Source organism: Sciurus vulgaris (genome assembly GCF_902686455.1).
Source record: "Sciurus vulgaris genome assembly, chromosome: 9".
Lineage (NCBI taxonomy): Eukaryota > Metazoa > Chordata > Mammalia > Rodentia > Sciuridae > Sciurus > Sciurus vulgaris.
The window spans coordinates 128,269,479-128,341,567 of record NC_136469.1 but is presented as its reverse complement, the minus strand read 5'-3'; the positions used below and the strand labels follow the sequence as shown (position 1 = coordinate 128,341,567).

At 37.3% G+C, this 72,089-nt stretch overlaps 1 long non-coding RNA gene across 3 annotated transcripts; it reads right to left on the bottom strand.

The window, feature by feature from the left end:
- Nucleotides 1-32,426: 32,426 nt before the first annotated feature.
- LOC306670242 lies at nt 32,427-63,027 on the bottom strand. 3 transcript variants are annotated; one of them, XR_013766355.1, is made up of 6 exons: nt 62,928-63,027; nt 62,738-62,823; nt 60,555-60,701; nt 57,037-57,111; nt 45,568-45,673; nt 40,553-41,688 (listed from the first exon to the last, which is right to left on the bottom strand). It is a non-coding gene; the product is annotated as an uncharacterized lncRNA (long non-coding RNA). The 3 variants fall into 3 exon arrangements; XR_013766354.1 differs by lacking the exons at nt 40,553-41,688; nt 57,037-57,111 and adding an exon at nt 32,427-33,864; XR_013766356.1 differs by lacking the exon at nt 57,037-57,111.
- Nucleotides 63,028-72,089: the final 9,062 nt, after the last annotated feature.

The following is a 72,089-nucleotide window of genomic DNA, read 5'->3' as shown; positions in this document are numbered from 1 at the left end:
TGAGACCTCTGAAACGGTGAGCCCCCAAATAAACTTTTCCTTCGTAAAATTGTTCTTATCGGGTCTTTTAATCACCATGGTGAAAAAGCTGACTAAATCAGTTGTCTCTTCTAATTGATTTATAGGATTTTAACCAATTTCTTATACTAATCCTTTGCTGGTTTCATACATTGTAAATGTTTCCCAAATTTGTGCTTTCTCTTTCCAATTTCTATAGTGTCTTTTGACAAACACCTTACTTTAAGAGAGCTTTACTCTTATAAAATTTAAGCTTATTTTATTCATGCATTTTTTAAAGTTTGAAGTCATAAACATATTTTCTTCTTACCACTTTTTATGATTTTTTTAGTTGTCAATGAACTTTTATTTTATTTATTTTTATACGGTGCTGAGGATCTCACCCAGCGCCTCACTCATGCTAGGTGAGTGCTCTACCACTGAGCCACAACCCCAGCTCTTTACTTGTGGAAGTGTAAATTTGAACTTCTACATTAGATACTTCATCTACCTGGAATTCTGCTTTGGAAATGGCATTAGGGGAAGATTCATTTATTTCCTTGTTTTCTCCTTTGTAAGTAAATGCCCTCCACATCATTTAGAGTTAGTCCGTCTCCTATCACTAACCTTCAGTAGGTGCTCTGTCATGCATCAGGTTTCTGTACATGACCCGGCAGGATTCAGACCTCTCTGACCATGCTAGCCATGAAATATTGTCTTTATTTCCATATATTAATTTTTATATGTTAAATTTTTATCTCAGAAGGCATGAACTCCTCTTCAGTTCTTTAGAAACATCTTGACATTTTGGGCCCTTTGAAATTAGCTGGGCAAAAATTGTCCATTAGATACTTACAGAATTACATCTAACTTCCAGATCACTTTGAGAAGAAGACATTTTTATAATACTGAAACAACAGATAATCCAGGCAAAATATCTAAACAGACACCTCTCAAAAGAAGAAGTACAAATGGTCAATAAAGATACGAAAACTATCCTCGACATCCTTAGCCATCAGTTAAGAACAAGTCAAAACTATGTTGAGATTCCATCTCAACTTAGTCACAATGGCTATTATAAAAAAAAACAAATAATAACAAATCTTCTGAGGATACAGGGGAAAAAGGAACATTTATAACTTGGTGGTGGTGATGTGAATTAAAACAGCTATTATGGAATATAGTATGGAGATTCCTCAAAAGGAAAAACTTTTGAAAAATACCACTAAATTTTACAACTCAACTCAACTCTATCCCTCCTGGGCATATACCTGAAGGACTCAAATTCAGCAAACTATAGATACCTGTGTGCTCATGTTTATCTCTGCACTACTTACAATAGCCAGGTTATGGAATCAGCATAAGTCATCAGTGGATGAATGGATACAGGAAATATATATACATAATGTAGTATTATAAAGCTGTAAAGAACCAAATAATGTCATTTGCAGGAAAATGAGTGGAACTGGAGTTCATTGTGTTAAGTGAAATAAACCAGACACAAATGTAAGTATCACATGTTTTATTTAATGTGAAATCCAGAAAATAAAAAATAGAAGGGGGAATATTGGGGAAAGGAACCAGACTGTGGGGAGGTAGGATATAAGGAAGGTAGACATAAGCAAAACACATTGTATGCATGTATGAAATTATTACAATGAATCCCATAATTTTATACAATTAATATGCACTAATAATTACAGTAAAAATGTAATAATGTTTTCATAGGTCAACATGGTATTTATATCTATTAGGTTTTATGTTCATTTTTCTGTAAACTTCAAAAATATTCTCATTTGCACACACTTTATTTTGCTCTTAGGTATTATGTGTGTATGTGTGTGTGTACATATCTATCAAAAAAAGTTGAAATATACAAATACAACCAAATTTTACATATTGAATCAAGTTTGTACATTGATATTATTCTTTGTATTAATATTATATTTGGAAAACGGCACTGATATATAGAAAAAATTGAACTTTATGTATTGATATTTATCAAGGTTGAAACAGCTAAGTTCCATTATTTATGCCAATAATTCATTTGAATGTTCTTTGATTCCCTTTATCAGGTTGAAGAGGTCTATTTTTGTTTTTATTTTACTCAGAAATTTCCCTTTATATATAACAAATAGTTGTTGAATTGTGCAACAGACTTATTTATGCTTCTATTGAAATAATTATGTGATTTTCTTCTATCTACTAATGTGCAGAATAACATTATAAGTCTCCTACTGTTGAATCCAATTTGCATTCTTACAAGCAGATTGGTTATGATGTAATATCTTTTGTATATATTACTGGGTTTAAGGTTGCTAATATATTTAGTATTTTTCCATTTATATTCATAAGTAAGATTGGCCTGTAATTTTCCTTTCTAATGCTTTCTCTAGATTTGATATTGGGTTTACACTAGGCTCATAAAATGAGTTGGATGTGTTTTCCTATTATTTTATTTTCTGAAATACTTTGTATAAGATTGGAATTATCTGCTCCTTGAATTTTTGATAGAATTCACAAAGAAAAACATTTAGACTCTTTGTTTTCATTATAAGAAGGTGTATTTTTTCTAATGACTTCATTGTTTGGTAGTTACAGGATGAATCAGGTATTTCTTCCTTCTGAAGCAATTTTAGTTATCCATTTCTTTTTTAGTTGATAATTTTATTTAGTTATAAGCTGTACCCTTAGCTCTATTGTCATAGGTAGTATGTACTTATGTTTTATATATTATATATTGTTCCAGTGTTTTTCTTCAATCTCACTAGACCTCTCTTGTTCATTTCATTGATCATTTTCAATGAACTTTAATGCTTTTAAATTATCTTTAATGAGGTATCATTTTCCCCTATTTCCTTATTTCTACTCTAATTTTTAGTATTTGTTCCATTTATTCTTGAGCTGATTCTCTTTCTTTTCTTGTAAAAATGATTGATGTTTAATTTGTTAACTTTTATAAATACTTTATATTGCTAACAATCATGGAATGTAGCTGCCTCCCAAAAAATGTGGGTCATCTTATTTTCATTTTTGCTTTTTCTAAGTATTTTTGGGGGGTTACTAGGGATTGAACTAAGGTACTTGACCACTGAACTACATCCCCAGCCCTATGTTTTGTATTTTATTTAGAGACAGGGTCTCACTGAGATGCTTAGTGCCTTGCTTTTGCTGAGGCTGGCTTTGAACTCATGATCCTCCTGCCTCAGCCTCCCGAGTGCTGGGATTATAGGCATGCACCATCTCGCCTGGCTCTTCTACCCGTTTTTGAATTTCCATTATGAATTCTCTTTGACCCTGAGTTTTTCAAAAGTATACTTTTATAATATATTTAGAAATTTGTAAATAGTGAAGTTTCGGGATACATCTTTTTAAAATTTTGAGCTTAGTTACATTTGAACAAAGATCATATTTCAAAGTTCTGATTTTTCAAAATTTATCAGGTCTTGTTCTTCAGTCTGACTGCATCTATTTTTATGAATATGCTATGAATTTTTAAGATAAATTATTAGAAATTATAAAATGAGAACGGTCATACTTTTAAAATAGTAAAAATATTATTCTGTACTGATTCTTCTTATGCCTAATTAAAAGTCTGAACTAAAAGTTATTTTTACCTGCATTACTATAGCTGTATAGTTTTTTGTGATTACATTTGGACTTGCTTTTCCATCATTTACTTACAATTATACAGCATACTTCCTGTTTTCTCAGTTTATTGTAAATAGCACGTGCATAGCTATATCTTGTTCTAAGAAGTCATTTTAAACACAAGAAATCTTTTATTTTTATTCTATCACTAACTTTGATTGTGATAATCCATATATTTTATTTTATTTCTATGTAATTGTTTTCTTTCAAATTCATTTTGATTTATTTTTTGGTTTATTTTCTTCCCCAATTCTTTCTTTTATTGATGGATTTTTAGTGGTACATTTGTCCCAAGATTTTCCTTTAAAATTATCCATATGTTTACTTCTTATATTTTATCCATGAAATTTTTAACTATTAAAATAATTCAAAATAACTCAGAACATGTCAAATCTAATCACTTCTTGTAAATTATATTTTGGGGGGACTTATCTGAATTTATCTTTTAAATCTTATTTATTGGACAGTATTCTTACTCTTTTGAGCAGTAGGCATTTTAATTTCCTCTCTTGTTTGCCTTTTACTTTTTTTTTTTTTTTTTTTTTTTCTTCTTTTTTTGGTGGTGCTGGGGATTGAACTCAGGGCCTTGTGCTTGTGAGGCAAGCACTCTACCGACTGAGCTATCTCCCCAGCCCTGCCTTTTACTTTTTATAATCCTTTTGACCATTTGAATTTCCTTCTAACACTATTTTCCTTCTTCCCAATTTATACCCATTATTCTCAAGAGGTAACCGATTCTCTGGTTGGTTTGCGTTTCTGAAAACGACTTTTCTTCTGCCATGTTTTTAAAAGATAGCTCGTATAGAAACTGAAATTACTTGATTATTGTATTTAAAATCCAGAACGTTAAGGTCAAAATTTCACCATGTTCTGACTTCTGTTTTGAACGTCAGAGGACTATTTCATTGTTCATTCTTCGTTGATGAAATGTTTTTTTCCTCTGGATGTTTTATAGATTTTAGGTCTGTCTTTAGTATATTGCAGTTGGAAGAAAAAAGTCTATAAATGGCTTGTTTGGCTGAGACTTTTTTTTTCTGAAACTCAAATGAAGGTTGATTTTCATCAGTTCAAGAACATCTTAGAACGTTGTCTCTTTGATTGGGGTCTTTGTCCCATTTTTTCCATATTCTGTTTCAGAATTCTGTTTTGAATTCCTTTCCTTCCAAGCTAACTGCCATTTTTCATTTATGTTTTCTGGTTCTCTGATTCTTCAGATTTGCCCAATCGTAGGTAGTGAACCAACCTGTCTTCTGTGCTGCACAAGTTATTCCTCAATTCCGTTTTCAGATTTGAATCATTTATGGTGATTTTCTAAAGCTGAACTTATCAGTAATTTCCTTTATACTTTTTCTCTTAAAAAGTATTAACATATTCCTAGTTTATAAAATAAATATTCTTCCACAGCTAAAATTTTATTTCATTTTATACCTAAGTGTTTTAACCAGATTTTAGAATGGATGAGAAAGAATGTTATATAAGTTCAGACTTGTCTTTCTATACGGTAAATGCATTTTAAAAGAATAAATCCCTTGAGTGAATTCTGTAAACTGCAAACTGCAAACTTCAAGAAAGCAGCTCTGTCTTATCCTCTTTGCACACACAATCAGCCCAACCTCTGTGGGTAGCAAATGGCAAGTTTCTTTATAAACAAATAAATGAACTTCAATAATGCACAAGTTAATAAACTACGTGTAAATTTCTGTCTTCGGAAATCTTATGCAATGAGTAGTAAAGTCTAAATGATACACGGAAAATAGGTGTGTACTTCTTATGTTAGCATATTCAATCCGCATTTACATACTTTATATAACTTTAATAATTACTTCTATATCATTTTACTTATGCTCTAGATAATTTCAATAAATATTGTACAAACAGTCTCCAACTTATCACGGCTGGATTTACAGTCTTTCAACTTAACAATGGGTCAATGGCAATACCATATTCTGAATTTTGATCGTTGTGTTTTCTCATGCCTAGGTAAACAGTAAGACACTCTGTGGGCACGCTGGGTAGCAGAGCCAGCCAGGCTCCCGTCAGCCACCAGATCACCAGAGTGAACATCTGCCCTCTGCAGCATGCCTGTTGCTAAGCTCTGATGTTAGGTAAGACAGGTGTATGAAACACATTTGTGACTTACAATATTTTCAATTTATGGTAGGTTTATGAGGATGTAACTCCATGCTAAGTGGCGAAACATCTGTATTAAATTATAATTTTAATGACTTCATCCCTTTCATCATGTTCATTTACCATATTTAATTAAACTAATTCTTTGATGTTGACCATTTAGATAGCTTCCAATTATTTTCATTAGAATAGATTATATTTCTCATGAACTCATCTGTGTCACTAGCAATGGTGTTTCTCCTGTGGTGTGGCCAGTGTAGAGAGTAGAAGTCTTGTACTCATAAAGTTATGTATTCAAATCTTACTCCACTCCTTACTTACTGAAAAATTGCTTGACCACTCTGGGTCTTATTAGACTAGGGTTCACAGGGTCTCACGGGAGTTAAGTAAAAATAATATGCTGGGCTTTGACCAATGTAGACTCAACAAATGTTAATTGACCCTACCCCAGCCTTCCTGCTCATAACAAGTACATATGAATAGAATTATTTAGTCAAAGAGAATGAACAGCTAATGGCTCTTGCCAAGTATTAACTGATAGCAACTGTCTGACTCAATGACTCACGCATATTTAGCCTAGAACAGTACGTAAACATGAGCATCACTCACATCACATAAATGGCATGGTCTATGAATAACGTGCCCTCAATTTCAGATGAGGAAGTGAGCCACAGAGAGGTTAAGTGCTTTTCTAAAATCACACCGCTGATAAATGGCAGATATGAAATCAGGCTTACGCTAGACATCATATACTTAGAGTTACAAAGCTTTTATAAATATCTTTATGGTATTTTAATTTAGAATCACACAAAATTTAGGGCAACTCTTTATCTATTAGTCATTTTCCAGTTGTTCATAGTATTTCAGTGGCATTCATTTCAGAAATATATCTGCCTCCTCAACTCACTTTAAAAGTCTTTAAGATCTACCTTGGAAATTTTTCTTTTGAATCCTCTATAACATTTCCCATAGTGAAAAAATAGTGAATGTTATTTCTTGATGTTTAGGCATTCTAGATGATTTATTTCTCTGTGAAATAGTATTCTTCTGATACCTCAATGGAAAGTAAAAGTTGTCTTAAGAAAACAAATCCAAAAGAAAAAAAAAAGTACCTAAAAGTCATGTTAGATCCACACTAAAGAGTGGTCTCAATCAGATTATTTTAACAAATTTGGTGGGTCTTGTGGCAGGGGATTACATTTCTCTGGATACCTTAGAATAGAAGAGAGTATCAATGCTAAGATATTGTTGGTTAGCCATCTTGCCAGTCTGGAAGGTAGGCTGGTCTTGTTGACTAGCCATCTTGCTAGTCCAGAAGGTAAATGAGTAAAAATCAGCCAACTTGAACATCAGGTAACACTACAATCCAGTAACACATCTCAGTTTGCCTTAGAAACCTGGCCGTAATTAGCGCTCTGCCCGATAAGATATTTATAATTATAGTTATATTTGTATTACTCTTTCTGATTTGAGAGATTAAAGCATAACTCTAGACTCCAGGGGCAGCAGGAAACATGGAGAACCTATTGCTGGATTTGCCACCAACTGGCTGAATGAGCTGGAGCTGCTTCCTTGATACACGGGAGCTTCAATAAAAGGTTTAGGTAACTCCCTTAACCTCACAGGGATGTTGTAAAGATTAATGTGATAATATATTATCATTGGCCTTGTAATAGGCACTTAAGAAATGCTTCTGTGGCCATGATTGAAAGATTACTTATGAGGAACACCTCCCTTCTATTGCTTCTGTAGTCATCTAGGCTTTGAGAGCTTCCAATTACTGCAAATATAAATTGAGATATGTTTAAAGGTATAAAGTATGGATATTGTTTGCAGCTCAGATCAGTAATTATATATCATACTGCAACCACTGTGACTAAACCTATAAAATCATACGAACACATTTCTACACATTAACAAAGAAAGCCTTAAGTAAATCAATTATAGTTATTTGTCATATTGGATTTAAAAATAGATTAACTATCCTTGAGATACAGTTAGAAAAAATTATTGGCAAGACAAAAATTGCCTAATAAATTTCATTTTTACAAGTAGGGAAAACCTTTCCTTCATTGAATGGTCTTATTTTTTTTTCAATGAACTTTAATAGTGAAGTCATCCTTTAAAAAATGAATTAAACAAGGGTCATAAAATTTTCCCCAAATCTGCCAAATAGGTGACAAGTGAAAAGAATAGCCTGATACCTTAATGTGTCAATAAATTTAATACCATCATTGAGAAAATATTAACATATACCTGAGGTTGATCTACTACCAAAGTATATATTTTAGTACCTTCCTGGTTTATTTTCCGTGCCTACCCCATGATGAGTTGCATTCATGCGCATGATATATAACATAGTCAAATACTGAGACATGGCTTTATCCTTGAAAACCAGTCCACTGAGTCATCTAGACTCGCTTGAAATACACACATCTGCATAGATGTCCTTCTATCTAGTGTCAATGCTAAAAGTCTCCCTGCCATCTCCCTCCTCCCTCCTCCCCTTCTCCCATCCAAAGAGCTGTAAACAGAGATGCAGCCACAGTGACTTCATCAGCAGAGTCCCAACAAGGTTCACCAACACCTCAGTTCATTGCTTCTTGATTGAAGGATGCAGAAGTTTTTTTTTTTTTTTTTTTTTTTTTTTTTTTTTAAGTAGAAAGGCTCCCCTTGCAATAACCAAGGCAAGGAGAAGCAATTTCAATAAAGCAAATATTTACCCCAATTTTTCTGTTTAACCAGATCTATTAGCATAATTCAAACATGAGATAATGAAGGGTTAAGTCTAGACACTTATCTGTCAGACCCTAGAGTTGACATATTTGATGTGCAGAAGATTCATTCACTTAATTATTCTCAAGTGAATGATCAAAAGCATTAGAGACAGATGTATGGCTTCATTTCTAAGGCAGTGGGCACTTAGATAAGAGGATATGGTTGCTTCATGCACATGATCAACTCCACAGAATCTATCACACTGATTTGAATGAGAAAGATGAAGTGAAAGAAGGTAAAGGAAAGAATAAAAGAAACATAGAAGAGCATATCTCTTATATATAATCTACATGTCTATATATAAATGTGCTCTTCTAAAGATATATTTAAATATCTATAAATTGATATGGGCTATGCAGCCTGTACAGTTATTCAATATGCAATAACAAGAACTTGTAAATCCTGGGAGCCCAGTGTCTACCTTCTGCCCTCATTTGGATCTCAGGTGCCCCCAGAGAACCTAATCATCTCCTGGCAGAGATGTGCTTTAAAAACTTCTTTTTAGGTCGATGTGGCTTGCATAAAGAAGCCAACTGGTTTAACTGTGGTTCAACTGAATTCAGAGTGGTCTATTCCAATGCTGGAGGAAACTGTGGCTTACTTGACTTGGTTGGAAAAAGTCTCCTACCTGGTATCTACTGAGGGAACTTCAAGGGCAATGTTGATAACACACAACTTTGTCGTATTTATGCTCTGACTATAGATGGGCGCATCCATGTGAGTAGTAATTTCATTTTATTTCCGGTTGTGCTTAGTTGATGCGGCCTCTTAGCAGATGATGGTAGCTCATGAATAAGAGAGAGCTGTGAGAAGACCTAGGTTCAGAGTCACTACCCGAAAAAGGCCCGGAGCAAAAGACAGAAAAGGGCAAGAGAGAGAACAGGCAAAATCAGTGAGTGGAAAGCATCAAAGGAGGAACAAGAAGTTAAAATAGAGACATGGAATAAATTTTGGAGGCCTTTGATATCCTTGACCCACGTAGCAAATATAATTGCTTAAAATTCACACTTTGTGTCTGTGGTTGTACTTGAATGCTTTAACTTACAGTACTCAAGTTGATCTGAGGTTTGAAATATTAGCTTCTCATTCAGTTAATTGTAATCCCAACACTTAAATACTTATTAAAAGTTCTTCCAAGTTGATTTGTTCTTTGAAAGAAGGGAGTTATTAGGTTTTACTTGATTTGGGCTTCTCTCATTGAAACTACATTGGAAACAACAGAAAGAGGAGAAAATAGCCTCCTGAATTGGACACCACATAAAGAAAGGCAGTGATCAGAAAATCTTATAACTTACCATTGTGAAAACTTAATTTACCATACAGCAGCCCACCTAAGTAGCATCAACTGAGAAGAAAATGCTTGGTTGGATCCACTAATGCATCAGTATTACTTCCCATTAGAGCTTTTCCTGGATAATAAATGCTTATTTTAAAAACTAATGCAACTCCCTGCCATTAACAAAATGCTAATTGAGAAGTTTATAGGTATCCAGGAATAGGCTTGGTGAAGTTGAGAAATATAAGAAAAATAAATGACACTTTTCTTTTCCCTCCGAATTTCCATTTCTGTTCAGGGAAAACAAAATGAAGGCAGAAGAAACAGAAAATAGAAGATTGCTATCACATCGCCGTCGCCCTCCTTATCCTGTGATGAGTGCAACAGGACTGCAGAAATGGGAGATCCGCATGCAGGCTCCAAGAGTCAGAACCAACCTCAATGAGGAAGGGGGAATTTTAATTAGGCATGGAAGAAATGGGTAGAATGTGAATAAGCAGACAGAGGAAAACAGCTCAACCGATGTATGAAAATGGAATAGCTAATGCTGGGGAAGAGTGGGGAACGGGTAGCAGAGGCTGTCCAAAATGGTGGAGAGTGTTCCTATTCAGGGGTCCTGAAGGACACTTTCAGCAGTTCCCCTTGGAGCAGGAGGCAACCTACTGTGTCTACACTCTCTTTTCAAATCCAGATAAAATACCAAGACCTCATGTGAAAGGGAGAAAGCCTGGGCCCCTTCCTGTTCCCTGAGGATCCCGGTGGGGGTGCTGATGTCCGCCGGCACCCACCTCTCAAGTGTCTGATGGCACAGACCCTTGCCTTCTCACATGCTCGTCTCCTGGAACATCGTTCCTTTTGCTTCTGCATCTCCTGAGCTGTCCAGGTTCTGTCTGGTCCCACAACTGGATGTGGCCCCACCCACTTCACTGCTGGAACCCCCACTAATTCAAGGTGGCATAAAAGAGGATATTCCCTAACTGAAGAGTAAGGCAACCACACAGAAGAACTTGTTGGGGGTGGAATATTTAATAGCCCAAGACTGATGCTACGCATGACTATTAATATTTTCAGCTATCTCTATCCCCCAAAATTTCTCACAAATATCCTCCTTTTGCTCAAAATCCAGATGGTCACATTCTCCAGTCTGAGGATGAATGTGTATATAATGTGTGTCTCTATTTCCATCTTCTCTTAGCTCTAGAATATAACAAAAAGCTCTTCCCCTCAAACCAGCCAAATCTAGAAACAAAATTCTTGACACTTGATAATTTAAAGCATTTTGCTCTTCTTTCTTCATCGTTACCCTAGACTACTCTTGAGAACCTAATTTTGCCTAACCTAAAAATCCCATCACGTAAGTCTTCCTAAACAAAAGAGCTGAACTCTGCCATCCTCCTATAATGTTGAAAGCAGTGGCAGACATTTCTATTTTTCAGGAGTATTTTTTCCCTTCTGGTGACATATTGTCGAAGCTTGATTAGCTAAGCAAATCATAAAGTTTCGGGGTCACCAACAAAATTCTTCAGGAGTGCAAAGCCCATTTGAGACAATCTCTGGGCAATGCTTAGTTAATAGTACTTGGGGAAGGGAAGATCTTGCCTTTCTTTTACTTTTGTTTTTGATTTTTTTTTTTTCTTTTTCATCTTTCTACCATATTCAACAAAATAAATTCCAGCAAATCAAAAGGAAATCACTACATGAAGACAGGACTACAGCCCTCAAAGTGCAGTGTGAGAAAAACTGGCTGTGTTGATAGCAGAGTTCTATTATTTTCACAAAATATTTCGCCCTTCACTGGTGACCCTTTGCATCTGTTGCATGTGGTGCTGAGCCAGGGACATTACGAGAGTCAATGGGGATAATGTGACAGATTCCAGTTCCCTAATGGAAGAGAAACCTTCATTTATGCAGTTCTACATGTACATTCTAAAGACTTACAAAACCATTTAGATGTTCTGTAGCTTTTAGATTTCCCCCCAAATCACAAAACCACTGTCCTACTCTGTTTAATTAGTGTGTGTTTAGGAAGTGTGTTTATTGCAGTCTTTCCAAAAAGGGAGATATTTGTGGTTTGATTTGTCCTTTACTGGTTTCTGGAAAGAACATTCAACTATGAGGCTGGATTGATAGAAGCTGTATTAGGGGAATTTTTCCCTTAATGCAACTGCAGGATTAAGACCTCTATAATAAACCCAAGAGACTAAAGGATCCAACTGCCAGCAGGTGCCATACCTGGGCAGGGTCAAGGCCCCAACAAATTACACTGTGCCAAGTCCATCTGCCCCTCTCTTTGTCACTTAGATAAAAATCTAGGTAAGATGAACCTTGCTGGCAGCCTTGATCAATGAAACTGGAACACAAATATCACAATCTGTCATCAGTAGATAGAAATGGTTTTGGGTCAAAGCCAAACCTCAAAGGAAGGCCCTGAGATCCACATACTGATGTTAATTTTTACATCAGTGACCTACTGGTGGTTATGCCCCTTCCTTCTTCTCAGAGTCCCAGTATCAGAGCTACTAAGGACAGCATTGGAGTTAAGAATGAACTTGGCACAGAAACTGTGGCCACCTGTTACTCTCAAGGCCCAGCCAAGGAGGCTAGAAATGGGAAAAGATTAAATGTCCCTTGCCATCATGAGACCTTTCCCTCTGTGCAGACCTCGACTTTTCCCATCAAAAGTGCAGCAGTCTGCTTTGTCCACTTGTTGAAGCATAACCGGAGTCGCTGCTCTTTACTCTCCTGGAAAGTCACTCTGTGGTGACACCTCTGCACAGCAGATGCTTGGCTGCAACTGAACAGCTTTTGCTGCAGAGCAGGAAGTGCCACTTTCCATTGCCACTAAATGTCTGGTCTGCCTCTCGCTGCACACCACCCTGTGATGGATGTGTGTGTAAATTCAAACTGCATGTCTTTTATGAGTTGCATGCTGTTTCTCCAGCTTTTTTTATACAACATCCTCCTGCTTGCAATGAAACAAGCGTATTGGGTTTTATATGGTTATAAAACCCCACATAAGACAAACTATACAAAAGACTTTTTATGTAGCTTGAGACTTCTTCACATTACCTTATTTTTTCCCCACCACTGTCTCTACTCCATTTCTTTCTTTCCTTCTCCAGTCTTGAGACTTCTTATTCAAAACATTTTGGATACTTACATTTGTCTTTTCTTGTGTCTATTTCTTGCATCCTTTTATGAAGCAATCCCTGGGAATTATTCTTTTTAACTGTGGAGGAGCACATGGATGAAGGTTTGTAATGTCAACATCTGTCTTTCCCAAACAGATGTTGGGATAATCCCTGGTTGCACATTTAGTATGCTGGTCAGTACAAGCCAACATTCAGCTTGAGAGTGAGGATCCTCTGTGTTTTGAGGCCAAGGCAGATATATGAGTAACTATATGTTACTCTTAATGCAAAACTCATTTTTGGTCAAAATCTATAAGAATATAAGAGTGTTAATCCATCTCCTGCTGCAAGTAAATTTAGTTCTGTGTATTGTACTCAAAATGATGTAACATAACAAAATTATGTAACTACCTACATTGTGGAATTTGTTTACAAGAAAATGTGCGTAGGTTCTGCAGTACCTTCTGTATGATTTTTTATGCAATAAGCCCAGATAAACCTTCTGCTACATTATGTGCTATTCTATTAGCTGTAATCAAATATTCCAAAAGGCTTCCCTGAGTTTAAATTAATCCATAGTCAATCATACCTTTCAAATGAAATCTTGGCTCTAGGATTACTTCCAAAAGAAAACTCCAATACCAGCCAAGCTCTGCGAACGCCAGGACACTTACAACACGATCCACGCGTTGTACATCTACCCTTATCGACAAGTCAAAGAGTTATAATTTAGAAGTTGGTCTGGGAATGTGTTATTATGGAGAATGTAATTCAAGATGCCTGGAAAATATGAGGCACAGGTCATCCCAAACTGTGCACTCAGGAAAAACAGCCTTTAGAGAGAAGTCATGCTTGAGCAGAAAGCTGTATGAAAGGAGGGCAGGAGCCACTCGAATATCTGGGGAAGAGGACAAGAGGCAGAAGGAACAGTAAGCACAAGGGGCCTCACATGGGAATGTGCGTGGAAATAGGAAGGAGGCCAACGTTGCTGGAGCAGAGTCAGCTGGGGAGAAGGTGGGAGGAAAGGAGGTCAGGAAAGTAGCCAAGGGCAAGATCACGGCCTTATAGACCATGAGACGAAATGTGAATTTTATTCTAAATGTGGAAAGCATGAAAAATGGAGAGCAGAGGAAAAACGAGTAATTAGCAAAATAGCACAATAATTATGCTTCCAAGTAATAAGAGGTATTTCAAACAATAGGAAACCAGAGAGGAAATACCTAAAATTTGTTAGGATCCCAAAGAAGCTAAAATTGGCTTTCATTATTGAAGCAGTTGGCTGAGAGGGGAAAAGGGATTTCAGAATGAGAAAACATTTATGTTCAGAGACAATAATATGCATAAAAGCCCAGGACAGGAAAATATCAGGCTACACTGCCATGGCTTTTGAAGTAACTGCTATGGTTGAGGAATGGGCTGCATGGCATATGGTGGCGCCTGTGTCAGATCTTCAAGTTCCTCTCATGTCATCCTAAGGAATTTGAACTTGAACCACTAGGCTAGGGAACATCTGAAATATTTTAAGCAAGGAAGTGATGCAATATGACTGAAGTTTTATTTTGGAGTCATCAATCTGTCAGTCGTGTGAAGAATTAATGGAAGCACAGGGGAGTGTCTGAGGTCAGGAGTACCAACAGGGTAACTTGAAATAATTTATATGAGTACCCAGAGATGGACTAGGATAGTGACAGTAAAGAGAAATATATTGGAGAGTCATTTAGCAGGAATGGGCTCACAACTAGCTATGAGTGGTAAAATTGAAGGCTGTCAGGGATAATTTCTTGGCTCATGCTTTGAGGAATTCAGTCAATGGTGATATCATTACCCAAAATAGGATAGAGGATCAGGTTTGAGACTAGACATATTTTCACATTTGATATAAAATACGATCTGAAATAGAGATGCTCAGTGGAAAAAAGACTTAGAGAAAGTAAGAGAATCCAGGAGGTAGGAGAGCATAGGTTTACCTATTACCTTTGGCCAAGAATGAGGGCCATTTATAAAGCAGAAAAGATGTAATAGCTTATGGGAACCTGGGAGGATTAGGAGATGGAAGGGGAAGGATAGTTAAGGGGATTCATTCAGGATTTCCTCTTTCTCCCTCTATGTGCATATATTCAAATATGGAGATATGAATAAATATATGTATGTGTGAACATATAGCTGCATCTGTAGGTATACATGCATACATAGAGTAATATGAAATACACAAATATGTGATCTGAGAGACAAAAGGAGAAAATAGTGAAAGAGAAATCCTTAAACAATAGCCTCCACCATCAGCAAGGTGAAGGAGTCTCGGCAAGGTATGTGACTTGTCCCAAGACTCAAGAGTTATCCCTCTCTCCACAGTGTCCTGATTTGACCCAATGCTGGCTATAGAGGGAGAGACCTTCCCTTAGCAGGCAGGTGCACCTAGATAATTCTATAGCAAAAGCTGGTGGAAATAGGATGAAGAAGTCTTGCTCATGGCAAAGTATGTACAGAAAGTAACAAGGATAGTCTGGGCAGGACAAGGGAAGCAAGAAATTGAAATTAAGATTTTGGATAGAAAAGAGAGAGGCTAGGAGCATTTCAAATTGCTGTATTTTGAAGGACGACCACACAAAATAAAATGACATTCTCAAGAAGATATGTAAATATGGACATCCACTCCCACCACCGAAAAAGTAAATTGGCAGTGCTAATATTAATCATTTCATCAAAAATTTCTCATCTAAGTTTAAGTTTACAGATTCTAAATTCTGGAAAAAGAAACTAACCAATTTTCCCATGATGCTGCAATCAGGTTTTCCCCACCATCCTGCTTAACACAATGCCACCAACTCTCTGATGGTCTATAGCAATGCTTATCTGGGTTCTTGGAACATGATTTCATCTGGGATAACTGCCCTTGAGGAAAAGGATTGGCTTTGGCTACAACTGGATGACTGTGGGGCCAGTACGATGAAAGTTTCATGTGTCCCATTAATTCTCTGTTATCTTTGAAAGGTTAGAAGCATCAGAGCCTTGGAAATATGTTAACATATCTTCTGAGATTCTGAAGAAAGTACACAGAACTTTTTCAAAGATAATCCAGGATACAGTTGCTGATGAAACCCAATGCCAGCAGGCAGGGAGAGCATCTTTGGCTGAGACCATGCAGAATATAAAACTTTGGAAAACTAAATTCTTTGAATTTTAAGAACAGATAGACAGAATTCAGTTTGGGGCTTTATTATTTTTGTTATTTGTCTTTAACTTGCAAGGGGTTGTTATAGTTTCTTTTCTCCTCATAAATTTATTAATGAGATAGGTTTTATATTCAAATTGAGACATTTCTATGTTTTCAGTGTTGTATTATTGGCCTGCCCTTGTATGTTTTGCTAATGGAGTATCTTAATGCTATCATTCCATCTGATTGATGAATTTCTGATATGCTCCATTGACAATGTGACTGGCCAAAATTTGCAATGAGGTATAAAACAGGAAGCGAATTGTTCACTCTGGTTCAAAATTGACCTTGAAGCTGATTGTATAATATATACTTCTGAGCCATTTCATACCTTTATGAGGACAGTCTGAACTTCACATAACTAGTCCAACAATACAACCCAAGAGCTCTGGTTGCCATTGAACAAACAGCCTCTTGGGGAGTGAAAGCAGATTAACACTGGTGAAGATTGCACTTTTCTTCTCCCCAATAACCACACCTTTAGTTAACTGTAAGTTTAATGGGCAAACAGAACAGGAATTTAAGGAATTTTAGGGACAATTTCATCTTGTCCACTTTCCCATTCTTTGTTTCCATAAAAAGAAGTATGGCAAGCAAAATAATACCCTTCAAAGACATTCACTTGTAAATATCAGAACCTGTAGCAAAAGGAAAGTTTCAGGTATGGTTCAGTTAAAGAGCTTGAGAAGGGGAGATTATTTTGCATTATGCAGGTGAGCCCAATACACAAGTTTCCTCATAAGTGAAAGAGGGAGGCAGAAAGTCAGCATAGGACACAGAGAAGGCGATGCCACCATGGAAGCAGAGGTTGAGGTGGTGTGGTCACAGGCAGGGTGCCATGGCCATGAATCAAGGGACAGTAGTAGGTAGAAAAGGCAAGGAAGCAGATTGTCTCTCAGAGCCCCCAGGGGGAATGCAGCCCTGCTGACCCTGGTACCTTAGCCCCGTAATATTCATTTCAGACTTCTAACCTCCAGAACTGTAAAGCAATACATGTGTGTCTAAGCCACTAAGTTTATGGTAATTTTTGACAGCAGCATTAAGAAAAGTAAAAGAATTAAGACAGCAGCATTAAGAAGAGTAAGCTGAAGGTACTTCCTGGCCTCTTTTGAACCTTGCTTGTGCTTCTTGGGAGTCAGAATCTCTTGTTCGATTTTGCTTGTTGGGAGCAAAACCAACAAAATGTCCGACTTAGCTCAGCTATGTTCTCTCTTTGACAGTGTGGCTGCAGAGTGTGCCTGCTTCTCCATGTCGTAAAGCTTTTCTGGGCACCTGGGTGCACTGATGCTGCATGGGTGACTTTGATTTCCAGAGCTCAGTGAGCAGATCTATTTGGTTCTCAAACCTAGCCTATATAAGTAAGTAGTATTTTTATATCACCCTGCCATTTCCTTTCTGATTTTTCATCTTTTAAAATGTACGTGAGTATATAGGCTGTGATTGGGATCTTGATGACATCCAGAAATACCAAGAGGAGGTGGAAAATCATGTCAAGCATTATGGGGAAAACTGAAGTCAGAAAGAAAACTAAGAAAGGCTATTAAATTTGGGGCTGAGAAGTTTTATTGTGATACACAGTTGCCTTCGTATCCAGAGATTACATATCAATGCACAGATTCAACCAAACTTGGACCAAAAATATTTGGGAAAAGAAATTGCTCCTGTACTGAAGATGGCCAGGTTTTTTCTCCTTGTCACTCCCTACACAGTGCGACTTTCAATCACATGGCATTTACATTGTGTTAGGTATTTTGAGTGTTCTAGATATAACTTAAAATGCATAAGGGAATGTTCTAGGTTAGATGCGAATATGACAGCATTTTATGTTAGGGACTGAGCATTATTGGATTTGGATATATGTGGGCAGGTGGATTAGGGGCTATTTCCCTACAGATATCATGGGAGGACCATATTAAGAATATATTACCTTTAGCTGAAATAAACAGCATCTTTTTTTAATAAAGAAATGTAAGAAGTATGACATTAAAGTCAGGAAAGATAAGTGTGACCCTTTGTATTGTTATTTAATAGAATTTTCTTTTTAGCCAACTCTATTAGATAAGAATAATAAATTACAGAAATTGCAAAAGATGAGGCCAAATTGTAGGCATTTGCAGAGAATATGATGATGTACCTAAAAATCCAAGAAAAAGTCTTTAAAACAATTATGAAGTCTCTTCTAAGAGAGAGAATTAAGACTTTTTCCAAGTTAGAAAATTCACTTAGATTTTATGTGTTTGCAAACACACCTATGTTATGTGTGTGTTTGCATGTATGTATTCTTTTTATTTCAACCATTAAATTATTTGTTTTTCTTTCTTAATTTTATTGCTTAGGAGCTCAGTGAAATATTGACTCAGAAAAGACATTTTTGTCATTCCTGACTTTATAGCTATTAAGTACCCATTTTAGAGTTAACTTCAGCAGGTAAAAGAAGTTTATTTCTATACAATCGTGTTTATTAAGCTGTATATATTTATGGACCTGATTTGTTTACAGTGTATGTAGGATTTTCAAACAGTCTTTATGATTGTGATTGGTCTCTGGATCTCTCTTTATTTCCATTAACTGTCCTTGTCTGGGTTACATATGTATATATTATCTTTTAAACTCTCTGAAAGAGCTTTTTTTCTTGCACTACTAATAAAATATTTTATATAGAATGAGAATGACCTATTATTTACATTTCTGGTGAAATTTAACATGTCTCTAACATGTAGGATTTTGTATTCAACTCTACTTTGACAATTTTAAGTTAAACCATCTTTCTTTTATATAGTGTGTACATGGTAGGTGTGGACTATATACATAATTTTACCGTGATTTTAGTAGATTTCCTTGAAATTACAACACGAGTTCTTGATGTAATATATTATCATATAAACTAGTGTTCTTACTATTTTCAGGACAGTATACCAGTTTTAAAATACTTTAATTCCACTTTCACCCCTTCCTGATTTATAGGCTCATAGTTTCTTATGTTTTCATCATATGCCTATTAGCCAAAAATGTTGATTGTTCTTTTTAATAATACACATCTATGTGTATTTACGAACATTTCTAGTCTTTTAGTTCAGTTTCATTTATTTTATTTTTTTAGTTTTTTTGGATAATTTTCCTTCTTCTGAGCACTTTTATATTTCCTTTACTCAATGAGTGGAAACCGATTCCTTTGGTTTTGTCTGTCTGAAAATAGCTTCACTTTTTTAAAACATCAGTTTTTTAATATTGAATTTAAAATTTTTGAGCTTACTTTAAGAATACAAAATGTCCTTCCACTGACTTGTGACTTTTATTATTCCTACTCCACTGAATGTGTCTTATCTTTTTCTCCTTTAAAATTTTGACCTTGGTTTTCGATAGATTTACAATGATATGCCCCATTATGGATATGTTTGGCTTCATTTTCTGCTGTTTTCAAATTTTTTTTATTTGTTTTAATTAGTTATACATGAGAGTAGAATGCACTTTGATCCATCATATATAATGGAGTATATTTCTCATTCTTCTGGTTGTACATGATGTAGAATCCTACTGGTTGGATAGTTATATATGTGCATAAGATAATAATGTCTGATTCATTCTACTATCATTCCTGCCCCCATACCCCTCCCCTCCCTTCACTCCCCTGTACCTAATCTAAAGTAACTATTCTGCTCTAGCCCCTGCTTATTGTGAATTAGCATCCTCATTTGTTTGGTTTGAACTTCATAATTCTTTCATCTGTGGATGACATTTTTCAACAATTTCATAAACTTCTCAGCCACTTACATATATTAGAAGCCATCATTGTATCAGATTTGACTCTAATATCTTTTCTGTATTGTTCTTCTCTTTTCTCACTCTAGTCTGTTTATTTTCTTCTGACCTATCTTCCAGTTCTCTAATTTTCTCTTCAGCTAATTTTCTCAAAACATCACTAACTCTTAATTTAATTATTAAATTTTTTGTTATCTAATTTTTTATTCTCAATTATGTTTTTCTGTTTCCTAATAAGATCCTTCATTATATGACTTAAACCTAGTAATAACAGGTATTTTAAATCTGTGTCCAATAATTTTAATCTGTGCATTTCTCATGAATCTATTTCTATGTCCCAGTTTATTCTCTTGATATTTTAGTAAAATATTTTCTTTCCATGTATGAATTCACTTTGGACTATCAAATATTTCAGACAAAAAATGTAGTAAGATTGATATTTTTATTATATTGCATGCCTTATAGGATTTATGTTATCTTCTTCCAGGCAGCTATGTTATGGAAAAATCACCCTCATTTAGCAATGTACAAATACTGCTTTAATTAATCCCCCATATCAATATCAATGGCTAGAATGATGCATCTGATTAATCCTTTGGCTTTTCATCCATACAGTACTCTAAAAAGTACCTCCAGGAACCAACATATCCCATTTTCAGGAATCAGCAAAGAATTAATTGAGCAACAAGTACATTTACTTCAAAGTGCTGCATGCCAGTTTTATGGTTCAGAAGTTAAGTTTTATAGAAATGATCAGGGATTAGATGGAAGCTTTCTCTGTCAACACTGTCACTTTTCATATCTTTTCTTCACATTTATGGACTCAGATATCTACTTCTATCTAATTTATTCATTTCTTGCACTGACCCAGGGAAGAGAGAAGATCCTGGATTCACAGAGCCTAGAAGACAGAAACAACACAAATAGCAGACTGTACTAAATTAAAACATATGCTGTGAAAAGTGAATATTAAGAGGCTTGTGACCTCTGGGAGATGTCAGCTGCTCCTTTTGACACAATTGAAGAAATTCCTTTACTCCTGGATGTTGGTACATGAATAACTGTGCCATTTCTTGAATGCTTAGCTGTTTCTACTGAACATGAAAGGGAAAATGAAGCAAAAATAAATAATCTAATGTGGCATTTTCTAAAAGGTAAGGTATGTGTTTCTGATGTACAGACCTAAATGATATTAAATCACAGATGAAAAGAGTTTTTCTCTTTTAAAGTTTCTTTCAATATTGATTTCCATCAAGAGAAAACCTTGGTTTGATTTTTGTTGGTTTTGAGGCATCTTTTCATTTGCTAATCTCTCCCCTTAATAAAGAAAAGTGCACAATTCCAGCTCTGAGCATTTGGCAAGCAGTAGTATCTAGCTACAATGTAATAACATTCCCCTTTTCTGTTGCTCTGCTTTCATTTCATTTGCTTGCAGTGTTTCATTCTACTTATCACAAGTGGTACAAGTTCTTCTGTAGCAGTGATTTTTTTTAATCCTTCTAAAGACAATATGTGAATGAAAAAGTGAATCAATAGAAATGTTAACTATTTGAATTAAATGAAATTCTCAATATCACACAATTTTGAACTACAAAAAAGGCAATATGAGTTGGATACTCAGTAATTATAATATTATAAGAATTTTAATTATGTGATAAGTAAACTACTAATTTGTAAAAATGACTGAAATTTGAGAACTCAGTTGTCCCCCTTATCTACAGTTTCACTTTCCACTGTTTGAGTTGCTTGCAGTCAGCCATGGTCCCAAAATACAACATGTTACATATATAGTGCAATAAGATATTTTGAAAGGGGGGAAAGCAGGCACATTACCTACTGTTTATTACAGTATATTGTTATAATCATTCTACTATTTTAGTGCTTGTTGTTAAGCTCTTACTATGACTTATTCAAAAATTAAAATTCTTCATAGGTATCTACATATAGGGAAAGAACATAGTATAAAGAGAGTTCAGTACTATCTGTGGTTTCAGACATCCACAGGAGGTCTGGGAACTTATTGCTCATGGATCGGAGGAACTCCTGTAGGATCCACAATGGGTAATCTTGATGGCAGCTAACATGAGTGACAATTGACAAAAACTCCTTCATTAAATTGGGAGTGATTCTGACTTTGAGTCTAGCCTCCAAGTGAGCAGTGACTCATGTACTGTCTATCATTGCCCAATCTAGCATATTAATTCACCAGATATTAAAGAGAACTAACAGAATTAGAGACTGAACACTATGCTTTGGGCCTTGAATCCAAACATGACTTTAGCATCTAATTGGCTGACATATCTAACACTTTGAGGTATTGGAAGAAATGTACTTTTTAATACAAAAATGGCATAATATTCTAATTAAAGCTACAATGTGACTGAACAAAGACTAGAGTGGAGGTGGGCAGGATTGTTAGCAAAGTTGATTCTCATCAATCACCAATCTTTCACAGGCAAAAATCCTATTTCTCTTAAAATTCAGTAGTTTAGTCTTATCACTAGATGAGTTATATTACGAAATTGTAGAAGGCAATTGCTCACAACCAAAGGTTCAGGTCCAGAATACAAATGAAAAAAAAACCCAACATATAACCTCTGAAAGTGAGATTTCAGTGTTAAATATCAGAAAGTGATGAGGTTAAAAAGTAAATTATACATGCATTCAAAAATGTGAAGAAACAAACGGGAAGGGAAGTTGGGGGAAGATACTTGAGAGGGAAAAGAATTGACTGCTCTATCATGGGACCATCTTTTCTTGGCAGAGAATTCACGCGGCCCTTTTCTGTGACCGTGAAAATTGATGCTGTGTCACATATACATTTTAAATGTAAAATGAAGGAAGAAAATAAATAACTCAGGCCACAATTTCCAAACCAAGAGAAAGAGAAAATGGAACATCATAAAACTATACAAGCAAAGAGGAAAATCAATAAAATTCAATGCAGCACATCTTCCCGCTTACTTCTGAGCACACAAAGTTTGCTCATCTGGAATGCACCAGGTGTACAGTGTGTGTTATAAATCTTTCGAGTCTTCGGAAGTATGATCTATCATTAGAAGCACTGAAAAACACCAGTTGGCTTCACTAATTGTTTTTTTTTTTTTCTTTCTTTCTTTCTTTCTTTCTTTCTTCCAAACTTGCATATTGACCAGTACCCTGGGTGCTTTGCATCTTGGTAGTCAACCCAGGAGTTAGCAGATAGACATGCATCAAGGACAGTTCTTAACATCATTTGCCAGCTCTCATGCTCACAATCTGGAGTCACAGGGCGTGAGCAGGGATGGGCTGTTTTGCTCCTCTTCCAGGTGGAATGATCCCATTTCTATACCATGATGTTAAGTCACCATGCTTCCACTTCATCCCTGATGATTGGCAACTTCATGATTTCAAAATTACCAAGAAGAGCAATTGTCAGGATTGCCTTCTGATCAAAATCATCTAGTAAGTTTTCTGAGATCCATCTTCAGCCTAAATAAGCAATATTCTCTGGAAGTTTTCATGAATCTTCACTTTTCAAAAATAGGATATTCTGATATAGCCAGTCATAGAACTACATTTGGGTATCTTTGCATAAAATTACTCATTCCTCCCTTTTATCCTTTTCATGGGCAAGATTTACACCATCTTGCTCAACATCTGAACAAGAAAATCCCTATAAAATCTTTCTCTACTCCCAAAGGTGTGAGAATATCCTCAACTTAATTAATCTAACTTCTTCCAAATCATTCAAGTTTCTCACTCATTTTCCTTTAATTTCTTCCTAAAATCTAGTGTCTCTAACGTCCAACATAAATACTTTACTCTATAGAATGATTCTAAGGCTGGCTAGCAGTTACTGGTGCATCACTTTTCTCCTGGTGCGAAACTAATTCTGAAAAACTCAAACGATATTTCTATTATTTAGAATAATAGATTATAAAGAGTTGTTTTATATTTCTTTGCCACTGAACCTTATGATAAAAAGAAAATTACACCATTCCAAATTTCTAAAGTGGCTCGTTATAAGCATTCCTTCATGTCACTTAGAGTCATTGCAGAGAATTCCAATAAAGTTGGATCAACACCCTAAAAGAGTCCACTGCACTGCCTCCTACTGGAGACAGTTTTGTTGAGGAAAAGTGCTTTAGTGATAGGCTCTTTTGTGTGGTTCTTCATTAAACCCATTATTTCTGTGGCTCTTTCCAGCTCCTTATAGATACATCAAGATGGGTTCAAGGTAGCAGGCATATTTTTATTGCATATCACAAAACACAAATTTCTTGGCTAGGAATGAGCCAGTTTGGAGGCATGAGCAAGTTAGGTTGTATAGACTCACCTTCACTAGGAGTAATCTATGTGGAAATGCAGAGTATTTATCTCTCAGTATACTTAGATAGGAATAAATAGCATTGGATGAGACAAGTAGTTTTAAAATTGCTCCTCAAATATACAGAACAGTATACCAAGCACTACTAAAATAGAACATTAACATTTGCATTAACCAATTATACATGCTTTCATATTTAAAATCTTTTCTCCCCTACAAAAATTGTATCAAAGGTTAACATAATCTACTTTAAACTATTGCATGTCACACTCCTGATTGTAGAGTACTAAAATATGTTTGTATCTTTAAAAATAGATATCATTACTTTTATACATGGTTGACACAAAATATTTTCATGAAATATTTTTAAGCAACTGGTTTTTCTTTTAACAATACACCAGAATGCATCTATTCATTCTCTTGTTGATGGTAGCTTGAATTGGATCCAGCTACCACTAGAAAAATTCTTCTATACCTTTCTTTGTGTCTATATGCATGAGCTTTTCAGGAGTATATTTTATTTGGGTGGAAATTTTTTTAAATTTGTTCTTCTTAGATATACACGATGATAAAATCTATTTTCATATATTTATACAAGCTTGGATTTTATCTTATTCTAATTAGGATCTCAGTCTTGTGGTTGTACATGATGGTGTGGTTCACTGTGGTATATTCATACATGTACATAAGAAAGGTATGTCAGATTCATTCCACTGTCTTCCCTATTCCTATTCTCCCTCCCTTCCCTTCATTGTGCTTTGTCTAATCCACTAATCTTCTATTCTTCCTTTTCCCCTATTTTTATGGTTTGGCATCCACACATCAGAGAAAACATTGGAACTTTTGATTTTTGAGATTGAACTACTTCACCTAACATGACAATCTCCAGGTCCATTCATTTTATTGGCAAATGTTTTGAAGTCATAATTTGGTATGTTTTTAACTTTATTCGATAAATGACAAACAACTTTAAGAAGTAGCCCCACCAATGCAAAATCCATCTAGTCTTATATGAAAATCCCTGTTGCTCTAAGTCCATTGATATTTTTATTCCATTATTCCATATTTCTGTTTTTTAACTTTTATCTCCTCTGTACTACCAGTGGCAATCAGAAAGGGTTCTATTGCCAAAATAGACTCAGAACCCAAAATTACAATGCATATGATTCTATACTCGATTGTAGGGGGAAAAAATAATGTAGCAACAGAAGGATATGCATCAAGGCCAAAAGCAAGTGGTCAAGGCTAAGCATGAGTTTCAGCAGTCCCCTTTCTATATGGTCATACTGAGTACACTTTTCCTCTTGATCCTGTGCATGGCATGCCCCCGATACAGGGAGCCCATACAGAGGTCCAGTCTGGTCTTATAGCAGTTTGGCCTCATAGACACTTTTTTAACCTCACAACCAGTCACTAAGGCAGAGCTCTCTGGGGGGTCTCACTGAAATCATTGGTGTCCTTGTTATTAAAAATGGTGACAAATGTACAAATAACCCCAAACTCCTTCAACCTTGATTACAAAACACCAATATTAATCAGTATGTTTCATGCCCCTCTGGTAATCAATGTTGCATTAGTACACTTTTTGTTTTAGGGAAACAACTTGGGTCAACTTTATCACCTTTCTGGTAATTTACAATTCCTGATCATATCTTTTGACCATTTTTTTCTCTTGATTTTTTTATGTTGATTTTTAAGAATCATTTACATAATTTGGATACCCTTTTTTATTTATTTTTATTGTAAACAAAGGGGATACATGTTGTTTCTGTTTGTACATGGAGTAACAGCATACTATTTGCGTAATCATACATTTACATAGGGTAATGGTGTTTGATTCATTCTCTTATTCTTTCCTTCCCCCCACCCCTCCCACCCCTCTTTTCCCTTTATAGAGTCCCTCCTTCCTCCATTCTTGCCACCCTCCCACCCCCCATTGTGTGTCATCATCTGCTTATCAGCGAGATCTTTCGTCCTTTGGTTTTATGAGATTGGCTTATCTCACTTAGCATGATATTCTCCAATTTCATCCATTTGCCTGCAAATGCCATAATTTTATTATTCTTTATAGCTGAGTAATATTCCATCATATATATATATATATATATATATATATATATCACACTTTATCCATTCATAATTGAAAGACATCTAGGTTGGTTCCACAATCTGGCTTTTGTGAATTGAGCAGCTATAAACATTGATGTGGGCTGTATCTCTGTAGTATGCTGATTTTAAGTCCTTTGCGGATACCCTTTTTAAAGCTATGATATGCATTCCCATGTGCAAATTCAATTTGTCTCATCCTCTTATTCACATTTTAGCTTTCCTTTTGTGTTTTTGTCTTTTAACTGCCTGGACTACATTTTAAAAGTTTTATGTTAGTCTTCTGATTCACTAAATCCTTTTTAACATTGTGTTTAACTATTGCTACAAAAAACAATTTCAAAACTTAGTAACTTAAACCATTGATAATTTAACATCATCCACAAATTTCTGGGTGGTCTAGGAGTTGATTGCTGTGGGCTGTGCACAGCTACAAACTGCTGATCTCAGATGAGGTGGAAGAGTTGGAGGTTGGTACATGGAGTCTTGGCTTGGCCAGGGCAACTTGATTGAGGTGACTCTGCTTTATGTCCTTCTCATCCCTGACGTATTTTTCTCATCACAATTGCAAGGCACCAGGAGAACCAAAAGAAACACAAAACTTCTCATGACCTGAGTTCATAAGTGGCGCCCATCACAACTACCTCAGTACTTTAGTATATTAGTCAAAGTAAGTATAGTGGCTAAAATCAAAGTTAATATATGGGGACACATACTATAATCCAACTGCAGAAACCATCAAGTCCTGTGAAAATGGTGTTGATAGAAGGGAGGCTGAAGAATGTAGCTAAAAGCAATCTACCACAGGCAGACAGAAAGAAGTGTGATGGGTAATTCCATGTATCAACATGATTGAGCCACAGGGCCTGGTTATTTGTCAAACATTATTCATTTGTGAGTATATTTTTGGATGACGTTAATATTTGAATCAAAATCAGTGATCTTTATATACAACAGATTGCCCTCTAAAATGTAATTAGTTGACCACCAAGAAAGAACAAAAGGCTGAATTTCTTCCCTGGTTTTCAGCCTGACAACTGACTCTGAAGATTTTGAAATTGCCACTTTCTGGCATTTGTGTACAATGAATCAAAATGCAGTCTGTAAAAAATAAAAATAATAATAAAAAAATAAATTGCCTCTCTCAAAAATCAAGTGTGCCTTCCTTCCTTCCCGTACATCTCTCACTTTCTATGCACACACAAACACACACACACACACACACACACACACACATCCTGTTGGTTTTAATTGTTTAGAATTTATCTCAATCTAATGTTTATCACCATCATATATATTTAACATTGCATACTTTATTGTATTTTTAAATATATTTGGTATTCATTATGCTATAGAGGACATGAAGGCTTTGCTTATCTGATCTATAGTTTTCACGTGTGTGTTCTGAACTTCATTGGACCTTATTCTTTTTTTTTTTTTTTTTAATTTCTTCTAGATTTTCTCAGTCTCTGTTTTCTGCAATAAATATGTTATGCCCAGGTGGAGATTTTTGGTGGAGATACGTTTATCCTTCTTGATGTTCTCTGAGCTTCCTGGATCCTTTCTGATTTAGTGTCTATATTAAGTTTGGAAAATTCTTAGAAATCATTGCTTCAAACATTTCTCCAGTTCCTTTATTCTTTTCCTTCTGGAATTCCAATTACACATATGTTACACTTTCTGTAGTTGTCCTTTGTCTCTTAGATACTATGTTGCATTTTTTAATTCAGTTTTCTCCTTGTATTTGGATTTCAGAAGTTCCTATAGATGAATACTTAAGCTCTTTGTTTCCTCAGCTCTTTCCAGTCTAATGATGAGACCATTATAGACATTCTTCACTATTCATTTAGGCTATACTCTTTTTGATTTCTTGAACTAATTTGGATTTTTTTCTTAGAGTTTCCATCTCTGTTTTACATTACTGTCCATTTGTGTTTGCTTTCTACTCTTTTTCATTACAGTACTTAGCATTTTAATCATGACTATTTAAATTCCTATTCTGCTAATTCAAAAATCTCTCTTGTATGTGAGTTTGGTGTTGAAGCTTGCTTTATTTTCTGAAAAATGTGTTTTTAGTCTTTTAAAATGCCTGATAATTTTTTCACTGAAAGCAATATATATCACATCACATAAAAAGAACTGAATAAATAAGACCTTAATGTGATGTCTTACAATCATTTGTCAGGAGTTAGACTGTGTTTGCTGTTTTTAGTAGCGGCAGAAACTGAATTTTTACTCTGTGTTCTTGTTTCCCTTTCCTGTTACCTCAGGTTTCCCTACAGACTCATTCTTACATAAGGAGCTTAGGCTTCTGGATCTTTTAGCTAGAATCTGTCATACAAGAGCTGATTGGCATGGTGTTAAGATGTGGGAGAACAAAAGCATATATAATACTGTGGCAAGGTCTCAGTCTCTTAGAAAGTCCGTTCCCTTCTCTGTGACTCTCGGAAGTGCTTCTGGGTTTTTTTTTTTTTTTTTTTTTGAGAATCCCCTAGATGGTACAGAAAGGTTAGAGAAACTATAAATTGGTATATCCATCTCCCTAGGTCAGTTAGGCTGTGGTAAGGACAAGTGTTGAGGTTATGATAAGATCCTTTCTTTTGAGGATTGAAGGCAGCCTTTAGAAGATTGTTCTTTGCAGAACTCTCCCCACTTCTCTGCCCTCCTGCAGGAAGCCTAGGGGAATTTTTGTCCAGTCTTAAGCATGAAAAGTTGGTGGAACTCAATGAAGTAAAATTCACAAAAGCAAGGGGTGTCCCAAAGGCCACGCCCTTGGAGTGTTTGATTCTCCAGCTAACCCACAGGGAACTAAGGGAAATTCACAGTTACAGCTTACGTGTTTCTGTAAGCACTAGCTTGAGTAAGGGCTCCTGCTTGGTGAGCAGCAGGCAATCTGATTCTTGGTACTCATCTCTCTCTTCAGTTTTGGGGGCAGAGGTTTGCCTTGTGATGCAATTCTTCGCGGATCTAAGGAGAATTGTTGATTTTTGTCTTGTTCAGTATTTTTGTTGTTGTTGAGAACAGGAGAAATAACTTCTGAGCTCTTTATCTGTTCAACAAGAAACCACATGCCTATTTCTTCATGTTTTTATTTCTTTTATATTTTTCTGTAAGTTCATGTTCCTTCAGGGCTTTGGCTCCTGAATTCTGTAACATCTGGGTGGAGAATGCATTTCTTGAGAGAATATTTGCATTTGCTTTTGCTAGACACTTGAAAATCTAGCCCAGAAATATTTTACATTTTTTTTTTTAATTTAGAACATCTAGGTATTATAGATCCTAATCCCCAACTGGTATGATGGCTAAGATAGAGTTAAGATTTTATAGAGAAAACTTTTAGAGTTTATCACCTGAGACATAAGGCAGAGACTGAGAAGTTTCTCCCCGAACATGGTGCGCGCGCACACACACACACACACACACACACACACACACACACACACACACAATTGCTCAGGGACAATTCTGTAAACAATACCAGTTTAAGTGTGGCTGTTGTAATTCTGCACCTGTGTATAGACTCAGGACCTTCTCTTCCCCATATAGTTTTAAAAAGAAGAGCTCCAGCTATCAGGAAATCCACCTGTGCCTTTAGGATGGCTTTCTTTTTATTACACTCTATTTTTTATCTCACTTTGTTTTCTGTCCCTTGAGAACTTTCCCTATTTTTCTGGAGTACTGAAATATATATTTAAACTTTTTTTTTTTTAAAGAAAACATTTCTCATGTGTTTTTGAAGCCATACCTTCAGTGGCTGCCGTCTAACTATATTGCAATGGAATGGAAAGCCAGTTCAGTATTTATCTGTTTATGTAATAGAATTTTCTTGATTAATGTTTTAAAATGAAGATTTTAGCACAAATGCTAAAATCTTTAAGTTAGAAAATATCCGTGAGTATTTCCTCATCTAAAATGAGCATTGTGGGAAAGAGTAGGAGCTTTGGAATCACACTGAGTCTGATTTCTAGTTCTGCTGGTTATTACTGGGGTGACCTCAAGCTAGTTACTAATGGCTAGTTACTCTACTCCAATCTCTTTCTCTGCAAAATGAGGACAATAAAGACTCTTATCTCAGGGCCAATATGAACATTAAGTGAACCAACATATGTGTAAGCACCTAAAATTTTGATGGCCACACAGCAAGCATTCAATAAACCTCAAGCATTACTATTACTTTATTGTTATTTATTACTATTGTTTTGCAGTCCTTCTTAATTGACTCTTCACAGATCATTAATAAGTCTCTGTTCTTTCTCTAATTTACAAGAAGAGTTACTTGTCTCCGGAATGTACTAGCAGGCTGAAGTCATTATTTATAGAAGGGCTGGCCACCCAGAGACACCTGGAATTAGGCCTTTTCGTCATAAAACAAATGATCAAATACCTTTCAGGTGCAGACAGATATGTACATACCATTCCACAAATAATCGACTTGACTCAGAGCTGAAGAATTCTGGTTTTTTTTTTTTTTTTTTTTTTTTTTTTTTTTTTTTAATCCAATAACAATTGCATGTCTCTTAAGGAACTGAGGGGTTACTTTTGTTTTTGTTTTGTATTTTATCTTCACATTGACAATATACCTGTGCTTGTATTTCCTGGTTTAATTTCTGCATACCTGTAGGCAATAAAATGGAAGGTGTCCAGTGTAATCAGTGACATGGAACAAGAAGTCTATTCTACACCTACTGTGACTTACGTTTCTACCTCCTTATCGGACATCACAGCTGAAGACCAAGCTGTCCCTGTGTTCTCACATCCACTCATTCACCTTATCTGTTATTTACCAGTTTTACAACATGTGTTGTGCTACACACCTGGGATAGTGTGTTGTCTAACAGTGATCCTTTCTCCCGAGATAGTTACGATCTGGTGAGGAAACTCATCCAGACCAAGAGTATACGTCACAGCAATGGGATGTGCAGAAACCTTGGGAGTCTATAGAGTAGAGTGGAAGAAATCAAAGGCCTCAGAAAGAAGTGGTATCTGAGCTGGGTCCCAAAAACTGAGAGGAACATCTACATATTGGAAAAAAAGGGAGGAGTTTGCTGGTCAAACAAAATTTTACTTGCAAAGATGTGTGAGTCTATCATATGGGGGAGTTCAGCATACTTGGGCTTCAGTAAGGTTCTATACTCTATATGGCTGGAGTACAGAGTATGTTTTGGGAAGATGCACAAAAATGAGATACAAATTTAGCTGGAGACCAGAAGTCTCATACATTCAAGTTTGCAACTTCATTCTGAGAGTGGTAGACCTTCCCAGCAGAAAGTTAAGCAGAGAATTACATAATCATATTTGTGTGTATGAAAAGAGAAATGTGGAATGAGATAAAGGATGCTCACACTGAAGAACCATTAAGGGGTGGCGAGAGAGGAGATGAGATGGTCCGAGTAGAGGCAGAGGACTGTGAGGCTGAGTGAAAGGTATCAGCAGGCAGAAATGACAGGACTAGGTGAGGGACTATAAATGAAGGGTCAGCTAGAGGTACGGCAAGGCTGAAGGAAGCCGATCAGCTTCCATGGAATATTTAACTGACACAGAACACAAAAGGAAAAGTACTAGAAGAATATTAATTTGCTTTTAATTTTATACAAGGAAAAATTAGGCAACACTCAGTCTTGTAAGTGCAAAGCCTTTGCACTCCTAACTAAGCTCTGGGGCCTGTGCCACCCAGGCTTGTGGCTCCCCTGTCCTTCCTCAGAGCCGGCCCCAGGGACGCCGCCCACTCACAGCTCTCCAAAGCTGCCAGCTCCAGCTCTGTCCCAGGAGGCTCCATTCCCCTGGAGCTTCCCTGCACACAGTAACTGTCTTTCCAGCTTCCTCCTTCCTTCTAGTCCCCGAAGACAAGTACACATGACATTTTTTTAAAAATTACTATTAATCACCACAGGGAAACAGAGAAAAGCAAGGATAACAAACACAGGGGAATTAGCATGCTTAAGAAATCTCAGCAATTTCTTCATTCTCCTCTTACTGACAGTGTAACAGAGATCCAGTCCCTGCTTTCCCTCATTTTTTAAAAATAGTATTTCTAAGGACATAGTTCAGCAATCTCTACAAACTATTCTGGGCCAATACTTCAAGAAGAGGGCATGCTGACTTCTTTCTCAGAAAAGGCCCTTTTCTTTAAACATCTGGCCTGAATTCCCTTATCTCTGCACATGGGTTTGAAAGCATTTATTGAATACATACTTTCCTTCAAGCACAGTGCTAGGCCCCGAGAATATGATGAGTGACATAATCCATGTACCTAGGGACCATCTAACAGTGCTGAAGGATCTTGAATACAATGAGTTTACTAGGCAGTATCCTTTTCCCAAGTAAAGATTTTCAGGTAATTTCCAACTTTTTCACCATGAATAGCACTTGGCACATAGCTTATGCACAGCACATATGAATCATGAATGGTCCTCTGCCCAAAACAAAAAGGTCTTCAAAATATTTCCTTTTGTGATTGACATATTCAAAATAGCCCAATAAGAATACTATTTTTCATATTCATAAAACTCTTATGAAAAAAGAATTCATTTGTTGGAATTGATTTTACTTCATTCTCAACTTCACTTGTTTTCTGTGAAGTGCATTAAAAATATCAGGCTGTGTTTTGCACTAGGATTTATTTATCCTGCCTGCCATAAACTCTCTACATGAGGAGAGGGTAGGGAAATGGAGAAAGAGATCAATATGAGGACTTCAAGATATCACGAGTCTCCTTACACCAAGGTTCAATCTGTTTTTGATCCATATTTGTGACAGGTTGTATTTTCCAGTAAGAATTCCCCACACACAGGCTCTTCTTTTAGTGTGAGTTTTGACCCTGCTGTCATTCAGAGGTGGTACCTCAGGTTCTTCTTGAATCTGGGTGAACTTGTGGCTATAGAAAAAATAATGTTCCACGACTTCTGCGGCTTGACCATGAAGGCCACATAGGTTTTGTGGGTTTACTTTGGAGACCTGAGATCCTGCATCGGCCATCTGCCTGCCTGTAGGCCGCCATGATGTGAGGAGGTCCAAACTAGCCCATGTGGAAAAACCGGTAGGGAAGGCTGAACATGAAATTGTTGGAAGAAAGAGAAGTATCCATGTATCCCCAGCTTCTTCAGCTTCCTGTTATATGGCGCTGACAGCAACCTCAGGAGAGATTAGAGCTAGGACTCTAGGTCAAGCCAGTCCCTCCCAAAACCCTGATCCATATAAACTTTGAAATATACTATAATAATGGTTGTTTCAATCACTGTATCTTTTTAGTGAAGTGTTACATAGCAATGGATAACTGAGATGATAGTAAATATTGAGGTGTTTCCACCCAGTGCTGACTGGTGGGTAATGCTCAGTTTCCCAGGGATTGTTACTTTCTGTGTTTTTAATGGCACTCAAATACATTCTTCTTTCCTTCCTCTGTCCTCCTCTCCTTCTTCTTCTTTCTTTCCCAGTTTCTCTCTTTCTTTCTTTTCTCTAACTCTTATAGTTTGCCTTTTCAAAAGAAGTCACCTCTCCATCGGGTCATGGTAGCCTGTTAAATCAAAGTAACAAGGTTGAATAAGAAATTCAAGCCTCTCCCAGGACTTCAAATCTTAGGCAGAGTGAAATAATTATAAAAGAAGAGCTGATTCATCCCATCTATCATGATGAGATTATTAGTCAATGTGCTGTAGGTTCCTGAAGGGGTTCTGGCTCTTATCCTGTTTAAACCTACTTTTGTGAATTTTCCTTTAATTCTACGCAAATTCTTTTCCTGTGTAAGTTATCCATCATAAGTGTTATATAGGCTCTGAGATAATCCAAGTCAGATTTTAAGTTTTTACATACGTATTGATCATTTCACAAACACAATAGCAACAGACTAATACCAAGTCCTCTTTTTTTGATGGAGAGAGAGATCATTTTGACCCCTGATTGCTTTGTTACATTTGATACTCCCTCTTCAAATTGATGTTTAGGGCTTTCTGGAGACAGAACTTCCATTCTCTCTGTTCTTTCTCTTTTTTACATATAAAAAAAGATGGTGCGTCAAACCTACTTATGTTTACAAATGAATATTTATTCTTCTTTAAAATTTAGAAAACAATGATAAACCGAATGGAAAAGAAAAGGAAAAGAAGGACTAGACTCTGCATATTACTAAGAACATAAAGTCACAATAAAAAGGTATCTAATTTTAACTAATTTAGTTAAGAAAGAAATGTGTTGGCTCATATAACCAAATTGCACCACAGCAAGGATGCTATTCTCAGGGATGGCTGGATCCAGACTTGAACATGTCAAGACTATTTTTTTCCCATTATTTTTTTAATTATTATTCTTTTATTACTATTATCATTATTTTGTGTGTGTGCGTGTGTGTGTGTGTGTGTGTGTGTGTGTGTGTGTGGTGCTGGAGATTGAACCCAGGGCCTTGTGCATGCGAGGCAAGCACTCTACCAACTGAGCTATCTCCCCAGCCCTTTTTTTCCCACTTTTATCTCTGCTTATCTATGTGGCAAAATTTTACTTTATCACAGGAGCTTCCTCAGACAGCCTGGGGGTGGAAGGATTTTACCATAGGCAAGTTCAGGCTGAGTCTAGCATTCATGCTCATAGGTGACCTAGGAAAGAAATACCTCACCCGGCTGACTCTCTGTCTTTATTTGGAAGTTGTAATCTTCAAAGGTCCTGCCTGTGAATTCCTTTCTGAGTGTGAAACAACTTGACCAGCCCGTATAAACTACTTGGCACCAGGCAGTTAGTTCTGTCCCACTCAGCCACTCCCTGACGCACAGCCAAACAAGTGTTTGACTCAGATATTGGCACATAAACTCCAAACCCATTTCTACCACCAGGAAAAGTGGGCCCCATGATAACCCTTTGTATGTCACTAGCAATAAAATTTCCACTCCGCCTTAGCTGCTGAATTCACGTGGTGGTTCAGAAGTCTCTGAAATTCTTAATGATGTAGGATCCTCAGTCATAGGACATAGGCTAAGATCAGCAATCAATTAAAAACCCTCTCATTTCTTAAAGAACAAGGAAAGAATGTGCATCTATTAGATAACAACTGCATTCAAGCACAGTTGGTTCCCATCCTTGAGTATAATCCACACCCCTTCCCTACAACTGTGTGCTCAGCTGCCCTGGGTCAGTATTCTAGATGGTAATCACACCTCATTGCTGGGGAAGGGCCACTCTCTCCCACCATGAAGTTCAGCCTCACTTGAGTCCTGAGGAATGAAGCCAGCCTTCTATGGACTGAGATCTCTGAGACTGTGAGCCCTCAAATGAACTCTTCCTCCTTATAATTGTGCTGTTCGGGTCCTTTAGTCGCAGCAGTGAAAAAGCTGACTAAGACAGTAACCCTGAAGTTCCCTGTGCTGGTGATCCAGGAAGATCATCATACATCACTTTCCATCCTACCTCAAGTACCACCAAAGTCCCTCAACGGCAAGGTCATTCTTAGCCTGCTGTCTGTTCCTAGCTCTGAACACGTCCCCATGCCCTCCCCAACCTTGTCACATTGCCCATGGACAGTGGCACTTCATCACTAACAGAATGCTCCAATCTCTCTTCTCAAACCTTCCCTGCCTGCTCCCTGCCTTTCCTCCCTCCCAGTACAATGACTGTTCCCTGCACTCTGCTTCCCAGTCTCTCTCTCAGCCTGAGATGGGGTCTCTTCCGATTCTACACACATCATAACTCTGGAATGGTGCTTTATCCCTCCTAGCTCCTCAGTGTTCACTTACACTCTTCTTCCTTCAGAGATCTTAATTTCTTTTAGGTGTGTTTTATCAGACATCTTCATCTAGTTCTTCTCTGGTGTCAACAGCAATCGCCACAGCCTTCCTGCTCCTTCAGGGCTGGCTGAGTGTATCTTTTACACTGCCATTCTGGCCCTTGCTTTTGAAATCCTCAACATGAAAAGAACAGATTAACTACCACGCTGGCCTCTCACCTCTTCTAGGTCCTCGACTCCAAAAATACCTTCACATCACTTTGGCCTGTCATGTGCTCACACTCTGAGGTTAACACCAATAACCGAACTCTCTCCCTCTTCCTCTCTCTCTCTCTCACCATTTGTCTTGCTCTATCTGATCAGTATCTCCTTCCAGTTAATTTTCTCTGAACTCGAAGTACAGCAATTCTCTAGCATCACAGAGTTCTCTAATCCATTAACCTATGCTACTTATCCTGACCATGACCCTATTTCCATTCTCACCTTTGTCCTAATTTAGCCTCATTTCCATAGTCTGGCACCATAATTATTTTTTTTTTTTTAATTCTCTTCTTTGTTCATTATTTACTGCTTTGGAGTATAATTTTTCTATGCAATGTAACAAACTGCTATGAAGTTAGGTGGCTTAAAACTGCCCATGTATTATCTCACAGTCTCTAAAGGTCAGAATTCTGGGGCTTAGTTGGATGCTGTGCTCAGGGTATCACTAGAATGAAATCCAGTTGTCAGCCAGACTGAATTTCTCTTGGCAGGTTGGCTAGAGAAAGGACCATTTCCAAGAACCATTTCCAAGGACCCCCGATTGTCGGCAGAGTTCTCTGTTTTGTGGTTGTAGAGTTCCTGGAGCCTGCTTGGTCACAGCTGTTGAAAGAGGAAGGGGAAGTGCTACACTAAATCTTTATCTTCAGGGAAGGCTTGGTCCCTCTTTTGAAGGACTTAGCAAAATTAGGCCAGATCACCAACAATAGTCTTTGATTTATATCAAATACAAATATTTAATCATAGTAATGAAAAGCTCACTAATTCACTGTAGCCCTCACTGGGGAGTTCTCTTGTTACCTCCTCTGCTTGTTACAGACAAGCTCTTTGGACTGGTTCACTCTCCTCCTGACTCCCACCCCAGGATTCCTCGTGTTAAATAGGACCCTTGCTGCCGACCCTACCTGATTTCTCCAGTCCTGCCTAGTCATACTTATCCCAATGTTTAAAAGTGCCATCCAGTTACTCTAGGAAGGGGTGTTCTCCCTCCTCAGAAGGTGCTGATGAAGGAGAAAGTTAATTTTTAAAATCACTTTACCGGTTAGACTGTTCCTCATTTTTTTTTTTTTTTTTTTTTCTTTTTCACTTATGAGAGCTGTGGTCTGTCTGTATCTGTCAGGATATTTTGGGCTTCAAGTTATAGAACATTCCCATCAAAAATGTCTTAAAGAGTAAATGAATTCATTATTCCATGCCTCACATCTGGAAGTCAAGTTCTATACTAGTCCAGATTCAAAGAAGTCATGCTGCTGAAGATGGGGTTAGTTCCATCTCTGTTCTGCCCTGCTCAGTCCTGGTTTACCTCCAGGCTTGTCCCCATTTTTAAAATGAAATGGTTGCCAGGGGCTGCCTTAGTTCATTCAGGCTATATAGCAAAATACCTTACACTGAGTAATTTGTATAAAACAGAAACTTACTGCTCACAGTTCTGCAGGCTGGGAAGTTCAAGATCAAGGCACCAGCAGATTTGGTGTCTGATGTTGGCTTTTTGCTTCATAGAGAGCACCTTGTTTCTTTGTCAGCACCTGGCAGAGGGGGTTGAAGACTGTCTCTGTCCTCTTATAAGGGTGCTAATTACATACACCAAGGGGGTGCTTTCACCACCTAACTACCTCTGAAAGGCCCCACCCCTTAAGACCACCACCATGGGGATTAGGTTTCAACCTGAATTCTAAAGAGACACAAGCATTCAGACCACAGCAGGGACATTCTGTATTATATCCTTCTTTACTTACATCTTCTGAAACATTGTGATAAACACTTCCTCTCAAGCATGATGTAGAGGTCCTTTAATTTGATAGAACTATCTCAAATCACAGCTGACTCCCTTGGTTGAACCTTAAATGATTGTAATATTTATTTGATAATTATGCTGGGATGACAGGTGTAAACCAGGACAGATCAAAGTAAACTTGGAATATGCTCTTTCTAATTATAGTCACTAAGTCAATGTCATAGGCTGACTTTAATCTCACTGATAGTGAATACACTTTGCAATGCTTTAGTGAAACACTCTTCTGATTTTCCACTTTGCTGGTTTCTCCTTTAAAGTCTTTGTCCATAGCTTAAATATTAGCTTTGTTAAGATTTTGCTCTGAGCCTTTCTCACACAGCATCTTCTCTCTCTGGATAATCCAATCTACTCTAATTGCATCATTTATCATCTATGTGCTAATGATACCAAACCTTTATCTCCAGTCTGCACTATATCCATGAACTCCAAATGCATACTACTCCTCAAACACATGTTGGGCATGAAGAGATGGTGACTCCTTACATGCATCTAACATTTAAGCATTCAAAGTGTACCTGGTACTATTATGGAAAGCTTATATGCATAATTTAATTTTCAAAATAACTTTATTGGTTTAGGATTGCTATCATTTTATTAATTAGGGTTCTCCAGATATGCTCTTTCTCTCTCTCTCTTTCTCTCTCCCACATACACACCACACACCACACACACACACACATACACACACACACACACACAAAGAGCTTTATTAAGAAATTGACTCATGAGATTGTGAAAATGGGCAACTCCAAAATCTGAAGGATAGGCCAGTCTCTTAATGAAAAAATATCAGATAATGTAGTTGAAGTCCAAAATATCTTACTGGGGTCAAGACACAGAAAAGAGCCACTATTGCTGGTCAAGTCTCCTGCAGAATTCCCTCATTTGTGGGAGAGATCAGTCTTTGGTTCTGTTTAGATCTGGTCAGATTAACTCACCACATTATGAAATGCTGCATACTTCCTCATAGTCCACCAATTTAAGTGTCCATCTTGTCCCAAAACACCATTATAGAATTATCCAGAAAAATGTTGAACAGATCCTTGGGCACTGTGGCCCAGCCAAATTGACACATAAAATTAACTATCATAATTATTCATCCACTTTTAAATATCAAGAAACCTTGGCATTGAGAGATAATTCACCCAGGTAGTGGAGCTGGAATTCAAAGATGGACTCTTGACTCCAGAACTCATTCTCTTCACAACTTCCTTCTCCAAAATTGAATTCATTATGATGCTGGGTTTCCTGCTGTGTCCAGTAGGTCACAGAAAGCAAAGAATCTACTTGGCTGCCCAGGTGGTCTACCTAGAAGTCATCTATCTTATCAAATCAATTCCTTCCAATCTAACCAGTTCTGACTGTTTCTATCACCTGCTTTCATTTCTACCCCAAATTTTCAAAGCTAGAACCTTCATCTGAAGCTCTGTCCTTTCTCACTACTGTCTCTCCCATGTGTAGAGAAATAATGGATAATCTCCTTCCTCAGCTTCCTTTCTTTGCATACTCTAGCAGGCCTAGAACATAGCCCACCTCCCTGCTCTTGTATATTCACGTGTGCACATGTACAGAGATCCACACCTTCTACCTAAGTACTCCTGGTTGATTAGGCCTTAGATAAGGAATAATTTTTCTCCAGCATCATTAACTAATCTAACAAAAGTTCCTTTAAGGGCTTTCCCAGCCTCTTGCCTCCGTGCATGTTACCTGCCTATGTTCTAATTACCTGGTGCTGTGATCTGCATATGTCCCTTGATTCATGTGTTAGAAACTTCATCTCTAATACAACAGTGATGGGAGATGGGACTTAATGGAAAGTATTTAGGTCACGAATTTCCATCAGACCTCCAGTGAGTTACTATTTCTATAAAAGCAAAGGCTTTCCTTTATGACTTGTGTGAGGGCACAGCTAGAAAGTCCTCACCAGATGCTAATGCCTTCATCTGGGACTTTTCAACATCCAGAACTGAGAGCTATAGATTTCTGTTCTTTGTAAACTATGCAGTCTCAGATATTCTGTTCTAGTATCCCCAGATGAACTTAGACACCTCGTCAACTCTTTGTCTATTCCACTTCATAATATACTCCATGAAATCCTCCATATTTTATACATAGCTTATATGTAGTATACTTAGTAGTAGATACTCAGTAAGTACTTGTTGGTTCACTTTGCCTCTTCATTTTTACTCCCATGTCCACCACATCTGTCTTGAATCTGTGTAATCCAAACAGGCATGCTATATTGAAATGCATGTCAATGTTAGCATAAAGCACCATGAAAAATTGTAATGGAAATTCTAATTACTTCTTAGTGTTTGAATATGTACTCTTGTGCAGTCAATACTTTGCCATCACATGGAACTTAGGATAAATCAGATTGGTATGGAAGATACTGAGTCTCATCTAGACTGATGAGTAAAGAATATTGAGTAGGAACTCAATTCACACTGTCAGCATTATCTGAGAACACCTTAGTGGGTGAATGGCATGAGTCATGGAAATGGTAGTCTCCAGGCAGAATTTATAGTTTCAAGTATTCTAATGCAGAGGAACAGAGGACCAGTGCCAATGGCTGGAGAGAAGAAATAGAAGAGAAGGACAAGGACAGAAGAGGACCAAGGTTTGACTATACAGACAGAATTATTTTTATCATAAGAGAGCAGAAATCTAAGTAGTAGCAAAGGAAGGATCCCAGAAGTTTGGGGAAGGTTCATCTCAATTCTATGAGCATATGGTTACCCAACTGTTCATGAGTAACTACAGCATGTCATGTCATATGCTGAAGTTAGCACATTGGGGATACTGAGGAAGGCTCAACCCGGGCCACAATTGAGAAGGAAATTGTGAGCCAAGTCTCCCATTGAGAGAGGCTAGAAGGTACTGATAGTAATAGTAGAAATTTGATTTCTTTGCTGTTTTGCTCCAGATGTTAGTTCTAGACAGAAATGCAGTACAAGTAAGTAATTTCCTACTAGCTTTTCAATAAAGTTCATCTATTACCAAAGCCAAACTGATAAGAGGTTTCGGAGGCACAGACATTCATTTTTTGCTTCATTCTCTGTATTATTCCTTAGGGTTTCCTCTTCTCCCACTCACATCTACGCTGCAGCACTGTGGTTAAGAGTAGGTACACTGTAGACAGTGCCTGCAGTCAAATCCCCCCTGAACCGCATCCTAGCGAGGTGATCTTGGGTAGGAGGCTCAAGTTCTCCATGTCTCAGTTTGCTTGATAATTAAATAGCTAATATATGTGAAGTCTTAAGATGCTTGAAATGCAATAAGCTCTGTATTTTGTTCACTGTAGCAACACTTTCACAGGCTTGAATAACGCTTTGTGCATACCTCTGCCATAGCTCTGATCACACTGTAGACATTGTATTTTATTTCTGTATCTTCCCTATGAATTGAAGGCAGGTACAATATTCTCCATACTTTTGAGTACATAGCATAGTGCCCGGTACTGATCAAGGGTAAAATGCATGTTGGTGAATCAATTAATTCCTTTGAGACACACAATGTCACTTTCCTTGTGTCTTCCAATATGAAAAGTACATCACAGTGCCATCATTTCTAAAAACCTTTGGAAACAAATAAAGGAATACAAAAGTCATTTCAAAACTCATGGGTCTGTGCCACCAAGAGCAAAGGACAGTGCTTCAAACTACAATCCTCAAGTTGCTTCTGCTTTGTTTAAAAATCTCAATATATTACAGTAATTAAACTTCTTCATGACCCCATCGAAATCCTGTAACGCTTAATTAATGTTGGTAAAACCTTTTGTAATCCTCCGATGAGAGACGCCAGAAAAGTTAAAGAATCATTATTATTATCATTGATACCATCTTAAATGACTGCAAGCAGTTTGCTTCACCTGAATTTCCTGATTAAATCCTATGACCATGCAGAAACATAAGCAGAGTTTGTTCCTACAATATAGCTCAGTCTGTCCTATTTAGAAGAGTGTAGACTAACAATATTAGTCAGATTTCCATCACTGTGAAAAAAAATTCGTAAGAAAATCAACTCAAAGGAGGAATGCTTTATTTTGTTTCATGGTTTTAGAAGTTTCAGTCTATGGTCAGGTGAGCCAGTTGCTTTGGTCCTGTAGTGTCACAGTGTATCATGGTAGCAGGAGTATGTGGCAGAAGGAGACAGGGAGCCTCACGGGATCTGGGAAGCAAAAAAGGGGTGCGGGGGCCAAGGTGCCATTTTCCCTACAAGGATGTATCCTCAATGACCCAGCTTCCTTACCTAGGCACCAGCTCCCCACCCAATAGCTCCACAGGCTGGTGTCCACATCTTATCACATGAACTTTTTGGGGACACTTCAGATTCAAACAATAACACACATAAAATATATAATTTTTCAAAGTTACTGTTTTTCAGAAAGTGTCATTTATCAAGATAAGAAGGAAGTGATAAAGGTAAAAGCATGAGAATAGGCCACTAACTTTGGCAGTCTGACCTGGGACCTTGTGTTTGTAAGATATCTTCCCATGCATTTCGGAACAGGCAAACCTGAGTTGGAAAACTGTCTTTATAACTCTTATCTCCTTGCAACTTTGAGCAAATTACTTAGTATCTCTGCTTCTTCCACTGATCTTCAAAACTTTGTGAGGAGCAAGGACCGTGTAGGGCAAACACAACACTCTCAACCAGTGCTGAGCCTAAGGTCTAACACATAATATGTATTAAATGTATGGAAATGTGTAGTGATTATACAACTATTCATACTAAACAGTTAAAACACAATATTCTCAGCATTTAAAAGATTGATCTCCTCCATTTTTTGAAGTGCCATCATTCCATCATTGAGAGTGACTTATTCCCCAAGAGTTCTGGATAACTGGATTTCACCATGTCGTTTCCACGACTAACAATTCTGCTTTCGAAGGGCACTCAATCATTAAGTCATATCAAAGGCTTTACTTAAGATGCTCTGCTCATCTGTGCTGCATAACAAACCACCTCAAAATCTAGTAGTGTAAACATCCATTTTATTACACTCACAATTTAAATAGAGTACAGCAGGAAGACTTATCCCTGGTCTGTGGTGATGGGGACTTTAGCCTAGATGGCTGCAGTGGGCTGAGTTAGCTGGGACAGATCAGTGGGGACATAGGGCAAGGGCCTTTCTTCTCTCAGCTACATTCTTCAAATTTGTCTCCTTAGTCTAGACTGTCCAAGATGGCTTATAAAGACTGTTGCTTGGGTTGGGACAGTGACGGAACTGAGACTGCAAAGCCTTCACTATCTTCCCCTGCAGCTTCTTGACTTGACTTGAACTTCTATAAAGAATGGCGTTCTCAGGGTTACTCAGATGGCAGTTGACTTCTCCCAGATGAGCATTCAAGATGCCTGGGCAGAATTTGCATGTTTTTATGGCCTAGTCTCATACATCCAAAGCATTACTTCTATCACATTCTATGGATCATTACAATTACTATGTGCATCCCAGATTCACAGGGCAAAAGTGAGACTCCACCTTTCAATCTTAGGAATATCCAAGAACCTATATCTACTTTTTATCTTCTCCATAAAAGGAGGGGGAAAAGGTCTGTCTCAATCTTCTAGAAATTCAAGAATTATGAAGGATTCTGCCTTGTTACCATGCTTTCTTACAGAGGGTATCTGCCTGATCCTCTTGAAAGGGTAGGAGAGATGGATTATCACTTGGCACTGCCACTTATTAACTGTTACTTTAAACACATCTCTTTATCTCTCATCTTGTCTCCTCATCTGTCTCAGAGAAAAATACTGTCTCTTTCATCCATATTATTGAGTTGCTGAGAACATAAGATAATGAATGGAAATGTGATGAAAATTAAGAAATCTGACCTAGATGCCATCGTTAGGGAAATCTAGTAAGGAAACTACGGTCTTAGGATTTCCAAATCTATTCACAATAAGTCGGTTGTCTTGAATTCCTGGATTCACTAAGACTGAAGCATATAGGAATCCAGGAACCAAAGCATAGTTCACTCAAATTTTGTAGCCTCAGCATTGAGGCTGTAGTTGTACCTGGGTCTGATTGTGCAGGGGTCTTGGGTTTTCCAGCTGCACTGTATCTGTTTCAAATGGGAAAATGAATGAGGCAAAAGTCTACCATGATTGTCAGTCATAACACCATGAAACTGTTTTGCATCTTTTTATTAATTTTGAAAGTGTTTTTGATTGTGAAAATGAACTGCTTGCTCATGGTGGGAGCAGAAGACCCTCAGGTTCTAATCATTGACAGCATTCAGCTGGGGAAGGAAAACTTATCTGACTAAGCCACTTAGCAAACACTGGGGAACAGTTTTCTGCTGTGATCCCTAGTCTATGAGACTTAAAGTGAGGTAGGTGGTATTGTGTCTGGTTTTCAAAAATGTGGGGTTTCCCTTCTTTTTGTGCCTCTGAGTATGTCTACATTTTTAAAATAGTTGCATAGTTTGAGATTATTTCTAGAAAGTTAGGGGTATCCTTGAATAATGTTAACATAACATTTAGACCTAGTAAGCCAATATGGTATAGACACAATGGCACCTGTCCAGGATATCACAATTTCTAGGATTTAACTCTGATTTTCAATTTCCTTTGGACACATGGAGCTCAGACTAGTTGAATCACTGGGATTTTCACATCCCAGGATCCTGTGGTCCCTTTTATAAATACGCTGATATTGTTGAGTCTGAAGCTATATAATTATTAACCAAGTTTAATCTTAAACAGTGAGATTGTCTCTGGCAAGTTTCTACTGTGAGAGAACAATAGGAGGTTTCCATATGGTAAGCCTTCCTAGAATTACTTATGACCTGAGACAAGAGAACAATGCTAATTCTAACAAACCCTCAATGGATAGATTCTCCCAAGCCCTTCTTAGTTCATACCACTCTCCATCCATCAAAACTAGTTTCAGATCTCTTGACCGCTAAATTCTACATCAACCTGCCTTTCAGGCTCATTTTCCTCGTCTTTTGGCAGTATTTGCCACAGGGTATCAGACTCTCCTTCTTAAACTTTCACTTCCTTTGAGTCCTGAGACAGAACCCTTCTGTTTTCTTCCTAATGCTCTGGCAGATTCTTCACTATGTCCCTCATGGTATTCCCTTCCATGCCTGGTCTTTAAATATTTGTATAATTCAACGCTCTTCTCTACATATGCCTCTTGAATTATCTCACTCATGCTAACTATCAAAAATGTGACATCCAGTCAATAAATATTGATTGAGTGCCTTTCATCTTCCAGGTACCGTAACAGATGCTCTGAACCTGACTGTTCAGCCTGGGGCTTTATGCTGAGGTCCAGACTCCACATAGGACTACATGCAAACAGCATCTGCTTGCAGATGCGTGACACAGCAGAACTCCAGAGTGCAGTGGTCACCGGCTGTGTGAATGTCACCCCCGGAGTTGTGCAGTTTTCTGTCTTCCTTTAATGTATGACTCAAAGTCAACCTGCCCCGAATTAAACTCACCTTCCATTCCCAAAATGACCATTGTTCCTCTTATGTTTTCCAACTCAGTGAGCGAGATTCAAAGTTGGCAAGTTGAGGAATCCCTGTGAGTCATCAGTATCTTCAACTTTAAAAAAAAAAAAAAAAATAGAACAGCATCAAACTTAAAGGAGTACAAAGAAGATGAAGTGAAATAATAAATGTAAAACACTCACTCTAATATCTGGCATGCATTAAGTATTTAATATTTATTACTCTCCATCACATTAACATCCAAGTTAGAAATCAGGACTGCAAAGAAAAATTGTTCATCTCCTTCCGTAAATGCAAACAAAAATGACTCCTTACATATTTTTAAACTAATCAATTCTATCCTCACCTTACTACTCTCTAGCTGAGGGTACCCTCTTAGTCTACATCATCCTACTAATTGGTGACCCTACTCTTAGCCATCACCATCTATCTTTCATATTATATTCTTATTGAAATTTCAAGGTGTCATTAAATATTCTGCTGTTCTGTTTACACTCTGCCTGGGCTTCCCACAGAATTCAGGGTAAAGTCCAAACTCCTACCTGGAGAAGCAAGGAACTTCACCATGTGGTCCCTGCTTGGAATTTACCATGCTCCATCTTATACTCCGATCCACACAAACCTGCTCCCAGTTCCCTTGGCATGTGCTTCTTTTGCCACTGGAAATGTGCTTCCTTCTCTCTTTAATTTGCTCTGGCTTCTTCTTTCAGAATTGACCTTACAGGTTGTCTTTTCAAGGAAACGATTCCTGGTCACTGAGATGAGAAAGGTGGCTGCATCTCTCACACCTGGCAAGGTGCCAGCCCCCTGAGCAATGACAACTGCATCTCACCCACCTTGCTGTCCCTAGTGCCAACCAAAGGGCCTAGACTTTTGACATGTGTCTATGGAAGCAGTAGTTGAACAAACAAATGGATGAAAGCTCCATGCTGTCCAGGTAAAATTCTAACTGTTGCACCTGTGTACAGGGGAATTATTCCGCTTGCATTAGACTGCTGACATGTGGATGGGGAGGTCCTTAAGGTTAGTCTGTGGCCCCTCCTGTCTACAGAACTGTGGGACTTCCAGACAGAAATCTTTTGTGTGAGATTCTAATTAGCTTCTATAGGGTAACAAAATCCTATAAGGCAGTGCTTCTCCAGCAAAGCTTCAAGAATTGAAAGCTTTTCATATAGTATTATATATCATTCGAATGGTAATATATATAATTACAGTATACTATAAAAACATACCAGCTTATAACTGAGAGATACAAGAATTTTCAGTGATGGTGTTAGTTTCTATGTGCTGCTATTTTAATTATTGAGAACTAATAGAAGGCCAAAGAAAGGAAGATAATTGTTTAATACATGAATGTTGATTTAACACAAAATATAAGGCCAAATTACATCAAGCCTCATTGAATAAAAAGAAGAGTTCATGTTAAAGTTAAAAGTGGAAAATAGTGGAGGAATTTAATACATGCCACTTTAAAAACAAGGAAAAAACTGTGCTGTAGCACATCAATGCCATATTCACATTATGGGAATTTAGTTTCAGAAAAACAACATCATCCATCATGGTACATTAGTGCTGTTATTTTAGATATATTTTTCTCTTTCTATTTAATTTATAAACTTATTTTTGCTTTATATTACATAAGAACTTTAAACATATAAATATTTAAGAACGAGTATAATAAAAATAACTTAGCATAATGCTAGAAACCTGAGAGAGTATCTTCTTTAAAATAATATGCACATTACTCAGAATGCAAAAAGATTATGTTAATGCAAAAAGGATCAGGGCATAACAAGCCTGATTCAGTAGTGAAAGTTTCCATCTTGGAGTAAAGGTTTGCTTCTCAGTCTAGCATGTACACACATACATATACATACGGCCACATGCACAAATACATGTACACATCCCAGTAATCACACTGACAGACACACAACAGCCATAAACCTTCACACAAAAACACACAGGCAGCGCATACTTAAGCACACACACAGTAACACACCTGGCAAGCATCTGTACATGCATGTGTCACAAACACCCCCATGCTCAAAGGAGACAAGACGCACACACATCTTCAATGAGTTTAATTCTGCAACTTAGGAAGAGAGGGATGGGAACAATAACTATTAACTGAGAATACAGTTTCCCTGGAGTTTGTGCAGTGGTTTTAATAACAAAGCCTATCCGTTCTAGTTTCCTGTGGTCTCATGGAGATGTGTGCCAAGGCCAAAAAAAAAAAAAAAAGTATCTAGAAATGTCCTTGTGAGTTTGAGATGCTTTTCACAAATTTCCCCTATATGCCCATTTTGGGTATGAGCTGCACAGATGGGTCTTATCTTACTGTGCTCAACCCGTTAGAATATGTAAGCAACTTGCCAAATCTTAGTCATCTCAGTTACGTGTTTGCTTCACACATACCCTTCACGTGGGCCTGCTGTCACACAATGTGCCATGACAGGTGCCATCTTACAGCACCACAGATACACTTACATCACAGCAGTTACCAAAACCTGAATTTTTGTTAAATATGTGTACTACTTTCATTGGCTTATCTTTTCGAAGATCTTAAAATGTTTATTTATGGATTATACACAATTCAACATAGTTCCAATACTTCATTCTTGAATGTTAGTTTCATTTTCTCTTCATCCTAACCCCATCGCATAAACTAGTTAACAACCTGATATCTAAAGGTTGAACACAAAAGTTAACTCTGAAATTTTGCTGAATTCTCCTGTGAACTTTTTTGTAAAGTGAACAATCTCTCTGTAATAAAAACAAATATCCCACATAATAGTTTTGTAAGCTTTCAGAGACAAGAAACAATTTAAAAATAGTGGGAAATTATAGAATTTCTTTATTTCCTCCCTCTCTCTCTCTCTCTCTCTCTCTCTCTTTCTCTCGCTTTCCCTCTCCCTCTCTTTCCCTCTCTCTCTCTCTCTCTCTCTCTCTCTCTCTCTCTCTCTCTCTCTCTCTCTTTCTCTCTCTCTTTCTTTTCTTTCTTTCTTTTTTGTACTGGGGATTGAACTCAGGGGCACAACACAGGGGCACTTCACCATTGAGCCATATCCCCAGCCATTTTTTTGTATTTTTTATTTAGAGACAGGGTCTCATTGATTTGCTTAGGGCCTCACTAAGTTGCTGAGGTTGGTTTTGAATGTGCAATCCCTCTACCTCAGCCTCCCAGGCAGCTGAGATTTCAGGCCTGTGCCACTGGGCCTGACTTAGAATTTCTTTCTTTGACTATGCATATGCTCATTAAATGAAACTTACTATAAACACTATATATAGATTATTCATTTTTTAAAATTAAAACATTTTCTCTGAATGCTAAAATAGTATGAAAAAGATTTATTTTTCTTTCTTTTGTCACTTAAGAATTCCATGGTGTTTGAGAATCTGTCTTCATATTATTTTTTCTTTTTTTAAATTATTTTTGTATTTTGACAGACTTCATTTTGATTCATTATACACAAATGGTGTACATCGTTTCGTTTCTATAGTTGTGCCCGATGTAGATTCATACCATCCATGTAATCGTATTATTACAAAGAAAAAAATTTTTGTGCTCTCATATATTTAAATATGGTTCACCAGCTATTTTGGAAAAGTTAGGATATTTAATGATTTCTGAAGAATCAATTTGTTATGTGATTTTTCTGCTTTTCATATACTTTCAGTGTTCCAAGGACAAAGGACCATATGCTTATTCAATCATAATCAATTCACCCATTTATTCAACAAAATACTTACTCTTCCCTAAGTTTATACTAACAATGTTTTTATTGATTTTATTGAGCTACGATTGAAATATATATAAATGTACTTGCCATACCTTTATTTCTGTGAAACTAAAACCACAATAAGGTAAGGAATTCCCCTGCCACTTTCAAAAGTTACTTGTGAGGATGATCTCTCAACCCATCTCCAGACAGCCACTGATCCTTCATCTGTCACTATAGATTAGTTACCTTCCTAATCATAGAATTGTACACAAATGGGGTCACATATTGCATAAATCTTTTTGTCTCTCTCCTTTCAGAATAATTCCTCTGGGATTGTCCACATTGTAATTTGTACTGACAGCACAGTTCTTCTCACTGTTGATTAGCAGTCTATCCTATGGGTACACCACAATTTATTTATTCACTCACCTGTGAGGACACTGAGTCTTAATCTAGTTTTTAACTGCAATAAATATGATGCTAGATGCATCTAAGTTCAAGTCTTTGCCTTAACTTTTGCTTTCAAAATCAGTTGTGAGAGTATCTGGAGGTTTTCCTTAGCAATCTTTCATCAGGTTGAAGAAGTTTCCTTCCACTGCTGAGAGCTATTTGTTATTGTTGTTGTTGTTGCTTTTATAAATCAGTAATGAGGGTTGGAATTCATCAAATCATTTTTTTATCAGCTATTGAATTGTTAATAATATATTTTTAATTTGTTAAAGTTGTGATTTATATTGACTTTCAAAAGATAAACCAATCTTTGCATTTCTGGAATAAATCCCACTTGGTCATGATTTATTAACATTTCTGTATATCATTTGATTCTATTTTCTGAAATTTTTAAAAGAATATTCATATCAATGTTTATTATAGATAATAGTGTATAGTTTTATTCTCCTATAATATACTTCTTTGCTTTTTGAAACAGGGATATCCTCACCTCATACAATGAATTGGGAAGAATTCCCTTACCTTTCAATTTTTGGAAGAGTTTGTATAAAATTACTGTATTGTTCCTCAGCACTTTAGTAGAATTCACCAACAAAGCTACCTAGGTAAGACTTAATTTTTATAACTATAAACTTATAACTTAAATGGCAAAATTCAAATTTTCTATTTCTAGTCAAATTTTCTATTTCTTCTTGAATGATATTAGTAATTTGCATCTTTTAAGTAATTTGTCCCTTTCTCTTACTAGTGAATTTATTGATATTATATGGTTTCAATGTTCATCAGTATCATTTTAGTATCTGTTTGATCTGTAATAATATTATCTCTTTCTTTACTAATATAGTAATTTGTCTTCTCTCTTTTTTCTTCATTAGTCTGTCTAAAAATTTATTTCACTGACTTTACAATTTTAATTAAAAGTAAAATACCATATTTTTAGACCAGAGTTAATTAATTTTTCATGGTTAATTACTTCTGATGGCATATAAATTGTAAGAATAATATCTTATATATTTATCCAAGTGACTTCCATTTCTTTGATATTCTTTCTTTGGTGTAGATTCATATTTCCATATAATCTTCTTTCTACTAACAATACACCCTCTAACATTTCTTATTATCAGGGCCTACTAGTAATGGATAGAAAGTTGAAATACTTTTCTATGACAGAAAATTCTCCATTCATATTTGAAAGACATTACGGTGCATATAGAATTCTAGGTCAAAGGCCACATCGACAATTTTCTTTTCAATACATTAAAGATTAAATGCATTATGGATGTTTTGAAAAAAGTACCCAGAATTTTCATATAGTCTTAACTCAGTTTCCGTATTAACATCTTATTATAACATGGCATGTTTGTTAGAACTGTTGGCATGATGTTGATATGTGGCTATAAACTAAAGCCAACTTTTTATTCAGATTTTCTTAGTTTTTAATTAATGCCCCTTTTCTGTTTAAAGGATCTCATGAAGGGTATGACATTATTTATCATTCTCCTCAGTCTTCTCTTGGCTACAATAGTTCACATGTCTGTCCCCACTCCCCCTACCCCAGATAATTGTAATTTTTCTCTTTGCTATTAGTCTTGAGCAATTTGATTGTGATGTGTTTTGGGAAATAGTTTTCTATAAGAATTTTATTTGAATTTATTCTCACTTGGGGTGTATTGAGTTTCATGGATCTGTTGGTTTATCATTATCTTCAAATTTGGAAAGGTTTTGGCTATTAGTGCTTCAGACTATTTCTTTGTGGACCTTCTCTTTACAGGAATATGGACCTTCTCTTTTCAGGAATTAAAATGAGGTATACATGGGGCTGTTTGATCTTTGTTTCTTTTCATTCCTTTGTTTTTCCGTCTTCCCTTTCGATCATTTTGGTTGCAATGCTTTTTGAGATCACTATTTTTTTCTTGTGGGATCTGATCTTCCACTAACCCTGTCCAGCACAGTTATCATCTCACATACTGCCATTCTCACTCTGGAGTTTGATGTGGGTCTTACCTATTCCCCATGTCTACTTACCATTTCCATCCCACACTTCAGCTGTGCAAGCACATGGGGTACAGTCACAGTGATGGTTTTATTACCCTGTTCTGCTGATTTTGACTTCTGGATGCCAGCTATGTTAGTGTCATCTCATTGAAATTTTTCTTTACTATATAGGTTATGTCCTTTCTGCTTCTTTGCATGCTTTCTAATTTTTGGGAAGCTATCAAACATTTTGAATTTTCTCCTTTATCCTGGATGATTTTTGTGTCTCTATAAATATTGAACTTTGATTTAGGGCAGAGCTCATTTAATTCATTTACTTGGAAACGATATGTTCAAGTCTTACTTTTAACTTTTGTTAGGCAGGACCAGAGCAAGATTTTTTCTAATTATAATTATTCTCCTCTACTGAGATCAAACCTTTCTGAGTATGACACACAAGACTTGTGCATTTCCTTTCAAGCTGGTTGTATGAAACAGGTTCTATTTTCAGCTTTGTGTGCATGCCAAGCATTCTCCCCTCTAGTCCTCTGAGATGAGTTTTTTCTTCAATCTTTACTAGTTACCTCATAGACATGTTCTGGTTTTCACTCAGCTGTATACCTGGGGGCACCAGCTGCACATTTATGAAGATTTTTCTGCCCCCCAATCCATTCCTCTTCCATGTTCCACCATGTCAATTTTAACCACTGTGGTCTCCCTCCATATCAACCCTGTCTCTTAAACAAAAGTTGCCCACTGAGGCTACCTGGGCTCCTGCCCCTGCCCCCATGCCATGACTTATGAACTTTCACTGGGATTTCTCTCTGCCTCATTGATCACTTCTGGATATCTCTCATCTTATCTCTTAATATTGAAGCACCCCAGAGACATCCTCTTTCCTCTTTCATTATTCACTTGTTTACTGTTATCATTTTGTCTCATTTATATGCTAATGATTCCCAAGTTTATATATCTAACTTGAGCATCTCATCTAAAATACATATTTAAAGTGTTCAGTATATGAATTTAATGTGTATCATAAGCCTTAGGGATGAAGGCAATAGACCCCAATCTCAATCATGATCCCCTGCTCCTGTTGAAGTCTTTGCCATCTCAGTTAAGGGTTACAACATCTTTCCAGGTCCTCAGGCTTAAAACCGTGGAAAAAAATCCTGAAATCAGAGCTTTCTTGTTTGTTTGTATTCCTTTTAATAATCTCTAGTATTTCAACAAATCTGATTTTATCTTCACAATATATGCAGAAATTAACCATTTTTTACTATTTCCTTTGAAAACAGCATCATCTCTTATCCAGAAGCTATCTAAAGTCTCAAAGCACTCTACTTACAATGTAAGACTTATATCTGTGCCTTTTTTCAAAAGAAATGTTGCAACTAAATTAATTTTTATAGAGAGCATATATAGTGTTTAAATATAACAATTTTTTAAGAGCAGCCAAAATAATCATATATCTTAAGATCAAGTTTTTGACAAATATATTTTGAAACATTTTGAATAAATTCCTTCTGTTTGGATTAATTTTAGATTTACGGAGAGTGGAAAAGATAGTTCAGAGTTCTACCTTTATACCATTTGCCTAGTTTCAGCTTCCCCTATTATTATCATTTTACATTATCATCTCACATTTGTGAAAATTAAGAAACCAACATCAGTTCATTTTATTAACTGAAATCCAAGCTTCATTTGTGTTTCACAAGTTTTTGCCTCCCTCTCATGTTTGTGTTCTAGGATCCGTTTCAGTGTGTTGGGCACAACTTTGGGATGTCATGTCTCCTAGTCTCCTCCATTCTGTGACTTTTCTCAGTCTTTCCTTTCTGATCTGAACAGTGGGCAGTGTCCTGGTATGGTGTTTTACAGAATGTTCCTCAAATGTGGTTTGTATGCTGTGTTTCTCATGATTAGAAAAGGCTTCTAGGAAGGACACCAGAAAGGTGAGTTGTTTTCTTCATCACATTGTGTCAGGGGTCCTTGATTTTCACATGATGTCATGGCCATATTAATCTCTGCCACAGCTAGTGCTTTCCAGGATAGTCAACTGCATAGTTATCCTTTTTCTCTTCAGATTCTCTATTGTTCAGAAGCCAGTCATTGAATCAATTCACACAAAAATGTGAGGGATTATTTGCCTTCTTCTGTAAAGACTTATCTATTGTCCTCCACTTATTTATGTTTTAAATAGTTTGTCTATAATGGCATGGATACATGTTTATTTATAGTGTACTTTGGGTTGTAATCCATACTACATCATTTATTTTGTTGCTCAGATCGCTGTACCTTTGTCCATGGGGAGCTCTTTCAGGTTGCCTCCTATGTCCCTTTGGCATAATTCCATAAGTTTTTATTTCATGACCATTTCTCCAAACATTTTGTTTCCAAATAATTTTAAAAAACCACTAATAACTAAAAAATGTTTAGGTTTTTCTAACACCGTGGTCTGTATGAAAGCAGAACATTAGTCATTGGTTTCAATTACTGGCTACAACAAGATGCCCAGGGATAACAGTTTAATTGGGTTAAGATGCTCTGTGAAAGTGTTGCTCTTTGGTCTAGCTTAAGGCTGGATGGAGCTTCTGAGTTCCCCAGTGTACATAGCCTTTGAATTCCTATTCTATTATAGACACAGAAGGTATCTGTCACAAAACTATCTAAACATTTCTCCCTTACACTAATATGCATGTCTATCTTCATATCTAAAATTTTTATATTTAGTTGTATCATTTTTTAGGAAAACTGTGGTCCCCAAAATATTGCCTTTTAATGAATTGGAGGTGGTTGGTATCTGACATGTATAGCTGTGGTCTGGTCATGGAGAACTCCAAAGTGAATCAGGTGACAAAATCACATGGCTGGTACTTTTAGACCTTCATCCTTCCTAGGGTTCTCATGTTAGTAATGTATTAATATACTTAGAAACCAAAGTATGAGCCGTATCCTGATATGTACATTTGAATCATTGTAATTTAGGCTTTTGTATGGATAGGACCCCCCCTGAATGTATGGCTTAGAAAATACAATATAATACTTAAGATTAGATTAAGTTGGAAATCAGCATGGACCATGGTTATTGATGTCTATTAAATGTTTGTTATAAAGTTAGCAGGTTTTCCATTAAACTATACAGTTACTATGTGAATGTCGAATACATGCTCAGAATAGTTTTCTCCCGTATCATTTTATTTAGTTAAATGCTTTGGTTAATATTAACATTAACCAATTCCAGATGTCAACAATTAAGTTCAATCCAACAAAACATTTAGTCAGGCACTTTCCTCAGACTGAGAATAAGAAGACTTTACATAAACATGTGTACTGGATTTTTAGTCTATCTTAAGATAAAATAGTTGTGTTTAGTGACTAAACATATCATTACACAGATGCTTGATCCCCTTTTGCAGCTGTTCTTGCTGCTTTGGTTCTGTGTAGCCCCTCGGCTTGCCTCTCTTTCCTGTGGTACTATAAGGGGGATATCTGCCCACGAGGGGTTCTGGCTGATTTTGTAATGTGCCTGCAAAAAGCTAAGCTTGCATTGCAATGAGGTCAGATTTCATTTCTAAGCAAGGTCACGCTCCAGAGTTGGTAGAACTCCAAGGGAAGCCAAAGTGCTGACAGAAACAACTAAAAGGTGGTGATTCAGTAGGTGGCACTCTTTCCTCCCTGCAAGTCGCAAATCTGGGTGTGAGTGGCAGGCAGGTTCAGGTCTTTCAGTGGATATACAACACGTCCTCTTGACCATTAGGCGTTCCAGTGTCCAGGTATCTGGTAGAAGGGGGAGGAGTGTTTACAGTTTTTCTCAGGAAACCAAGTTGTTCCCTTTAGTCCCTGTGTCCCAGATAAACAGGGGCTCTGTATTTTTGTTTTGTTTTACCTAGAATTTCAGCTTGATGAGCTGGATTATGTGGGCACATATTCTGCTGAAAACCTTTACTCTGCTTGGAAAACATTTCATCAGCAGCCTATGACCTTTCCTCTTTCTGATTATCTATTAAATTCTAGCTTAGTTCTCACAGTTGCACAGACCTTAAAATTAACCTGTCCCGGAGAGGCCTCAGATTTTAACAATGACCAAATATATAAGTAATGCTTTTTCTCCATTCCTTCTTCATGAGTTCACCAAACAGCCCTCTTAGCTTTTCTCAGGCTGAATATCAACCAGGATCCAAGGGACTGACTTATTAATGAATTGGACTTCCTTTCAATTTCTTTTTTTTTTTCCAATGTGAAAACAAAACAATACAGAATAAAAAACTGGAACAGCTACCTCTGGAAAACAAAATGAGGATGAAGACCATAAAACCAAGATTCAACCTTCAGTGTTAATCCTGTTCCCCCACTTTTTATGAAAAGCATGTGGAAACTCCAAGAAACCATTCAGGATATTTTGTTTAGATTTAATATCAGTAATAGAGAAATCAGAGGTCCCTCCCTGCCCAGCTTTACAAAATAATAGATAATGTGTATGATCTAACAGTAAATGAAAAATGTATTATTATCCTGTTTTCTTTTCTTTATTTTAGAATTTTTCTTCTCATTTCTTTCCCTGGTTACATTAGTCTTTGTTTGCAATGTGACTTTGCTTTTGTTAAAATGTATGAAGAATGTCAGGTGTGACTGGACTCGGGATTTACCAAAGCAAAGGAGTGTAAGTAAATTCATTTGAGGTTCCATTAGTTCAACCTGAAAAGGTTGCCTGGTTATGATGGTTTGACATTTACTCAGGACTCACAGAATGTTGTGCAGAAAGTAGAAAATCACACGCACTCACAGGCGCACGTGCCGTACCTGCTCACACAAACACACACACTGTTCTGTAGAGTCGGATGAACTTGATCAATTCCAAATAGAAATGAAAGGTATGATTTCCCGAGACTGTGATAATGGTATAAACCATCTCCTTCCTCTACTCATGTTGTTGAACCCCTACAGTAGCTTCATTTGGACCCCCACCAATTAGCTTTGACACACCAACAGTGCCAACCATAAACTTAAGTTACAAAATTATATGATCTGCGAATCTCCCTAAATGCCTTTGGCTCCTATTCCTAGAATAATACTGTTCTGTACATAGTATTAATTGTTTCTGATGACAGGGATAATTTTAGAGAGGACTTGGCTGGCGTCTCTGGTCTCCTTATTTGCACTTCTTTGTGACAAGTTCTGGAAGAAGCCAGGCATAGATTCTCTGAATTCCCCTGTAATCTAACACACAATCCTGAAGTTATTTGCCTTCTTGGGAATCCTACATTCTTTTTCTTAAACAGATTAGAAAATGCAAAGGAGGACCTTAGTTTACCTGGTTCATTCTTTATAGAGTTTGAGTCATCTTTTGGGGATCGTGTGATTTGCAGATTTTGAATAAATCTTTTGACTGCAAATAAGAAATAACCACAGCTGATTGGAGCTGGGGTGGATAAGACAACAACAACAACAAATTCTGTCTATATATTGAAGTAACTCATCATATTAAATTAAATCTTTCAGCAAGTGTTGTATGCTTTTGTACATTCTCTTCTTCCTCACCAAGTGCCTCTCATAAAGAAACATCTTCCTAATCCATTCTGTTTATCAGCAAACTTTCATTCATCTTTCAAAATGCAACAGATATCAACTCATTGGACAAGCTTTAATTTACTCTCCATCAATGCAAATTGAGTTCATCTCTCCATTTCCTGTCCAAAGACTGGACTTCATTAACTGAGTCTTTATGTTATGACTCACTTAGCACCATCTTTTACATGTGTGGTGTCTTTAATTTGTGTAAAGAAGCAGATCTTGTCTATAAACTACCACAATATCTGCCACATAGAACCTATTTCAGTAGACATTGATGAAATGAATTTATCTAAAGTAAAATCAGGAATTTCAACTATGGATATGCTAGAGTTGCAACTTTTCAGATGTTCTTTTGTTTGATCCACTCAATATTTAGATGGGTAAATTACACCTAAAGCTGTGAACTGACCAATTTGTTTTGCCTTGGTTGGTAGTGATAGATTGATTTGGATTTAAATCCCATTCCTCTGTATCCATCCTTTCCACGGCAAGCTGTAGGTTGCCTCCAAAATTGTTGAAATGAAAAGCTACTATTCCATTGGGAAAATATTGACTCTATAAAATCCTGACCTTGGAAAGCTTCCCTAGGGAATGACCCCTGTTTCCTTCCAGAGTGTTGGATGGCTGTGACTCGAACCAAATTGAGCAATCACTTCATCCTTCTTTGGTTCTCAGATTAAATAGCACTTTGTACTTCTTTCCTTGTAAGATCACAGAGTTCTCTACAGGTACTAATTAGGCCTCATGACACTCCCCTGTGGAAATGATCTTATTTTTATGACTAAAATGGTACTAAATATATTTAAGGTGTTTAACCTAAAGTGACGAAAAGGTATCCTGTAGCCCAACACCAGGCTTCCAATACTGAAAGCCCTCCAATGCGAGAATCTCAGGAGCACAGCCTGCGACAAATTGGAAGTAGAAGCAGCTTTGTGGGGTGCACCTTCAGAGCACCCACCCACCTGCCCTGTTCTGCCTTCCTCCTTTCACTTTTGCTCTCCTTCTCTGTGCATTTTTCCAGCTTCTCCTTTACCCACTTCATCTTCAATATTGGAAATTCCTTCAGCAAACTGCTGTCTAACCCTCGCAACTGGCTGCTCAGAGGGTATGCTGCAAAAGTGCCATGTGTAGTTGACTGTTCTTTCACAATTATTTTGTATTTGTGCCTTTGATTCTACAGCACAACATTCATGTATATACATATGTATATATAAAATGGTTCAGAATAAATTTCCAGGTAGAAGGGTTGAGCAGATACAAATATTTTATATACATATATATGTGTGTGTGTGTATATATTTATATATATATATATATATATATATATATATATATCCTGCATCTTTTTGTTTTTACATTCTACCTGGAAATTTAGTCTGAACCATTAGGGGTTTTTATTTTGGTTTTGCTACCCAGCATGCAGCATAGTGTAAAATTTCACTGGGAGAGGGTTGTCTCATGCAACTAAGATCATTTGTAAAGAACCCATTATTTTGGAAAGCACTGGTCTTTACTGAAATGATCATTGGTTAATTCTTTTGAGTATCTTGAATGGAGGGAAGTGATTGGCTTCTGAGCCTCCCTTGGGGCTATATCTTCTATTACAGCTCTTGATTTCTGAGGGTGGTGTTAGAAGAGACTCTAGGAAGATCTTCATGGTTCACAAAACCTCTGCCTTTTACAGTCTTTTGAGAAGCTCTCTTCATCTTCAAGAGTTTAGTAGCTTCCACTTTCCCATCCCAAGACTTCCATATTCTTTCTGTTGTGTGTGTGTGTGGTGGCGGGGGTATACCTGAATGGCCTCCTCTACGTGGCTTTAGAAATCGTGTTCTGTGCTTTCCTTCCTTGGGGAAGGAGTGGAAATTGAGATCACCACTGAGTCTATTTTCACTTATCCACTCTTACTTTTCATTCCTTCTTGCCTTCTTGCCTTCCTTCCTCCCTTCCTGGAATACCTACATTTTATTCCCTCCATTCACCTAAATAACCGACCCGACCCGACTCAGCTTTCATATGGTCCTAATACAATATTGGTTCCTGCTTCTTTAAGTTTTTCCATTTACCTAAATTTGTCTTTTCTGTCATTGATCAGCAAATTCCTGCTTTCCTCCCCCTAAAAAGCCACCTCAGATGTCACCTTACTCAATCATTTAGTATGTATTTAATAGTTATCGAATAGTTCTAAGACCTACAATATTTCAGTTTTTTTATAGATGTTTGCTAAATGTTTAATTGGAAAATAATTGTATATAAATATGGGGTACAATGTAATGTTTTGATATAGGTATGTGTTTTCTAATGATTAAATCCAACTAAATCCATCACCTTAATAATTATTATTTTTAAATTTTTTTGATTAATATTTTTGGTTCTTGTGGCTTGAATCTGAAATATCCTCTAAAGGCTCACGTGTTGATGGTCTGGCCCCCAGTGCAGAAGTGTTCAATGGTGGGGCCTTGGGAAAATGATTGGATCAGGAAGGCTCTAATTTCATCATTGACAAATTCATAGATACATGTGCTATTGGAAGGTGTTGGAAACTTTAAGAAGTATCACCTACTTGGAGGAAGTAGGGGTATATTTTGTCACTGGCCCCTTCCTTCTCTCTCTCTATCCCTCTCTTTATCTCTCCTTTCCGTCACCATGAGGTAAGCAGCTTTGTTCCATCATGCCCAACCTGCCATGACGTCCTACCTCATCATAGACTTAGAAGGAACAGAGTCAGACAACCATTGACTGAAATCTCTAAAACATGAATTAAAGTAACCATTTCCTCCTTTAAGTTGTTCTTCTCAGGTATTTAGTTAGAGTGATGAAAAGCTGACTAACACAGTAAGGGACCCCAGGAGTGCTGGAAGAGGAAACAGTCTAAAGTACTCAAGAGGATTGATTTTGTCTCTTGACTCTTTAATGAATTTGTTTCTTCTAACATGTTTTTTTGGGGGTAGAGTCTTAAGAGTTTTCTAAATATAAGATCATGTCATTTGCAAACAGTGAAAATGTAACATATTTCCCTTTCTGTTTTAGATGGCTTTTTGTCTTTTTCTTGTCTGATTGCTCTGGCTAGGATTTCCAGTCTAATGCTGAATAGAAGTTAACCAAGAAGACATTTTTGTCTTGTTACTAGTGGTAGAGGAAGAGCTCTAAACTATTCACCATTACGTAGATGTGAACTTGTTCTTTATGGTTTCTATTATATGGAAGTATTTCTGTCTATACCTTTTTTTTAAGAGTTTTTAAAACTTTCACACTACTTACCAATATCTCACTTTTAATACCAATTCCTAATTTTGTGTAGTTCACCTTTTTCCTGCAGAAGAGTGAGATGGCTGATGCTATGATCATTGATGACATGAAGACAGAATTGAAGAAAAGACATCTTCCAACCCCCAAGGAGTATGTGTGCTAGGAAAATGGAGACAGAAAATGTAGATGACTCTGAAGCATTTTGATAGTGATAAAAAGTAGAGTCAGACCATTTCATCATGGGTGATGGGACTAGATTTTTTTTTTAACATAACAGACCTGAGAACTTATAGATAAAGAAAGATACAGTGAATAAGAAGAGATTTTTAGAATTCAAGAAGAGTAGGACATGGTGGCACATGGTACTCAGGAGGCTGAGATAGTAGGCTGACAAGTTCAAAGTCAGCCTGGGCAACTTAGACCCTATCTGAAAAGAAAAAAAAAATTAGTGCTGGATATATAGCTCAGTGGTAGAGCACTTGCCCAGCATGTGTAAGACCGTAGGTTCAATCCTCAGTACCACAAAAATGAATGAATGAATTGAATTACTAAATTTAAAAAGCAAGAAAATAAAGGAAATAAAAGAATATACTAGATAAAGGAGGTCCTCAGGGAAATAGAGACAGGAGATGGTGGTAGGATTAGGGTGAGAAAAGAGATGCACTCTTATCCCTGATGTGCAGGGAAGGTCAAATCTACCTGAAGATAAAGAGAGATGAAGAGCTGATACAGCAAGGTTGTTGACTAAAAAGAATAATAATGATAATTGAGGTGGAGAGAAGATAAATCACTGGCCTCAGATAAAGTCACTCTTCAGAAGCAAAAAGGGATATGAGAGTGGTAGAGAAGAAAACTCACATCAGAGCCCAGAAAAGTTTAAAAGAGACTGTTGCAAATGTTTCAGGGCACCAGGAAGTGAGGAACAAAATTAACCTGGAAGGTGGAGTGTGGAAATGGTTTAAGACAAGCTTAATTCGTTCCTGGATATCTTGATCTCCAAGTCTCATTCCCCACTCTGGGAAATAGAGACATGGTTAATTCCAAGGATGAACAAAAAGAACACACAATAAAGTGAAATCACTTGTTGAGCCTGAAAATGAAAAGTGCTGCAAATATCAGGAGGACATGTAGAAAGTGCAAAGCAGCAAATGGAGCTGGTTTTGGAAGGCAAAACTGAGGCCATTTGAACATTGAAATAAATAACGATTCTAAGGAGTTATAACCTCCGGAATATAATACTAATAATCAAACATGAGCCTCTACTAGTAATAAATGAATAAATACATGTTTGGAGAGAAGACACAGTAGAATGTCAACTAATAAAAGGAGAAGAAATGAAACAGCAAAATCGCCATTGTGCTATCACAATAAGAAACTTGAGTCAAACAGGAACCCACAATGGATACAAATGGGTCTGTGGAAACTGCATGAAGAGAATGATATTTACAAGTTCTTAAATATCTCCTCACAGATTATTTATTAATAACATGGGGAAAACAGTAACTAAGTGGGAAAAAACATGACAATCACCACTAACCGAGGAATTGAAGACAAATTACCAAAAACAGGCAAATCAATGGACGTTACAGATCTCTTAATATGATGCCTGAGCATGATAGAAGTTCACAGTGACAGCATCCCTGCCCAAAAATGCAAATTCTAAATCTATCCCTAGAAAACTTCAGAGACACCAAACAGAGGGACGCAAAGGTCTTTGTACTCTTCAGGAATGTTAGTGTCACGAAAGACAAAAAATGGCTAAGAAGTAGTTCCAGATTAAAGAACACTAGAGTTTTGACAAGCAATTAAGTCATAATCTTGTATTGGATTCTCAAGAAGAAATTTTTAAAAGTCTATGAAGAATGAATTAGAAAAAAATCTGAATATCTACTGTCAATAGAATTATTTATTAATGTGTAATTCCTTATTTTTATAATTTTACTATGATTACATATAATAAAGTGATTTTATTCTCGGGAAATATATTCTACAGTTTTTAGATGGGAGAGACTTGATGTCTGTCTACAATTTGCTATCAAGTGGTTAGAAAAAAAAGATAGCCAGCTTACTTAAAGAAATAAGAAAAATGTGGCAAAAGGTTTTGAATCAAGATAAAGGGAGAGAAGAGGTCTTAATACTCTATTTAAAACTTTTCTCACATGAAATTACTTCAAAATGAAAAGCAGAGTATGCACCTGTAGTCCCAGCTACTCTGGAGGCTAAGGCAGGAGCATTGCTTGAGTCCAGAGATTGAGTTCAGCTTGGGCAAAATGGTAAGACCCTGTCTCAAAAATAAATTAATTAATTAAAATAAAAAGTAGAGAAATAAAAAAAAATAATTTTCAATCAAATAAGTAATTAATTAGCATCTACTAAATATCAGACCTGTGCTGTACAAACAGAACAGTTAGATAAAATCCCTGATCTCAGGTGATTCCCAGTCTTCGGGAAGAAACAGGAAGAGCAACTGGCTCTCAGGTCACTGAAATACAGAGCTAAGGTAAAAGGAAGAATGGATAGTTTATAAATAACACATCAGATAGAATGTGAGAAAGGTGGGTTATTTCATTTATTTACCTCCTGGAAACGCTCAGAGTGTTATCTAGTGCCTACCACAAAGCAAATACAACTTCAAATGTTTCAGTCCCATGCTGTCACCTGGTTGCCTAGGGGGTGTTTTAGGACACATTCTGAGGTCATGTCACCTGGCTGCCTAGGGGGTATTTTAGGACACATTCTGAGGTCATACCAGGTATCACAGCATGAAGGATTTGGGGTCACTCTCTGCCCGTATTGGTCTCCTAGGTCTTCTGTCACAGAGTAGCACAAAGTTTATGGTTTGCACCACAGCTCTGAGAGGCTGAGATGAAGGTATCAGCAGGTGGGTTCCTTCTGAGGACTTTGAGGGAGAACCTGCTTCTGGCCTCCTTGGGCGCCTGGTGGTTGCTGGCCATCCTCAGTGCTTCTGGTTGGGAGAAGCCTCACGCCCTAACTCTGTCCTCCTATCCACGTGGCAATCTCTCTGTGTGCGTGCATTCCTCTCTGGCTAAATTCCCTCTCTTTGAAAGGACAGGGTCATGTCAGATTAGTACCCACCCTAATGACCTCTTAGAGTCTGCAAAGACCCTATTTCCAAATAAAGTCACATTGACAGGTGCAGGGGCTTATGAATTTAGCACCTTTGGGGAGTACATAATTCCACCCATAATACTGCCTTACTGTGATACTAACAGCTCAAAGATTTTTTTTTCCCCCCAAACTGTCTTTCCGATCTTATTTCTTATTCCTTCCTATAAAATCCCTTGTTCCAGATAACCTGCTGTCAGTATCCTTGGAATGCTTTGTCCCAGTATCTGACCATGAGTAGCACACGTCCTCCCATTCTCAGTCAGGTTGTTACGTACCAAGCCTCTTTGTGACTCACCTCCATGTTGCTTGCTGTCCTTTGTGGAATTAACACAGTGATCACTGTGTGTTCACTTGTCTGTTACCTCACTTGCTGCCAGAGTGTATACTCCATGAAAGCAAACACCTCACCGGGAACAGTGACTACTGGAGACCCAGTAACACAGGCTCAGTCTCCGGCACATAGGAAATGCTCAGCACACCTGCCGGTGCCCTAAGTATAAGGACCCGTACATTTTCACCATATGACTTTTTATGATTTTGACCAATTCCTGGATCACTGGTCCAAATTATGCATGCTAGTTTCTGAATAAATACATAAATTGGAGTAACCTAAGTGACGATAATAAGAGATTTATGGGAACGAACAAAATGTCCCACAACAGGGCATCACTTGAACGCAAACTAAATGAGCATCTTTTTTATGGCTACAAATAACAAAGAGAAGAAAAACTCAGCTGGAAGTAAATTAGAAATGTGAAAATAATAAAATGTAGGAAAACAACAACAAGAAAACAAAACAAAATCCCAAACACAGAAAAATGCTCAAAAGCACATGAAAGCCTGAGTCTACCTTGTAGGTAGCCAGATTGTCAACACTGGAAAAAACAATGACAGTAAATATTCATTTTGGATTAACTTGTCATTGGTTTTGCTCAACTTGCTTTTTTGCAAAATTGTTTTAGTATCTTCAGTCTCAGAGCTTTTGTGCATTCTTTTTGCTGATTATCAAAGGCACACAGAAGCCATTCATTAAGTCATTAGATGGAAGTAATTGCTAGCATTATTATTACTGGTCTTCACTAGATATCTTTGTGGGAGGTAGATAAGAAAATGGTTGCTAAAAGGTGTTTGTGTCTGGTCCAAGCTTAGGCAGGGCTGGAAGGAGAGGCCAGAGAGCCTCTTCTTTCCCTGATCCACACTGTCTTTTTCGATCTTGTCCATTCAGTGACAACCTGGAACTAAGCTCGCTGGGGACAGAGTGCCTGGGGTCCAGTTTCACCTGGCTTTCTCAGGCTCACATTGCTAAGCTGCAGGGTTCTTAGGAGTGACTCAGCTGCCTGCTGTACTGCCAGTTGATAGAGTCACATGGTCAGTCCCTCACAGCAAGGAATGTCACCATTCCTGGTTTAGTCACCTGTGTGCAGGCAAAGCAAGAGGGCCCCAAAGGTAAAATTGCAGTCACACTGATATAATTACTCAGCTGTTCTGTCCAGGTACTGGATAGCAGAAGACAGTGTGACACTGAAAAACAGACCCGATGTGACAGAAAAACAAGCCTTGGTGGAAAATGCACCATGCGATGACACAGGCAGAGAATCTGCTTTGAGTTTGATTTTTAGGCAATATTCAGCAAGACTTCAGAATAGCCAAATGACGCCAGGTGTGGTAGTAAGTTCTTGTTAATCCTCACAATGTGGAAGCCTGAGGCAGGAAGATCACAAGTTCAAAGCCAGCTTCAGCAACTTAGCAAGGCCCTTAGCAACTTAGAAAGACCCTCAGAATAAAATACATATTATATATTTTTTTTCAGAATAAAAAATAAATAAAAAGTACTGCTGCTCAGTGGTTAGGTACCCTGATACAAGTATAATCCCTGTCACAAAAAAAAAAAAAAAAAAAAAAAAAAAATAGTCACAGGAATAGTGAGATAGAGTTGAAATATCTTTTAGTCATGGTGTGTCTGTGTGAAAAGCAGAAGGACTCTGCAATGGAGGTCATGGATGGCAGCCTTGAAAATGGTGAGCCAGCTTTTGAGAAAGAGGAAAGTCCCTTCAAGAAAACAAGACACCCAGGTCTAACATAAGCCGCACCTGCAATGACATATTTATCATCCTTTCCTTGCCGTCCCTTCATATCTCTCCCCGTGCCTTCTTGGTGGCCTTTTGCATAATGGCAAACGATGTATCACTTACACACTTGACACAGAAATATATACTTTTTTAATATGCAAGTCTAATGGATCCATTTGACAAAAGAAATCCCAGTGATCTATATTGTCTCTTAAATTGATCCAACATATTGTGGCGTTCTGGTCGAGTTATTTCCTGCTAATAATTTCTTAACAGAGAATGGAAAGACAATAGCATTAGTAAATCAAACCAAACCTGTGATTAAAGGCTGCTGGAATACCAGGCATTAGTTTCAGTTCCACCAGCCTGACTCGGCTGTAGCACAGACAGAGGAGGCCCGTGCCATTTGCATGCTACGGCAAGGCGCATTATACAAATCACCTTAAATTATCTGCTGTGAAGGAATGGCTTGCTGGTATATAACATCCATATATCAAAGGCAAACCTCCAGTGAGGATACACCTTGATTTCTCATTTAAGCGGGTAGTACACTTTGTTAACGCTGGCAATCCTTGCATTTTCCCAAATCCAATCATACCAGCTTCCCTCTAGGTTTTTAGAGACTTAGCCATCCTGGCAAACTAGCAGTAACCTCTTACTTAAAAACTTGTACATGGTCTGCATCTGCATCTGTCTCAATGCTAAGGCTACTTCTCTGTCTCCCACTGCTATAGAATTCTTGATTTTAAAACTGACTTTTTTTTTTTTTCCAACTACAGCTATAAATCACACTCCATCTTGTCTTTTCTTTTCTCGCCTGGGCTTCCTGTCTGAGTTAGAATGACTTTCGTCTTGTTTCGGTTTTTAGTTTGGACTTCTGGGGTCAGGGACGCATCTGAAGTGCACAGTGGTGTCTAGGGTCTGCGGTGCTCTCTGGAACATCTTCCTGTTAGGGACACACCCACACATTGTCTGATCTGCCAGAAATAATATGAGAAATGAAGGTTCTGGTAACATCTTAAAACTCGACATTCCTTTCTGGGGCAGGGTGTCCTCAATTCTTCACAAGGCCCCTTCTTTCAGGGTCTTAGGAGAAATCCTTGATTTAGTAAGGGGAAGCCACCTGTGTGTGGTAATTATGTTTATTCATTCATTTTCCTTGTACATTTAAGCTATGAAAAATATACAGATGAGTATGGTTGGCATTAGTGCAAAGAACCTAGTTGAGTCTAATCTGTGGTATGTGGCATATTGCTGTCCTTCACACATGACTTTCTCATTATTTAACTGGATTTAAGATAGATATTAAGAAGACCCTAGAGGCTTGTGACCTCATTACTGATGACCTTACATCTATCATCTGTCTTCTGCCCAGTCCCACTCTGCATCTCCTAGGTAATCACAAACCTGAATTTTCTTCCATTGCTTTATTTAAGTACTTTAAAAACTTTTTTCAGCAATGTATGGTTTGGTTGTTTTTGAACCTTGTAAGAAGGGCACCATGTAGTCTTCCGGGATATGATTTTTTTTCACTTAGAATTATGTTACTAAAATGCATTTGTCTGGTTGCCATACAGTAGATCCTCATTTATCTCAGTAGCTACATTATTTAAAGTTGTCGTGAACACTGAATTAACTGATACTGAACTTTTGCTCCAAGGGGAAATTCAGGGTTAGGTTCCCGTGAGCCTCTGCTTACAACATTTTGTCAACCAGTCAATGCATAGCCTAGTTTTATGTCTACTTTTGCTCAAAAATACCTTATTTAATGTGTCATTGACTCATTAGCATTGAACTCAAGACCCACAGGACTCTAACTCACACCTTTAAAAACCTTATGGACACATGTACTTTCTTTGTATGGTGAGGCACAGTCTCAGTGAACTTAGGTGCACTGGACAGCAATTTGGCAATCACTTGGGGGCCACGTTGAGCAATGAATGCAGTAACAAGAAGCACAGATGTGAGAGAAATGGGGCACTAAATAGACCATGGACAGGTCATTTGTTTATGGTATTAGAACTGAAACGAAAAGTCAGAGTCTCCTTGCTCAGTCAAGTCCAGGAATGTCCACATGACAACTCAAATTTTCACCACCTGTATGGCCACAAAGGACCACAGAAGCACCCACCCTGAATATTGATCTGAAATTACAAATAAATCATAGCGAAGAGGGTATTTGCAATTATAGAATCCATAAATGGGGATTTACTATCATTATATTGCACTCATTTTCACTACATTCCTTCATGTAAATATACTCAATTTAAAAAATCACTCTTCTCTATGAACATTTGAGAAATTTAGCTTGAAACTTTTAAAAAACAAATGTTCATTTTTCAATATACATGAGTTTTGCATGTTACTGAAATGATCACACTGGGAAGAAGTGCTATTTTATTATAAATAAAATATCCTGCATTAACAATATCAAGATTCCAACTTCCCTTTTCTATCAAAGATTGTACATATTTAACACTTGACTTTATAACTGAAACAAAGAAACATTAGACGGAGATCAATTTGATTACAGATTTTGAAGACATGTGTATATTATGTCCTAAAAATAAATGGTAGATGCCCTGTGGTAGACCCTAAAAACAGAGACATAAAGGGCACAATTGTTTTCCAGAGGTTTCACATCTAGAGACATGTTAATGGTGACATAAAATTATAAATACCACTGACATTGTGTGGACACTACAAAGCTCAGCGCAAGAAGTGTTGACCTCCGCCTCAAGTCCTGAGACAAAGCTTGCAGAAAGAGGTGATGATGTTGATGTTTGACACATCATGATATGCTAATTAGAATCAGTCCATGTTACTTTCCAATGAAAAATTTGCCTGTGCCTCATTATTGCTTGGATTTGACATACAGGAAGATGAGATTTGGCTTTTACGCATGATCGTTTCCTTGAATTTCATGCAACCCTCTCTGTCCATAGTAAATAAAGGCTTTGGCTGCTGGGAGATGACTTTGGCTGCAGTGGATTTTTAGAAACTAAAATTTATTCACATCTATACTCCCTTAATCTGTCAGTTACAGGTATATTGCATTTGTGCTGTTTCTGAGCCTGATGGTGTCCAATACCACTGGCCACCTTTGTCCAGCCAGTTTCTCTTCACAGGCACACAGACCTGGTTGTGAGACAGTGGCTCTCAAAGTGTATTTCTCAAACAGCAGTACTGGCATCACATGGACCCTCGTTAGAAATGCAAATTCTTGGTCATCAACCCAGACCTGCTGAATCAGAACCTCCTGGCATGGGGACCTGCAGCCCATGATTGCACAGCTACTTTGAGAACCAATGCTAGAAGCAAATCTTTATTGATTTAACTTTCCCTAAGCACCAGGTTTTGTCAGGGCTGTGAATTGATCAAAGGATGTATTCTGACTCCATCTTAATTAAGGAGTTAGGGTAAGAATTAAGAGAGTAACTGATGAGAGGGCTCTGAGTTATAAATCATGAGCAGTAGGGGACAAATACATTACACAGGTTGTAATTGAGAGCACACTCAGAGAAATGAAGAAATATGTCATTGTAGCCAAACCCACACATCTGTACCTCGGCACAGCACTTCCGCGGGTTTCTTTAGATCCCCTCAAATGGATTTATAGGTTGGTTGGACAAGTGTCCATTCTATACAAGACCCAGCCTACCAGTGAGCAACATTTAGCTCACCTGGGAACCTTAAGAATAAAAGGCTCTTGAAGCTTTGTCCTAGGCTTATTGAATCAGGATCTGCTTTTGACAAGACCAGCAGGTTAACAGCATACACGTGAAGTTTTGAGAAACTTTCTTGCGCATAGTACATGGTTCATGGTTCCTTGTCTGGAGCTTCTCAATTTGAATGTATGAAAGAATGAAGGAAAACTGCTGTAAGTCATTTAGCCCTCAGATGTTAGGCAGACATACCTTCTAAGAACAAGTACTTGTCTAGATTCTACTGGGCGTCCACCTTGACTGACTCTTGTTACTTGAACCAATTCACAGCAGTCATAGGAAGGAACTACTATTACTACCTGCATTTTACAGAGAGGATAAATCACTTGTTCAAGATCATTCCATTAGGGTCTAAATCTCACCAGTTTGGCTCCTGACTTGTGCTCCTGAATCTCCTCTGATTCTCAAATGAGCAGAGTGACAATGTCTTGATTCAATTTGTTGGTCTGTTAGGGAGTTCGTTGGTTCCATACTAGCTCAGATCAAACTCTTGGAGAATGAAGCTCACTCTAGACAGGGGCGGTTCATGGATGGAGTTGCAGTCTTGCTCTGTACTCTTCATGGTTTCTTACGAAGGGTTTTCACTAGAGAAACCCTTCTAGCCTCTTGGGCTCCTGAGGTTTCTGACAGGTGATTCTAGGATGAAGAATTGGGCCCCATGAACATTAGCTGCTTCTGGGTTCTCTTGGGATCCCTCAGTCTATAGGGAAATCCAATTGCTCTTAAATATACCTAAAGAAGAAGGCCTACCTCTATTTTTTGATGCCTGTGACTCGCCAGCCTTACCTAGTACTGGAAGTTAAATCTTATAATCATAGAAAATTCATAGATGTGTTGCATCTGATCTGCATCCCCCTATCTACCCATCATCACAAATAACAGATATTTTTCTCTATATCTCTGTCTACCATATTTGACATCTCAGTTGGTTCTGGAATCTGTCAAGGAGGACAGGGGGTTTATTATTTTTCCTCCTTAAAAATAATGTGATATGCACAATGGGGAGCAGACTACCTGTTCAGAATTTTCATAGCAAAAACATTAAGTTATTGTAACAGGTATAAATGGAATCTAATTAAATTGATACTGATAATGAGGCAGCCAAACTTCTGTGAAATCATCCATATATTTTATTCTACTTTGTCCTACCTGCAAATGTCAAGCTCACCTTTGAGATAAGGCCACCTCACCAGAAGTCCCCTCTGTCATGAAACTTTCCCTGATCTCCCCAGGGTCCCTCAGCTGCTCCTCCCCACTAGTGAAATTAGTGAAACCTGTATGATAATACCCCAGACAGAGAAGGCATGAGGACAAGGGCATATATATCTTTTGAAAACACAGATGTGTCCACAAAATAGACCTGTGCTAAATGTTTATTCAATGAATAAATCAATGAATAACTTGAACTTGTAAGGTGAATGTGTTTTCAAATCAAATGTAGATCAGTGCAATCTTTGCACACAGAAAAAATTTTAAAAACCTACAAGTCACTAAAGAAGCCATATTTTCTCTGGGCTGGTGAATAGCTCAACAACCAAATTGAAATACATTTGTGTAACTTTAGAATATATAAAGAAATTATAGTGACTTACTGCCCAGAATTTTGGAATAGTATCAGACTGGTAAATTTAGCCCTTTGGCCAACAAATGCTCTCCCTGGGGAGAGAAGATGTGGTTACAGTAGCAACCACTCAATCTCATCTTGCACTGTACCTTAGTGTAGGTCTTTGGGGAGCTCATTGGAATGGCCAAGTAACAGTGCCTGCACTTGGCCTTCAAGTGCTATGTGGGAAAAGGCCCCTCTGACACACTTTAAAGGGCTGAGCTCCCGTGAGCATTTTGACTCTTTTCTACAGCTCCCCCATCCCGGCCCTATCTGGTTTGCCTTGAACTTGCACAATCAATGAATAAAGGGTTGGTTAAGCAAATCCCCGTATGAATTATCACAAATTTCAAATTGGCAAGGTCTGAATTAATGAGATTTTTTTACCCCACTGTGTTCCATTTTAGCTCTTCCAGATAAAATGTGTTATGGAAAATTTGGAGGTAGTCCAAAAGCTAGCAACTAAAATGATTAAAGGTTTGACTAATATTCCCTCTGAGGAAAGGGTAAAGGAACAGAGTTTATTTAGCCTAGAGAAAAGAAGGCTGAATAAGGAATTAATAGTAGTTCTTCAGTATGTGAAGAAGTGTGTGAGTGACAGGAAGCAAATTCCCTTTCCAGAACCAGAGGAAAGTGCCTCGTGCAGAGAGAGAGCTGTCTTTTATCCTTAGGAGACCTTCCTGGCTATGCATGATCCACAGCCGGGGGCTGCCTTTAGGGACTGCTCCACTGGAGGTTTTATGAAAAGTCTAAACATTTACCTCCTTCGTGAATTCAGGTGAAGTCTCGCCTGGATGCAGGTGAATTAGAGTGAATGTCCTCTCAGTGTCCCTGCTAACCTGGAGATTCCATTCCATGAAAGGTCATCTGGTTGAATTGATTAGGAAGTTAAAATTGCACTCCTGGGATAAGTGACTTTGAAACGGAAGAGAGAACTTCCCATTGTGAGTGGTCAGTTTGAATTTCATCCTGTTGGCAGTCACCCAAAGGTATACCACACTGCCTGCACAGCCAGGGCGGG